This window comes from Rattus rattus, chromosome 9, assembly GCF_011064425.1.
Source record: "Rattus rattus isolate New Zealand chromosome 9, Rrattus_CSIRO_v1, whole genome shotgun sequence".
NCBI classification, from domain to species: Eukaryota; Metazoa; Chordata; class Mammalia; order Rodentia; family Muridae; genus Rattus; species Rattus rattus.
In genome coordinates this window covers 13,136,969-13,208,459 of record NC_046162.1, presented here as the reverse complement: position 1 = coordinate 13,208,459, position 71,491 = coordinate 13,136,969, and the positions used below count along the sequence as shown (strand labels likewise).

Below are 71,491 nucleotides of genomic sequence, written 5' to 3'. Positions count from 1 at the left end.
TGAAATTCATTATGTATAATTAATATATTCTAAATAAAAAAGGAAGAATATATGTTTTGATGGAGTTTAACCTAATTCATTATTTTCCTGAGTTGTTTCTAAGCCTGCATATCACAGTTTTTCTTTTATTCTTCTCTTCATAATGCAAATCATTTGTTTTGTAAAAATAAAGAAAATGGGCAAAAGACCCTTCCTATTAACTAAATAAACAGATAAATAAATGAAATGAAATGAAGATGAGAAAAGCACAACAAAACCAAAAACCCTGGGAAGTTGGGCATGGGGTGCACACCTACAGACCTGGTATTTGGAAGGCTGAGACAGGAGGATGTCCAATAAGAATCTGAGCCAAAACAACAGACTAGTCAGAGAGAGTGGCACAGGCCTGTCATCCCAGGACCTAAAATTGGAGGAGAAGGGTAAGGAATTCAAGACAATCTCAGCTAGCCGTGAGCTCAAGGCCAACTGGACCACGGGAGACTTTGTCTTAAAACACCAAAGCCAACCAATACACGAAACAACTATCAACTATCATCGCTAAAACTAGAACTAAAAACTAAAACAACAACAAACAGAACCAAACCTTGGGAAATGCACATGACACAATGTGGCAGAGAAAGCCCATCCCAGGGGCTGGAGAGATGGGGCAGCAGCCAGGCACACTTGCTGCTTTCTCAGAGGACTCGGTCTCCTCAGGAGACTCGGAGCTGCCTGAATTCCAGCTCTGAGGCCACTGACATACAGATGTGCAAGGGCCTGCGCACATATACACACAAATAAATCGTAAATCTTTTTTTAACTGCATTTCAGAAAACATGAATTTCATAAACTTCCTTCATATTTTATCACCTGTAATCATTGTATTTATACATTTGCTTACATAATGTGTCAGCATTCCCAAGATGTTTGAAATATGCTAGAGGGAAGTATTAAGTTGCTGGCAGGGAAGTGGATGGGGACACCTGATATCTCCTCATGCCACCTCTTCCATGTGCTGGTGTTTTGTTTTGAGATAATCTTGTTCCCCCTGTTTGCCTGGTGCTTGCTATGTGGCCCAGGTTGATTGTGAACACTTGGCGTTCATTCTCCCTCTGCTGAGTGCTGGGACTGGCAATATAAGTTTGTGTCCTTGGTGTAAAGGTTTGCTCAGCAGCTGAGGTAGCTCAGGATGTCACTGGAGGGATGGCTGGATAGAGATGTGCAGGTGGCTATGGAAGACTCAAATACTCAAAGGCTAGGTAGGTCCTAAACACCACTGTACACCCAGTGTTTACATAAAAGATTGGAAGGAGGAGGGATAAAAGGCTAATGTCGGAATGGGGGTGGTGCATTTGTCAGCTGGGGAACCATTTAGACAGGTGGGGTGTCATGGGACCACTCGGATGGTTGTAGGGTGCAGGCCTATAATCTCAGCATTAGGATGCTAGAGCTGTGAGATGTTAAGTGTGAGGCCAGGCTGAGCTAAACACTAAGAGCTTGTCCAAAAGTCAAAAGTGAGAATAAAAAAGAAACCACTGAGCTCCAGTTTAGTGAGAAAATGATTTGGAGGAGATAATTACTTGGTCTGTTTGTGGTCTTTGAAGAGTAGAAAGACTCCAGTGGGTAGCAAGCGAATGGGAGTGGAGAAACCATAGTCTCTTTCTGCTCTCAGGGCAGAACAGAGATTCTGACAAGGAAACTTGAGAGAAGTGGGGGGGAGGGAATGGGAGAGGGAGAGAAAGAAGAGGAAGAGGAAGAGGAAGAGGAAGAGGAAGAGAAAGAGAAAGAGAAAGAGAAAGAGAAAGAGAAAGAGAAAGAGAAAGAGAAAGAGAAAGAGAAAGAAAGAGAAAGAGAGAGGTTAAAAGAGCAAAAGGCAAGTTACATCAGAAAAACCTGCAAGGAAACAAAAGGCTCAGCCTGGAGAGTGCTGGCTGAGCATGCGTAGCACCCAGAGTTCAATCCCTAGCTCTACAAAGGCCACGTGTGCTGGTGCTTATCTGTAATGCCAGCACTCCTGAGAATCAGGAACATGAAGCTATCTTTGGGATACATAAGACTGGCTTAATTTTTTTTTTTTTTTTTTTCGAGCTGGGGACTGAACCCAGGGCCTTGTGCCTTCCTAGGCAAGCGCCCTAACCACTGAGCTAAATCTCAACCCCAGGCTTAATTTTTTTAAATGATTAGGAAGGGGAAGGAAGGAGACGACTCAGTAGGTTAAGAGCGCCTGTTTCACAAGCATGGAGATCAGTTTGGATCACCTCACCCATCTAATGAGTTGCGTAGGACTCTAGGCTTAAAACCAGGAAAGATGTGTTTCTTTAAATCCTAAGCGGTAGATAGAGCCTGCGAAGAAACAGGTTTCTAAAATTGATGACTGAATTTAGAATCACCATGGCAACATACCACTGTGTCTGAGTGTGTGTGTGTGTGAGAGAGAGAGAGAGAGAGAGAGAGAAAAGATGGTTTAATTGAGATGAAAAGCCTCATCACATTAAGTGTGGTGCCTTTCCTGTGAGCTGGGGTACTGCACTGTAAAAAGGAGAAAGCTGCTAATCAGAGTTCACCCTCCCTGTCTGTGGACACAATGTGACCAGCTACCTCACCTTCTGCCTCTATGACTTTCCTGCTTGGCCGACTGTAACCTCAAACTCTGAGCAAGAGTAAACCCTTATTAAGTCTCTTTTGTTAGTAATTTCGCAATTCTGAAAGTAACTAATACAACGTAACCATGTAACTAATACTAAGACAAACATTAAATCTGAGCGTTGGGACTCCTAGGTAGTTTTCTTACTTTAATTCATTAATTAATTAATTTGGTTTTGGAGACAGAGTTTCTTTGTGTAACAGCCCAGGCTGTCTTGGAACTCTGTAGACCAAGCTCACAGAGATCCACCTGCCTCTGCCTTCCCAAGTGCTGGGATTAAAGGCATGCGCCACCACTCATTGAATTTATCTTTTTTTTTTTAAAAAAACTGCTTTTGTTTTCTAAATGTTGTTTTCCAAACTGTTGCATATTTAGTCTGCAGGACGTTTTGTAAAATAAGTACCTAAAAATTAGTGTGTGTGTGTGTGTGTGTGTGTGTGTGTGTGTGTGTTCAAAACTACCCATGCTACTTCTGGGTGTGTGTGGTTCTCTTTCTTCTTAGGCTCTGTGATCTGACTTAGGTCCATAGTCTTTCACTGTAAGATCTTTTACCTGCTGAGATATCTCAACAACTCAAGATGAACGCTTTTTAAAATGTAAGGTAGAAGGGCGTGGTGGTGCCATTAGCATTCAGGCCGCAGAGACATGTAGATCTCTGACTTTGAAGTCACCTCATCTACTTGGTAAGTTGCAGGCCAGCCAGGCCTACAAAGCGAGATGGTGGCAGTTTGAATATGCTTAGCCCATGGCTAGTGACACTGTTAGTAGGTGTGGCCTTGTTGGAGGAAGTGTGTCACTGTGTAGGCAGGCTTTAAGGTCTCCACTGTTCAAGCTCCACCCGGTGTGGAGGAGAGCCTCCTCGCGGCTGTCTGCCTGAGACATCTTTTTCTGGCTGCCTTCAGATCAGGATGTGGAACTCTCAGCTCCTCCAGCACCCTGCCTGCCTGCACACTGCCATGCTTCCTGCCATGATGATAATGGACAGGACCTCTGAATCTGTAAGCCAGCCCCGATTAATGTTTTCATTTACAAGAGTTGCCTTGGTCATGGTGTCTGTTCACAGCAATGGAAACTCTAATAAATACAGAGACCCTGCCTCAAAAACAAACAAACAAACAAACAAACAAAAAACAAAAAAACCCCACCCAAACAACAAACAAAAAAATGTACTGAAGAGAAGGAAAAAATAAACAAAAGGAATAGAATAAACTGGTCATTAATTAGGCCAACGGTGCTCTCTTCAATGTCCATCCATTTGTCCCTTTCCTGATGGGGAGGGAGTAAGGGAAATCACAACAGGAGTAGGGGAAAATGACAAGCACAGACCTTCATGTAGGGACATCCAGGCAAGAGGTGTTCAGGCTGTGTGCACTGTGGAAGATGGCACCATCCACATCTGAGATTAAATGAATGGATTGCAGGAGCCTTGGAGATTATGGGCATCTGAAGCCCTGGGTTCTGAGCGAATGGGGAATTTCTTCCCTTTATACGCCCTGTAGTCAGCACACATATTATGCGTGTACACACATGGTTGGATATCTGCTGGTCTCCTGGTTTCTCTGAACATGAATTCTGACCCCAACTCTGAAGCTGGCAGGTTTCTTCTTCAGGGAGGACATCCTTACTAAGGCTGGAAAGTCAGGTACAGCTTTAGATGGAGGACAGTCCCTACTTCAGATCCCTTAGCTAGGGCGGCTGCCTCTCTGGCCGTAAGACCTGACCAATTTCAGAGATTTAAGAAATCATTTGGGAGCAGGGCATGATAGCACTTGGGCTACCCTAGCACCTGGGCGGCAGATACAGAATGGCCACAAGTTTGAGCTTGCCTGAGTCTGCAGAGTGAGTTCTCCTCTAGTCAGGGCTAGAGTGAGCTCTTGCTCAGAACAGTCAGTCAGTTGTCATTTGGAATAGCAGAACATAGTTGTCATATGTCGTAATCCCAGCACTGGGAAGGTAGAGGCAGGCAGATCAGAAATTCCAAACAATCCTGGGCAACAAGAAACACAGCTTCAAAACACAAAGCAAGACGTAGAAATACTGTTTTCCCCTGGTTAACATTTTGGGTTGGGGAGATGGCTTAGATGGTAAAGTGCTTGTTATACAGCCAGAGGCCTGGAGTGCAGATCCCCAGCCTCCACACGGATCTGGATATGGTAGCATGCCTGCAATCACAGTACTCTGCAGTGACGTGAGAGAAGACAGTTCTCAGAAGCTTGCAGAGAAGCTAGCCTGGGGTACCAAGTAGTAAACAAGCGAGTCTATCTCAAGCAAAGTGCAAGTCAAGGGTCAATTCCTGGGATTGTCTTTGGACACCACCTCCATACCAACAGCCTCCCCCCCCATAAATACATCTTTAAAAAAAAAATCTTGGGGCTGGAGAAATGGCTCAGTGGTTAAGAGCACTGACTGCTCTTCCAAAGGTGGTGAGTTCAATTCCCAGCAACCACATGGTGGCTCACAACCATCTGTAATGGGATCTGATGCCCTCTTCTGCTGTGTGTGAAGACAGCTATAGTGTATTCATATGCATAAAAAATAAATAAATCTTTAAAAAAAATCTTTGGTTTGAGAGTTGGCTTAGTGCTGCTAACCTGCGTTCAGTTCCCAGTACCCACGTGATGGCCCACAAGCATTGGTAACTCCAGTTTCAGTGGCTCTAACCCTTTCTTCTGGAATCCGAGGGATGAGGGGCAGACATTGTGTGCACACACGCATGCAGGCAAAACACCAGTACACATAAAATAATACATCTTTAAAGACTTTTTAAATAAAAAATAAATGTGTGTGCCCTCAGGTGGGTGTCTGTCTATATTGTCTGTAGAGATTGTACATTGAGTGTAAAGGTCAGAGGGCAACTTTTGGGAATCAGTTCTCTTCTACTGCTGTAGACTCCCAGGGATCAGACTCGGGTTCTCAGGCTGGGTGACAAGTTCCTTTACAGACTTAGTCATTCATTCCCCAGCACCTTTTTGTTTTGAGACAGAATTTCCTATTTTGGATTAGCTCCAATCTTGGCTAATGTATGAGGATGACCTTGAACTCCTAACCCCTGGCCTCCACCTCCAAGTGCTAGAACTGCTAGGATTATGGTGTGAACCATCACACCCAATTAAGTTTGTAGAATTGTACTTCTTACCCCTGTAGGGTATGCAGGGAGGGTGCTCTCAAAGTGCCTGCCGGGCAGGGAGGCCAATAGACTCTCTCTCTCTCTCTCTGAGACTTCCTTCTTCCTACTCCATCGTTTTTATAGACATTTCAGTCCTCATGGTCCAAGATGGCTGTTACCGCCCAGCTTATCTTGTTTGTGTTCTAGGAAGAGGTAAGGAGGAAACAGCTGGGCAGGCTAAGCTCCTTTTAAATAGTTTTCCTGGAAGCTCCACCTAAAGACTTCCTCCTATTATTTCATCATCCTCCATTAGCAACAAGGTAGGCTGGGAAATGTAGTCTTTTAAGAATATGGTTTTTATTTTGTGTTTTTCCTGAATTTATGTGTATATGCCACATGTGGGCCTGGTGCTCATGGAACCAGAAGAGAATCCACTGGAACTGGAGTTAAGAGTAGTTGTGAGCTGTGATGTGGGTGCTAGGAACCACATCCAGGTCCTCTGCAAGAGCAGTAAGTACTCCTCTCTGATCCACCTAGGAAATAGAGTCTCGAAATCAAACACATTGCTCACTTGAATAAAACTTAGGCACTAGTATCTAAGAGTCATGGTGGAGTGGACATCACACGAAAAGTTTGAGACATTCTTGAGAAACAAACTTTTCCAGAGGTCCTGAGTTCAATTCCCAGCAACCACATGGTGGCTCACAACCATCTGTAATGGGATCCAGTGCCCTCTTCTGGTGTGTCTGAAGACAGCTACCGTGCACTCATCATTCATATATATATATACACACACACATATGTATATATATTAAAATAAATAAATAAAAGAGTTAGGTGTGGTCGCGCAAGTGTTTATTTAACCCCAGAACTTGGGAGACAGAGACTGGCTAAGGTTGCAGCCTAAGGTCAAAGCCAGCCTAGTCTAGAGTTCCAGGACAGCCAGGGCTATACAGAGAAACCTTGTTTGGTTGGGGAGTAGGGTGGATTGGAGCTAGGGAAGAAGGAAAGAAACTAAACCAAAATAGTTAGGGTGTCAGGGTGCATTTCTGTGGGGGGAAAAAAAAACCCAGTTTGAGAAATGAAAATAAAAGCCTCCTCCTGCTCATTGCAAGTTCTGGTAACAAAGCAGATGGATGTCCTCCCATGTTTATTAGAGATCCAGCATTTGTGTAATATAATCACATTCCTTCTTGGATCTATGGCTGAAAATAGATGTCTTCGTGAGGAAAGGTCAGGGTCAAAGCTTATCATTGAGTCTGGATTACAAGGGGGAAAATATGGCCTCATTCCTTACAACCTCAACAGGAACTAAGTGTGCTGGTGAATGCCTTTAATCCTAGCATTTGGGCAGATCTCTCAGTTCAAGGCCAGCTAGTCTAATATTGAGATCCAGTCCACCACAGCAGGAGTGTTTAGCTACGTTGGTACTGAACTTGAGCAACTGATTCAGTGAGCTGCCCCGCACTGCCTGTGTCATACTGATGCGAGCTAGAGACATCTGAGAGGAGAGAGCCTCGATTGAAAAAAAATGCCTCCATAAAAATCTGGCTGCAGGCAAGCCTGTAGGGCATTTTCTTAATTAGTGATTGATGGAGGGGAGGGCCCAGCCTATTGTGGGTGGAGTCATCTCTGGGCCAGTTGGCCTGGGGGTGGGGGTGTCTATAAGCAAGCCAGGTGAGTAAGCCCTGAGTAAGCAGCACCCCTCCATGACCCCTCTGCACCAGTTCCTGCCGCCAGTTCCTGCTTGAGTTCCTGTCCTGACTTTTGATGATGAAAAGTGATGTGGAAGCAGAAGCTGAATAAATCTGTTCTTCCCAAGTTGCTTTTAGTGGGTGTTTTTATTTCTTTTTATAGCAGCAGTAACCCCAACTAAGACAGCACCCCTCTTATCTGAATGCTTGCAAACCAGTGTGGATCATATACCTGTAACCCCAGGATCCAGGAGATTGAGGCAGGACACTTGTTATACAGAGAATGACACAGAGAGGCTCTGTCTCAGAAGACCAAAACCCAGCTTAATTAACCCCCCAAACACATCGTGCTGATGTCTGGATTATTAGACATTCCTCCTCTCCCTGCTTGGCCCATTGTAATGCTCGCAATCCCACAACTGGGAAGACCCAAGAATTAGGAGCTCCAGTTGGAGGCCAGCTTTGTCTGCACAGCAAGACCCCTTCTCAAAAGGGGGTTTGAGGTTAGAGAGCTGGCTCAATGAGAAAAGGTATTTGCAACACGAGCTTGCTGATTTGAGTTCCAGAACGCATGTGAAGTTGACATGACAAAGGCCCCTGATTTCTACACATGCATCTTGCCCACCTACTAATGAAAGTAAAAATGGGGAGGAGTGGGGATGCACCTCGGTTGGTAGAGTGCTTGCCTGGCAAGCACAAAGCCCTGGATTCTATTCCAAGGACCACATAGGTTGACCTTCTGAGGTGTGCTTGCAAACCCAAGCACTCTGGAGCTAGGCATGGAGCTCCGTGCTACTCTGTAGTGTTTAAGAGTCCTTGCATCCCGACATGATTGTTGCCCGAATTATGTAAAGAGCAAAAGAATCACTTTAGGAGGCAGGGGAGCACCTGCCTGTCATCTCAGCACGTGAGAGAAAAGATGTATGGAGTGAGATCTGTTTCAAAGCCTACGTCAAACCAAACCGCCTGCCCCTTCTTTTTCCTTTTATTTCATTTATCATTGTGTGCACATGTGTATGATGTATGTACGCCATTGTTGTGTTAGAATCGCAGCTCTGGTCTGGACAGACCACACCAGGCCAGTACGGTTCCACATGAGAGGTTTGTTGTATGGGAAGGGGGCAAAAGGTGACAATGAAGACAAAGGGGGGGGAGAGAGGGTGGAGGTCAGGAAGGGGCGCCTTATGGGTTGTGACAACCGCTTGCAGGTAAAGGTGGGAGGTGAGCCAGGTACTCTGGGAATGTATGGCAATTGCCATGACAACAGATGTGCGGTTTCCTGTCACCCATGGGTGACGTCACTGCCATCACTGGATTAGGAGGCCATCTTCAACCACAGAGGCGGGGTTCCTGATACCAGCAGCCATTGTGTGTGTGGAGGTCAGGGGGTAACTTTGTGGAGTTCATCTCTCCTTCCACCCCTAGGTGGGTTCAGGGGATTGAACTCCGATCAGTAGGCTTTCATGGAAACACCTTTACCCTGGGTTCAGCTGAATCAGGGACGCACTAACTAGGCTGGTCTGGAAATCACTCTGTGCTCTGACAGCATAGGGCCGGCTTAACATTCACAGTTATCCTCGAATCTCAAGCTCCTGAGTGTTGGCATTTCAGTGGTATTCTAGGTGTGGGTCAGCTCCTCCCACCCTTACCCCTTGAGGGAGGACATCTTCCTTTAAGACACAGGGACACACACACACACACACACACACACACACACACACAAAGGACATACTCATATGACTCAAAGGTTACAGGTTATTTCTTGGGAACAGGACCAGGAGGACATGCCAAGATAGGCAGAACAAATGGCTTACACTTTTATTCTATCTTGTCCTATCCAGTAGGAATTTATCTAGCTTCACCCCAAGGCAGAGAAACTCCTTCCTCTTGAGTGTCCTCTAATCCCAGGCTGGGACTTTTTGTCTCCTTGCCAATTTGATTTTATGCCCTGTGGCTTTTGTACAGGATTGTTGTTCTTGTTCTGGTCAGTTGTTTGTTTTTGAGAATAGGTCTGCTCATGAAGTCCTGGTTTACACCGACTCAATCTGTGATGATTCTCCGGAGTGCTGGGATTGACTGCAGGTGTGCTCCACCTGACTGAAGCACAGACTGCTTCCTATAGGCTGGTTTTGGGCACCTGAAGAGTTCAGGTGTTGATTTCTGATAGATAAGGTTGCTTAGGCATCATTGGGGGACAATTTAGGATTTAAAAAAATAAACAAAGCAAAAAAGGAGGCTAGAGATGGCTCAGATGTGAAGAGCACAGGGTGTCTTTCAGAAGACCCAGGTTCAATTCACAGCATCCACATGGCAGCTCACATCTCTCTATAACTCCAGTTTCAGGGTTCTCCACACCCCGCCTCGCACAAATACATATACAAGCAAAACACCAATGCACATAAAATAAAGATTTTTTGAATAGTATATTAAAAAAGAATTATTTATAAAACAAATAAATTATAAAAAACAAGACAAAATATAACGTATTAATAATGCAAGATTATTATATATTATCTAACAATATAAAAAATAAAAATAAGTAAAATAAAATAAAAATAAATTATATATAAAACATAACAAAAAGAAAGCCTCACCAGGTGTGGTGGCAAAGGCCTTTAATCACAGCGCTCAGGAGGTAGAGGCAGGAAAAAAAAAAAACAAAACTGTTTCAAGAAACAAAACAAAACAAAGAGCGCCACCCGACCTGGCTTTGAGCCCAGTCCTAAGGAAAATTATATGAACTTTCAGATAGACCAGAGACTAGGCTCTCAGGGGACTAGACAGGTCAGGGTGATGTCAGGAAAAGCCAGAGCAGGCAGGATCAGATCCTGCAGGACTTCCACATCCAATGCCTATAGCATACATATCAGAGGCTGAGAGGTCCTGTCATCGTGTTGCCCCCTTTCTTTCCAGGCTCCCAGACCTTCCTCTTGGCACTGCTCACTCCAAGGGAGAGGCGCAGGCGCCCGGGTGCCAGCAATTGCACAGGGTGGCGGGGGCGGGACGCGGCGGTCGCACGTGTCCCGGGAGCGTGCAGAGGACAGGTGCCGGGCAGCTACTAGCTCAGGGTGCACTGGCCGTCAGGCGGCCCCGGTGTCCAGTTCCGATCAGTCCCCTTCTCCGGGAAACCTCGGTGGGCGTCCCCGGGGCCCTCACACCTCGGGAGAATTTTCCTTTAGACTCATTCGCTTTACTTGCCCCACTAAGGTTGGGAATTCTGGCATAAAAACACAGGAAGCGCTTTGCAAACAGATGTAGACTGCACTTCTCAGGAACCCGAGGAGTCAGCACATAAACACTGCATGACCATGCACTTGGAAGCCCCGGAAAGGCCCCCGCGGGGTGCGGTCACCCGGCGGAGTCACGTGACTCTCTGACGGGGGTGCGGGAGCGGAGCGCAAGCGCAGTCCCTTGGCTCCGGTGTGCATATATTTCTTTTTCTGCTTTGGTTGGCCGCACGCAAACACTGTCAACTCCTCCCTGCTCTACAGTCTTCTTGTTGCCTGACATTTACTCCTTCCCCAGCCCCCCCGCCCATTGATGACATCAGTTCGACAGGCGAGTAAACCAATCAGAACGCTGCATTCAGGGGCCGGCACGCGGAACCCGTTGCGGCGGGCCAATGGGGAAAAGCCGACGGTGGGCGCGTCCCAACCGCCTCCTCCCGGGGGCGCCGCTGGCCCAGTAGGCGGCGCTTTCCAGTCAGCATGTGGGCGGGGGAGGGCGGGGCCCGGCCGCCGCAGAGGCGTCGACGACGCCGCCGTAGACGACGTTCCTCAGTCTTCGGGGTGGGCTCGGCGGCGCAGGCCGGGCAGGGAACGCCGGTCGGAGAGCGGCGGCGGTCGGAGCGAGGCCGCGGGGCCGTGGGCGGGCGGTAAAAGGGTGCGGGCGAGGCCAGGGCAGGGTGCGGCGCCTCTGAGTAGGGTCGGTGGGCAGAGGCCTCGGGTTGTGCGGGGTGGGTGCCGGCTCCGCGGGCTTGCACAGAGGCCTGGGCCGGCCGCCGGGCTCCTTGTCCCCGGGCCTGTCGACGACGACGCTCCCGCGGGGGCCCCGCTTAAGGAGGACGCGGCGGCGGCGGCCAGGCCGCGGGAGGCCGCGGAGGATGGAGGAGCGAAAGGAGGAGGGCGAGGCGGAGATCCAGGAGCACGGGCCGGAGCACTGGTTCTCCAAGTGGGAGCGGCAGTGCCTAGCGGAGGCCGAGCAGGACGAGCAGCTGTCCCCCGAGCTGCAGGAGGAGGCGGCGGCCGCCGCGCAGCCCGAGCACAAGCAGCAGAAGCTGTGGCATCTCTTCCAGAACTCGGCCACGGCAGTGGCTCAGCTCTACAAAGGTGAGGCCGCGCCGCCATCTTGGCGCCGCCCCGGCCTGCGGAGCTGCCCTTCCGCCCGGTTCCCGGCTCGGTTCCCGGGGCCTGGCCGCTCCTCGCACCTTGCGGGGATAGCCCGACGGCTGGGAGGGGACGGCAGCGCCGCGGACCCCTTGCCATCTGACCCGCACGACGCCGACGGAGGAGCTGCCCTGGGAGGGGGAACTACGATGAAGGATGGGTAGACCCCCGATTTGGAGTACCTCCTGAGGGTCCCCATATACCGGTCCGGCCGGATCGTGGGGGTAGGGGAGGAGTCCCTGTCACAAAATGGCGAAGGAGGCGGTGGGGCGGCCCTATTGTGCCCCGAGTCGGCCTCGGGGCGGAGACTGCTAGGGGCGCCTCCCTGAGCCTGCCAGGCGGCGTTCGCAGCTTGGGCTGCGCTGTTGTCAGGTTCCCCTTCCTCGACCCAGTAACTCCGGCCTCACGCTCCCTTTGGGATCCCCAAACCCTGAACAAAATGGCGAAACCTAATATGGCCGTTCCGGAGTGAGTGACGCCCAAATAACATTCTTCTTTCTCTATGTCCTTGTGTGTCTTTTTCCCCCTATTGTTTTTTTTTTTTCCTTTTTGTTTACAGACCGAGTATGTCAGCAGCCAGGACTTTCTCTCTGGGTCCCTTTCCAAAACGCAGCCACCGCAGTCACCAACCTCTATAAAGGTAAAGATAACCTTGCTGTATTGCCAGGTTAGGGGGAAGGGAGGAAGGGCAGGCCACGTTCCGGTTGACAGTCGATGTGTTCTGAGTCTGTTTTCTGCTCTCAAGTTCAGCTTCTGCTAACCTTGAATGCCTTGCAACTTGAGAATATCTGTGGTGTTCTAGCTAGATATCCAGAGGCGGTTTTGACACTCCTGTTCCTCCCTGGGGGACATGACAGTGACTGGGGGACACTTGGTTGTCAATCTGGAGAGGGGCCTGCTGGTTACTGTACTGTAGTGCCTGAGACATCCTCTAGCTCCTACCCTTTAGCAAGGATTTAACCCAGTCTGCAAAGTGCCGAGATTAAGAAGCTCTGCAGTGGAAGATGGTGAGCTTTGTTTGGAAAAGGCTTCCAGGGAAGACGTGTTTTTTGTACCCTAGAGGTGGGATTACCCACTCTGCAGATTCTTGGAACTGGCCACTTGGAGCACGGTGGTATGAAAACATTGGAGTTCTCTGAACTCTTGCTGATCGGATTGAAATTGTGAATGTTGGCTTGTGTCTAGTAAGTTCATCATAGCTTTTCTTTCAAAACTACTTAGTAATTTGTAATTGACTGTAAATTGTTGGCGTCTGTTGTGGGAGTTTGAATGGATGGCTTTGTTTTCTGTGGTGCCTTTTTTTTTTTTTTGGAGTTCATTTTCAGATCTGATTGACTCAAGGTGTGTCGGAATAAGGTGTTGCTTGCCGTTGTACTGTTGGTAACAATAGGCTTGGTTTTGTGCATTATTACAGCTTTGGGATTTTTCTTGTGATAAAATAGTTTGGGGTTTGATTGTTAGTATACATGCTGCTTAGAGAAAGGCTTTCAAACGTTAAAAACAAACAAACAAACCAGTAATGGTAATGGAATTTCATGCAGTTCAGAAAATAACAATTTAGGTTGAAAGGTTATGGAGTATTTTCTTGAGAGTCAGATTTTTTTTTTTTTTTTTAACTTCCAGAGTGTCAGATTCTTGATGTCATCATTCTGTTAGGAGTTCTAGGTACACTTAGTAGTTTGAGGGGACAGTAATTTTGAGAACTGTTAACTGAAAATGTTAATTTAGGGAATGAGAAACTCAGTTCAGTCTTATTGAAGAAATAGAAACAGCTTATTGACTTTGCTTTTGAGAAGCAGGGTCTAACTTTGTAGCATAGGCTGACATTAAACCTGTGGTTCTGCCTCAGTTTCCCTAGTGCTTAGATTATAGGTGTGTACTACCATGCTCTGCTAGAAACATAGTTTAACTAATTACTAGTCAGCTTTGGTTAGCTAAAAGCTGGATTTTTCAAATTTGGGGGAGGGTGTTAGGGGATGGAATCCAGGGGCTTCAAAAATGCTAGGTCGTCAAATGACTGCTGAGTCAATCCTAGGCCAAGTATCCTAAGTTCTGACTACTGAATAGATTTTTAGCATCTATCAGTGCTTTTGAGGGTCTTGAGTATTCTCTTTGGAATAATTCTTCATTTTATATAGAACTAAAATTTAAAAATAATTCTTAAATTAAAATTTTAAGTTAAATTCTTTATAATTTATGTACAATAAACTACCTTTTAAAAATGTGCAGTTTTGTTTTAATACACATACTATTAACATAGAATATATCTTCCCACTCTAGTCCCTGGTAACCACATACCTGATTGCTCTACTCTTATGAAATGGCTCCATTGAGTTCACATTTGTAGGCATAAGTAGCTCAATGCTTTGCTTTAATTAATTTTTTTTTTTTGAGACAGTCTCTCTGTAGATCAAGAACTCTCTGCCTCCTGAGTATATTAAAAGGCATGTACCTGCCAACATTTAGTTCTTTTTACATTGTAATCTGTTATTTTGATACCATGGCTTAATATTTTTGCTTATGTAATTTTTGTGTGAAAGGGAAGAAAACAAATTTTGAACGTTTTCTGGATGCTGGGTCCCTAGCCTAAGCCATATACTTACTGATATGAATGTCCTATGGTTTTGGGGTTGGTGCATACTGATAGGATAGATCCCTCTGACACTAAAGCTAGCAGTTTTCTTTTTGTGCTAATTCCTTAAAGAATTAGCTGAGTTAAAGAATTAGCTGGGTTGAGCTGAGTGGTAGTAGTGTATACCTTTTATCCTAGCACCTAGGAGACAGCGGCCTCTGTGCTCAAGGCCTGGTCTACAGATTTCCAGGACAGCTGGGCCTACACAGAGAAACCCTTGTCTTGAAAGCCAATCCGCAAAAAGGATGGTTGGATTTCAAAATAATTATTAGTTTGATTACTTTATTTGAAAATCCTACTTATTGCTAGGCTTGGTGGAAAATGTCTGTAATCCTAGCATGTGAGAATTGAGGTAAGAGGAACACTGATTTCAAGGCCAGCCTAGGGTATGTAGTGAGATCCTGTTTCAAAACAGAATAAAATAAATGATTTTCTAGTTTTCTTTGCTTAGAGAGCTTAGGAGCATTGCTTTTGTTTGAATAGGACATGCAGTTCCCGGGTTGTCAGTGTGCTTGTTGATTCTACTAAATGTCCTGTGAGATAAAAGGAACAATAGGAGTGGATACATTTTGTGGGGAACTGGGTGGTTTAGCAACACCTTATTTTTTGTTGTAGGAGGATGAATATAATCGTTTACTTTTACACCCTCCACCTGTGTAATGGTTAGACTGTGACCATTGTATAACAGACACACAGCTTTAAGAATATTTGGCTAACTTAAATAGAACCAGTAAGTTAATAAAGTAGTATCCCAGGTTAATTGAACATGAAAGGGAAATTTAGCTCAGATTGTTCACAGTTCTGTTGAAATATTTAAACATTTAAAATTTAAATATTTAATTATAACTGGCAGAAATCTTGAAGGGATCCTCTGAAGTGGGCAGTGCTCTTATGTATTTTATAAAGCACTTGATAAACTAAAAATGAGGCCTGTGAAGAACAAAGAGTTCTTGGGGACATGCTTATTTGCTTGTTTTTTAAAGAGTGTCTCCTTATGTAACCCAAGATGGCCTTGAACTAAAAGTTTTTCTGTTTTCCTGGCTGTTGAACTTACAGATTACTACCATGCCTGGCCTGGATCCACTTTTTTTTTTTAATAAAGTGTATATATTTTTTGAGAGGTTCTCTATTTTCTTACTAGACAAACTACACCAAGTTAAACCTGACCAAGTCTTCCAGGTTAAAAATGTTGACCTCCATCTAGTAAAATTGATGACCATGATTCAGAGCAAACTCTAGGTCATGCCACTGTTTGAATCCTTACAGACCCAACTCTGCTCTCCTCCAGAGTTTTCTCTTGGAGTTGTACTTGATTTTGTGACCAGTTTTCATTAGACTCCATTGAGGAATGGGATGATTTTGCTTTTGTTTTTATGGCCAGGAATCCTGTCATTCTGAAAGTCTTGTGAGAAGATAAGGGGAGTAGTCTAGTCAGAAAAAAGGAGAAGGAAAAAACCTTTTAAAGTTATATCATTTAGTGTGTGTTCCATTTGTATGCAGAAGTCAAAGAACACAGCTGTTGGCAGTTAGTTCTTTTAAACATCCATTAAACTTTGGTCTTCAGGCGTGGTGGTAAGGGCATTTAATCCACTGAACCTATTCATTGACCCTTAGGGAATCTTTTGGGGGTGGGGGAAATCTTTTAATTGCCAGTGAGCTTTTGAAAAATTGAGCATGCACTTGTGGTTTAGTCTCAGAAAGATTTGGAAGAAAAAACAAGTTTTGGCTTCCTAAGGACAAAATTCAGTCGAGTGGAGTGCTTGGGCATGCCCTGGTGATACGTACAGGCTTGTAAATCCTAGTTACTTGGGATTCTGAGGATGGAAGGTGGCAAGTTCTATGTCAGCCTGGGTCATACAGTAAGACCTTGTCTCAAAAAGAGGACTGGGAGAATGGCTTGGCAAATACAGAACCTGGACCTTCTATGCCAGATCTGTCAAACTGCTGCTTTGTTTGTTTGTTTATTTTTTACTTTGTTTTGAGTCAGGTGACTGGCAAGAAAATTGTTGAGGGTGGTTTTTGATTCATTTGTTCATTCCAAAGAGAACACATCCCTTAAATATTGTTGGTTCCTTGGCATAGTATAAACTATATCTTGAACTAAAGAGATTATGAAAAGTTTTGCTTACTCTAGGTAGGTTTGGTGGGTATTTGGGAAATAACATTGCTAAACTTGTTTTTCTTTTGAGACAATGTTCTTGCTGGTCTTTAACATCAGTGATCCCACCTCAACCTCTTAATTATTAGGATTATGGCATGCTACCATGTCTGTCTCTGAATACCTTTTTTTGCTTTGGGAAGCTTATCTTTTAAGATTGGGCTGGTAGTTGTCACTCAGGAGACGGTTAGCATGGGTATCCCTTATAAGACAACGAGGTTAGGCTGGGGTAGGAGCTAGTGAACTAGTCTGTTTTGTAGCTTTTAGGAACCTTAGAGCTAATTCTCAAGCTCCCCTCCCCAACTTTCCCAAACATATACACAGTATTTCAAGACTAGTTTTGCCTCTTAGCTGTAGATGACCTTGAATTTCTGATCATCCAGTTTCTATCTGGGACTAGAGATTTGTGTTATCAAACCCAGTTTACTCCATGCTGAGAGTGATGGTTTGTGTATGCTTGGCAGGGCTTGGGTTTTAATATCTTTGTCCTAGCTGCCTGGAAGTCAGTATTTTCCTAGCAGCCTCCAAATAAAGATGTAGAACCATCAGCTCCTCATGTGCCTGGTTTCCCTGGAAGCTGCCATGCTTCCATGTAAGCCAGCTCCAGTTAAAGGTTGCCCTTCCTTTAAGTAGTCTTGGTCATGGTGCCTGTTCATATTAATAAAACCCTAAGATAGAAGTTGGTACCAGGAGTGGAGTTTTGCTAGGTGATAGGCAGGACCATGTTTTTGTTTGGAACAATGTGGATTTGGAAAGCCATGAAATGTTTTGAGTGGGGCTTAATAAGCTATCCTAGTAGTAGGAATATGGAAGATTTTGTTGCTGTGAGTGATTTAAACTGTGCAGACCTTGCCCAATAGATTTAGTGAAGAACTTCAGTATGTGGCCTAGAGACTGTTTTTGTAGTATTTTGGTGAAGTGGCTGCTTTGAGGCAAGGGTGAAGAGACACAGATTGATTGCATTGGCAAAGTCTCAGAAATGCCCATTATAGACTTTGTTCTCTGGTTACTTTTCATGAAGAGCGTTTTGAATAAGCATAGCAAGCTTAGAAAGGAAAAATATAAAATGTATGGTTTGAGTATTAAAGGGGCACCAGGAAGGAAGCTGAAGCCTGTGTCAAAGATACTAAGTTGAACTAATGGAGTGGTGACTTTGGGGCAAGAGCCCACACAGCTAAATTTAGGTCCAAGAATGGTAGTGCAAGCCTTTAAACCCAGGTGGCAAAAGCAAGCAGATCTCTGAGTTCAAGGCCAACCAGGGGCAGACCAAGTTGTAGGTGAAGAAAAGCTTAAATCCAGGTGTGATAGTACACACTTTTAGTCCCAGGAGGCAGAGCTGTGAAGAGTTTAAGGTCAATCTAGAGAACAAGTTAGGACAGCCAAGCTAGGCAATGAAGGAGTTAGAAAGCTGGTGATGATGTAATACAACAAGGGCTATGTTCTAGCCTTAGCAAACGGCAGAGCTTTGGCAGCTTTGGCCTTTTTCGTCTCTGGCTTTATAGTCAAAAGGAAGAGACTGCTGGACAATTAATGCTGGTGAGCTGAAGCTAAGAAATTAGTGGTGATTAAGAAGAGACCAGTGTTACTGAGGTGAACTCTTCTGGAAGTGTTTCTGAGAGCACAAAGAAGCTATGTTCCAGAGAGCCAAGATTGTCTCTTTTGGTACAGCTGTACTTGGTAATGTGTAAGAGTCACCCAGGTGGTACTGGTTTTGAAGCATGAAGGGGTCATGGAGAGCAGCTGAGGCTTGGCACTGTGAGTGGTCCTGAGAGGCCAGGAGAGAATGTTGGTGAAGGTGCAGTGCCAGTTGAAGGCCCAGGACTGAAGGGGTCATGCAAGGAAGTTGAGGCTTGGCACCGTGAAGAGAGGCTATCAGAGGCTATTGATGAAGCCTGGTTGCAGTTGAAGACCCCAGTGTATTGGAGATGCCAGCACCATAGGATGATCACCAAGAGCAGCAGCAGCAGTGGAATGGATCAACCTGAGCTTAGAGTGCTGCAGAGGGCAGGGCAGGAGAAGTGACACCAGCAGCCCAGAAGATCCTGTATGAATCCCAGCATTGAAACAAGAAGCTGTAACATTGAAGTTGCCTTGGGACCCCAAGATGTTTGAGATGCCAGAGCCATGGGACATCTGCTGAGGAAATCTGCTAACAGGGAATGGAACCAGCCTGGGAGAAAAAAGTTTGTTGCAGTCAACAAAGATGGGGGGAAAAAAAAAGGCTGCTTTGACATCAGAGATGGAGATGGCAGAGTTTGAAGTTTGCCCAGCTGGTTTCCTGTCTTACTTTGAATTACAGCTATGTGACTGGATGAATCTCAAAAGAGACCTTCAACTTTGGACTTCTAACATTGTTGAAACTGCTATAGACTATGGGGGTTTTGGAAGTTGGGCTAAATGTACTTTTTATTATGCTATGTGTAGGTATGGCCCCCATAGATTCTTCGTGTTTGAACAAGCTTATGGAGGGGGCAGGAAGTGGAATGTGATAGTTATGATTGGCCCAGGGAGGCACCATTAAGAGGTGTAGGTTGTGTAGTAGGTTGTGTCACTGTGGGTATGACCTTCCTAGCTGCCTGGAAGTCAGTATTTTCCTAGCAGCCTTCAGATGAAGGTGTAGAACTCTCAGCTCCTGTATCTTGCATGTCTGGATGCTACTGTACTTCTACCTTGATGATACTGAATTGAATCTCTGTACCTGTAAGCCAGCTGTAATTAAATGTTGCCTTGGTCATGGTGTCTGTTCACAGCAGTAAAACCCTAAGACACTGAGGATCAAATATGGGCATTTGTACATGCATGCAAGCATTCTACCTCATATATCATCGTAGCTACATCTCTCAGTCAGTTGTGTTCATTTTATGTTATTTTTTTGAGACGTGACTCACCATGTAATTATGTTTGGCATGGGGTTCATTGTGTAGACAAGGCTAGCCTTAAGCTCACCGAGATCCTCTTGTCTCTAAGTGTTGTACAGAGTACTGAGGTTAAAGGTATGGGCCACTACATCTGACTCTTTTTTTCTAGAATTGTTTTCCTTTTCTGTAACACTGGTTCTGAGCTGTCTTGCCCTAGGCTGTCTTCAAAATTATGGCAGTCCTTCCGCCTCACTTTCCAAGTGCTGGTATTGTGTGCCAACAGTCCTGTTCAGTTGTTTCCCTCTAGTTTTTATTTTTATAGCTAAAAAAAGATGGACAGTGATGGCACATGCCTTTATCTCAGCATTTGGGGAACAGTCGGGGCGGGGGGGATTTCTGAGTTTGAGGCCAGCCTGATCTACAGAGTTCTAGAACTGTTAAGAGAAGCCCAGTCTCAGCCTCACCCTTTTTCCCCAAAAAAGATTTAATAATTATGTGTATATGTGTGAGTGCTTTGCCTGCCTGTATGTATGTGCACCATGCCTATGCCTGATGCCTGTGGAGGTCAGAAGAGGGCATACAGTTCTTAAAAACTGGATGATTTTAAGTTAACCATGTGGGTGCTGGAAATCAAATGTGGGTTCTTTGTAAGAGTAACAAGAGGTTTAAAACACTGAGACACCATTTTAGGCCCCTACCTTTACTTTTAAAAATGACTTTGAAGCATGAGTTGGTTAGAAGTCTGTAAGACATTGAGACTTTTCTCCTGATATTGCATACATTGAGTTATTCTTGCATATCCTTGAACATCATCTTTAGTAAGCCATCTACTACTTACCAGTAGGTAAGCTTCACACTTCAGAGTCAGGCAGGGGTTCTTCTGCCAGATTGATCTCAGATCTATTTGCTTTGTGGTTATAGAGATGATTGGAGCCATGTATTTCATTGGTGATCTCTTCATTTACTTTAAAAACAAGGCTACAAATATCATACAAGCTTTTAGCTTTTCGTCAGCATTTAGGGAGTATTCAAATGTTGATTCAGTTATTTTGCGAGGTAGGAAGTGCTTACTGTAAAAGGAAATAATAGTATTGTCTTCTAAAATTCTGTATGCATTACAATAAGCTTTGGGCAAAGTACATTGCTTTTTTAACAAGCAAATGAAGTAGAATGGATAGGGGAGACAGAGTCCTATCACATACTGTTTCTTTCCTCCCTTTCTTTTTTTTAAGATTTGTTTTATTTATTATATATAAGTACACTATAGCTGTCTTCAGACACACCAAAGGAGGGCATCAGATCCCATTACAGATGGTTGTGAGCCACCATGTGCTTGCTGGGATTTGAACTTTCCTTCCTTTCGTAAGGCAAGGTTTCTGTGTGTAGTCCTGGTTCTCCTGGAACCCCGGGTGTAAAACTGTGCACCATGCCATCTCTACTCAGCTTATATCTAACTTCTAACAGTCACTTCAGTTCAGTTCAGTTCAGTGTGGTCTGTTTGGACGGAACCTACTAAGGTGAACAAAATGAGAATCTGGTACAATCTGGGAGTGCCTAGAACAATAGTTGAAGAAAGTGCTCTGCCTTGATAGATGGTAAAGACAAATTTTGAAGCTTTTTAAAAATGTGTTTTTATTTTGTGATCTTTGTTTTTGTGACAGGATCTTGCTATGTAATACCTTAGGCTTTCTTGGAGCTCCTGCAGTCCAGGCTGATTGTGAACTTTCTGCAGTTCTGCTTCAGTCAGCTTTCCAAGTGCTAGGATTGCATACATTTGCTACATGCCTATTCTATTCTGTCGTCAGATTTTATAGGATACAAGTGGTTTTCAGGCCAGTGAGATGACCCAGTTGGTAAAGGTTCTTGTTCCCAAGTCTGAGGACCTTAGTTAGATCCTTGGAATTCATAAGGGGGAAGAACTGACTCCTTCAAGTTTTGACCCTGCAGCCTGTGCTCACATATGCCTGAGGGAAACAAACAAACACACTATGTCAGCCTTATTGTCTTCCTTCTGAGTTGCATTTTGTACACAGGATTAACTTGATTTAGTGGCATGCGTTGCATTTCTCTCCTTATTGTTTGTGTGTGGCTTACGTCTATATCTACAGTTTGTGATATCTTTAGTTTGTGTTGAGTTGGTTTTTACGTTAGTGCTGCCCTGAAACTTAGAAGAGCCCAGTACTAGCTTGCAACAGAATTCTTGTCCAGAATTGAATGGCTTTATTACTGAGAATTATTACTATTGCTAGGTGTAAGATTATGGAAGTTGGTTATGTAGGATTAAGTTACATGTTCCGTTCCTGCATCTAATGTGGAGGGAACGTTGCTTAATACATAGCTAGTTATCCAAACAAAAACTTGTACTTTGGGGGTTGGGGATTTAGCTCAGTGGTAGAGCACTTGCCTAGCAAGCACACGGCCCTGGGTTGGTCCCCAGCTCCAAAAAAAAGAAAGAAAGAAAAAAAAAAAACAACAAAAAAAACTTGTACTTTTAAGAAGGGAGGACAATAGGCCAGGGAGGCTGTTCTCTTCTGGTTCCTATCCTTTGTTTTGGGTGAAGATTAGAAAAATGTATAGGAGATGAAAAAAAGTAGTACTTAGTTTGAGGGTACTACAGTAGTACTTAGGGACAGACTACAGGGGAGTTGTGTCCTAAAATAATTGGAAAAAATATTTCATTTTGGCATTTTTTTTAAAGATTTACTTATTATATATAAGTACACTGTAGCTGTCTTCACCAGAAGAGGGCATCAGATCCCCTTACAGATGGTTGTGAGCCACCATGTGGTTGCTGGGATTTGAACTCAGGACCTCTGGAAGAGCAGTCAGTGCTCTTAACCACTGTGCCATCTCTCCAGCCCTTCATTTTGGCTTTAACGCAGAACTTTAAAGCTGCTGGCTACAAGCAGAATGCACATATATTGAGGGCAAGGAGTGGGTATGGGGACAGTAGTACCCATTCATGAGTAGATATGATTTTGTTTCTCAGTTAAGTAACAACTAATAATATACAATTGACTAAAGTTTGTCAATTTACTTTTGTTAAAGAAAAGTAGGTTCTTCATTTGTGTGTATAATTTTTATTGTTTGACCAGGGTTTGAAAATCAGTTTTAGAATTAGGGCTTGCTCTGAATTTATACTTTGAAGAAATAAATGTTTTGCATTTTAAACATGGCTAAGATAAATTGTAGATAATTAAGAGTATTTGGGTTTCGAATGCGCATAGCTTATAATTCATTTTGGTTAACATAAAGTGGTTTTCTTTAGGTGCAAATATGGCATAACTGTAATGATCACTGTATGTTTTCCTTTTTTTCTAATAGAAAGTGTGGATACCCATCAGCGAAGTTTTGATATTGGAATTCAGATTGGCTATCAGCGACGAAATAAGGATGTGCTGGCCTGGGTTAAAAAGCGCAGAAGAACTATTCGTAGAGAAGATTTGATCAGCTTCCTATGTGGAAAGGTTCCTCCACCACGAAACTCTAGAGCTCCCCCAAGACTGACTGTAGTGTCCCCTAACAGAGCTACTTCAACGGAAACTAGCTCATCTGTAGAGACTGATTTGCAACCCTTCCGGGAAGCCATAGCTCTGCATGGTAAAGCCGTTTAACATACTTATTTGGAAAATGGTTAAGAGTGTGCCTGTGGACCCATTTTCATGGTTAGGGTCAGGTCCAGATATGTAGTCTGTTTTTGTCTGTACAGTAAGTAATTCTTGTTCTAGAAGTGTTGAAATAGAATGCAATCTAAGCATACATTGGCAGTCCATTTGAAAGGTTACTTTGAACTTAGTATTACAGTAGTTATTTCTACATCACTGATTGAATTCATTGTTTTCACTCACATGTTGTACATGTCTTCTTAGTTTTCTTGAGTCAAAGGGCAAGTCCTTGATTAAGAGTTCTATTTACAGTTGCTTGGAGTGCTTCATCCATGATAGTCAAGTAAGGCAGATAATTGAGTTGGTTCTCATGGGAATCAGGAACTGTGTCTAACACTGTTGATTATCTAGTTTAGAGACTGGGAATGGATAACCCAGGGAAGGAAGTTGGAGAAGTCCTACTCCCTCTGCTTGCTGTCTCTTGGACCCTTATTGTTTAGGTGGATAGGCTATGAGAGGTGTAGCCAATGGCCAAGTCATCACTGTTCCCCAGGCCAGATCTGTTGTGCAAATGTGTTCTTGGCTCAGGATCTAGTATTCTTGGACAGACAAATGTCCTTGGTGATAAGTCTGATGTTGCTATCTCCTACAGACTTTATATGAGAGGGTTACTTACCGTGTAACATGGTAGGCTGCTATGGGTAAACAACAGCAACCAAATGAGACTTGGACACAGATAGCCAACCAGGGACGAGTGAGTGAGGTAGGTCATGTATCCTATCAACAGCTAACATTTTTAGGCCAGAGAAGTGGTCATAGGCCATTTAAAATAAGGCTAACCTGCTAATAATCAATGGATATATAAAAATGACTTCCATGTTATAGAAATGTTAATGCCTCCAGAGACCGTCCTCTCTTTGGCAGCCAATCTTTATTTTCTTGTGTCCTTAATGAAAAGATGGGAGCTGGAAGAGTGTGTCACCTCCCTCCACCCCGCTTCAGATTTACTTGAAAGTTTGTAGGAAAGAAGTTTGTAGGAATGCAATTCTTAGGGCTAAATATTTTTTTCTATTATTCACTTTTGAAAAAATTAGGTGGATTAGTTGTCAGATTTCCCCTTAAATTTGGAAAAACTATTCCAAGAGAGGTCAGGTTAATTTAGGGAGAAGCAGAAGATGATAGTTTGCTTTCTTAAATATTGTCATTTTCTTCAAGTGTGGTTTGTGATTGAATTTATACTTAAACTCTTTTTCCTGGATACGAGTATCCTGCAAAGACAGTCTTAACAAAGCAAGAGCTGTGCTTGCTAGATAGCCATGGCAGGGTATACTGTATAGTAAGAGAGGGACCCAGAGTCCATGAGGAAACAACTGCTCTGCCCTTAACTGCTGTTGCATTTTTTTCAGGTCAGATTTGTTCAACCTGTGATTTATTATTCTTTGAACTTTGAGAGTTTATATAAAAATTTTATCATTATAGAAAGCACAATTACTTATGCTTAAATTAGGATGGCATTAATAAGCATAAATATAAAACCAGTAAAAATAAGTCTTGCCTATGGCGAACTTAGAGTAAAGCACCAATTCAATACATTTTTGAGTGGACTGTACTTTTATTTGACAGGTTCATGTGTTGGACTAAAGTTTTAGGGCCTCTTCAAAAAATTTTAGAAGCAATTATATTTGAATGTGTATAAAGGCTGTCAGTATACTGTGGAGTATCTGGATTTGAGGGTTTAAATGAGGATAATTGGATTAGTAACAGGGTATTGCTAATTAAATGGTAAGATAGAGGAATGACTATGGTATCCTTATATGATCTGTAAAGAAAGTGATTATTGAAATATGTATTTGGAAAGATCTTAATTAGGGTAGAAATACTATACCAGAGGGTTTTTTTTTTTTTTGCATTATTTTTTTTTTTTTTTTTTTTTTTTTTTTTGCATAACCAGGGCCTCTTTTTTTTTTTTTTTTTTTTTTTTTCTTTTTTTTGGAGCTGGGGACCAACCCAGGGCCTTGCGCGCTTCCTAGGCAAGCGCCTACCACTGAGCTAAATCCCCAACCTTGCATAGTCATTTTTGAAATACATAGTCAAGTTACAGTTTTCAGAGAACTGCATTGATGAGTGAGTCTAAATACATGACATTTTAGAGCAAGGAGGCATGGAAAAAGAATGTTTTAGGCAGGCATTTGCAGTGGAAGCAAAACATCTTCACCTTTTTTATGAAAGGGACTACTTCCCTCTTAAGTGTGTTCATTAGTTCTTGGAACCCCTCCACCAAAAAGATCTATTGACACAAAATCTATATTGGGAGAAAAATAGGGACTTTTGAGGTGATTGAAGACACAGACAGGGAATGCCAAGAAGACTTACCCCTAAGAGGTAACCTCATCAGCTGGGAACCAGCTTAGTGTGAGATTTAGGTAAAGTTTTGATTAGAAGTAGATTTTTTTTAAAGATTTATTTTACATATATAAGTACACTGTAGCTGTTAGAAGTAGATTCTTTTTCAATATTTCTAACACTTTTTTTTTAAGGAATGGACTAAGATAAAGACCTTGCACAGAAATATGTAATAGAAAATAGATACACATTTTAAAGTTATTTTACAAATTGTTTTATAAACCTAAATTTGTACAGAGAATGATGTCCTATATGAGATGTAAGGCTGAAGATTTGAGTCTCTGTTATTGGGAATTTAAGGATATAATCCTTGTTAATGAATCATAAGATCACTGGGTTTTTAAAACAAGACAGATTTGAACAGAATGTCTACTTTTTTTAAATTTTTTTTATTAATTTTTATTTATATGAGTATACTGTAGCTGTCTTCAGACACAACAGAAGAAGGCACCAGATTTCATTACAGATGGTTGTGAGCCACCATGTGGTTGTTGGGATTTGAACTCAGGACCTCTGGAAGAGCAGTCATTGCTCTTAACTACCAAGCCATCTCTCCAGCTCCAGAATGTCTACTTGACCCAGATAGAAGTAGGTGAAGTATTTGGTTTCTTGTGTCACAACTACTGAAGGAACCAAGGAGCATGTTGCAGAACCTCACTGAGTGGTAGTTTTTGTCAAATTTCTTTTTGAGACAGTCTGTATTTCTTCAGTGCCTGAGTAGTAGTACACTCCAAGTCCTGTTGCTTCTCTTCTGACATGTCTGTCTGTGGTTTTGATCACTGCCTTCCCAATGTCCGTGCTAGAACATGGTCACCATGAGCCAAGGCTTTGGGGGCAGGGGTTGGTGCTACTCAGAAAAGGAAAGTAGGTAGGATCTCAGCAAGCTGTGGTTCCTCTAGGACACCAATTCTCAGGCTGTGGGTTTTGACCACCTTGGGGGCCAAATGACTCTTTTACAGGGTCACCTAACTAAGACCATTGGAAAACAATCATATTTATATTGTAGTTCATAACAGTAGCAAAGTTACAGTAACAGAAAACAGTTTTATGGCTGGCGGAGTCACAACACGTATTAAAGGGTTGCAGCATTAGGAGGAAGGCTGAGAAAGAACTGCTGCCCTATAGGATAGTTTTGTTTTGAGATAGGGTCTCTACACAGCTCTGGCTAGCTGGGACTTACTGTGTAGACCAGACTGCCCTCAAATTCACAGAGATCCACTTGCCTCTTCCTCTAGAGTGCTGGGATTAAAGGCATACACCACCTTTAAGGGCAAGATCTCATTCCATAGCCCAGGAAAAATGTTCATCAAACAGTTTGAGTAAAAACTATATGGTGGCTAACAGTCTGTAAGACTTGGAAGACTAACCTTTTTTTTGGGGTGGGTGGGTAGGGGGAGGTCACTTTCCTGTAGCATCTTGCTTATTTTCTGTGTTCTGTAAGACTTAGTTATTAGATGTTACATTCACAGAAAATAAAATATATAGGCTCGTGGCAAACTGATTTTTTTGTTTTTGTTTTTTTGTCTTGGTTAATTCTCATGTTAAAAAACATTGAAAATCTACTGGGACTTTTTATATAAACAATTCACATAGACCAAAAATACCTTCTGACAACGCCCTTTTCCCTCCTAGGGTGTGTCATCTTTTACTATGCGTGCTGCTGTATTTGGGAGGGGGCACTGGGGAGGGCTCTTTAACTGATCTGACTTAGAGTTTACAGATCTCTAACCCGGGCTGGCACATTCTACAGGCTTGCGCTCGCTAGGCAAGCACTCTACCGCTGAGCTAAATCCCCAACCCATTCTACAGGCTCTTTAGGGGGACCCCTTAGCTTCCAGATCTCTACTCATGTTTAATTCTCTAGGTGCCCATCCTGTTTTGTTTTGGTTTGTTTTCTGCACATTCTTCAGGGTATCCTGTGACCGTTTGTCACACATATTTCCTTTTTTTCTTCCTTCCTCAGTACTAGTGCTTGAACCTAGGGCCTTGCACATGCTAAGCAAGTGTTGTTAGCATTGAGCTGTACGTCAGATGACACTCCATACCAAACTCAGCAGCAACATGCCATCTCCATGTGGCTATTCGGCACTCTACGTAGATTGGTGAAAGGAGTGCCTCTACTTTGTTGAGACAACTGGATGATTTAATGTCTTGGACGTGGTGATTTTCTGGGGGCAGAAAGGGATCTCTCTCAGTTTGGCTATGGGTTTGGGGAAGGGTCTCTGGAGGGAGGTGTGTTTAGGCTTAGGGTAATCTGTTCTTGCTGTTATTTATGATGTGACCAGAGGCTGCTTTAAAACCATTGGAATGATCTTTTTCTTTCCCTCCCTACTTTCCTGATTTTGTCTTTGCTCTGTCTAGGATTTTTTTGTGGTCTTGCAGAGGTGAGTAGAAATCCATTGTAGTCAGGTGTTGATCTGGGATGAATATCTTAGCCCTGCTGGTAATGTCCTGAATCTCTTGTTCTTTTCACACACAAATCTCCTCATTCACCTGTTTATTTATAGTCTAAGGCTGATCATGTGACTTGTGACACAGCTGCTTTCTATTTTCTTCCTCCTCTTAATCATCTTTAACCCAGGCTGCATTTGAATTTATGACCTCCTAACTCATTTTCTTGAGTGCTTGGATTACTGATGTACACCAATACATTTGGCCTGTTGCCCCCTTCCTTCTTCCTTCTCTTTTTCTTTTTCTTTCTTTCTTTTTTTTTTAATATTTATTATGTATACATCATACAGCTTTCTGCCTGCATGTGTGCCTCAAGGCCAGAAGAGGGCACCAGATCTTATATTACAGATGGTTGCGAGTCACCATGTGGTCGCTGGGAATTGAACTCAGGACCTTGGGAAGAGCAGATAATGCTCTTAACCACTGAGCTCCCTCCAGCCCTCTTTTTCTTTTTTAATTATAAGACAGTGTGTATCTTAATTGTCTAGACTGCCCTAGAACTCTGATAACTTTGAACTCTTGATCTTTATGCCTTCACCTCTCAAATTCTATGATTACAAGCATGTATCTTTTCATTTTGTCTTTGTTTTTAAATGTAGTTATTGTAGTAATACAGTCTTGGTTGGCCTATAACTCAATATGTAGTTATGTGGAAAGGCTGATCTCAGCTCCTGGGTGATCTTCCTTCCTCTTCAGTACTGGGATTGTAAGTGTGTGCCATTACACCTGGTTTCCTACTCTTAACTGCTTTTCTTGAACCAGGGTCTCCCTGTGTTTGCATACTGTACTTTCCTGATGACTGAGGTTGTTTTTTGCCATTCCTTTTTTGACTTTCATAGAATCTAGCAAAGAATATGGTGTAACTGTTTATGAATTTAGGGGTGAATACAGAGGTCTGAGAGGTGTGGGTATAAACAGCACTGTGGGGACTTGAGAACCTTTGTAAAGTAGGAGATAGTAATCTGTGTGCCTATTTAATTCCTGGGAAGGAATCTCTCACATTAGAACAACTGGTATTTTGCAGGGCCTGAGAATGAAACCATGAGAGCTAGTCTTTTTTTTTTTCTTCTTCTTTAATGCCATTAAATATTAATCTACCATAGAACATCAATGGGTAGTGCTACTGTTCAGTTCTTATAGAGAGCTAGCTAGTCTTTTTGGCGTATACTTTAAAAGAAAGATTTCTTTATTTGTATACTTTTAAGAAGATGTTTGTCTTTTGAGGTTTGGTCTCACTGGGAGCTTGGGTTGGTCTGGAGCTTGCTGTGAAGACTAGACTAGCCTTGAATTTTTAGCTAATCTTTCTCTTTGCTCTGACTCTTGAGTGCTGGGTTTGCACACCAGGGCCTTTAGTGTGCTGCATGTCAACAGAAAGCCCAGAAGTTCCTCATTTAATGTTCACCTACCCTGTGTTACTGGTTCATGATGGAGAAAGGCTAATTTTGTTAAGGTAGAATAGGTTAATAAGTGATGAAGTAGATGATTTGGGAAATTTCTGGCTATAAAAATTGTTCTCCCGCCCACTGTGCCTCTGTTACAGTTTAAGGATACCCAATTGTATTGCCCATATTTCCCCCCTTCCTGGGCTTGGATGGGTGGGAAGTTTTGAAGCAATTTTAGAATAATTTTCGGAAACATTTAAATTTTATGTGTCTGGGTTTCTTCTATCAATGAGTCTGGGTAGAACTGTATCTGAAGATATATGCCAGCTTTTTGTATCCTTAGTGGTAGGAAGAACATAGTTTTTATGTATAGGCCTCAATATTCTATGCAACCTTGGGCAGTCTGCCTAAGATTTCTAATACTATCTTTGTAAAAATTATCTCCTTCATATGGTAGTATATGAGAATCATCCAGATTGCTTATCCTTTCAATGATCTTGTGTAGATGTTCTTCATTCTGACAGCCATAGCCTTTTTCCTTGACAGTGGTAAATTATGGCTCTCACTCATGGTGTTAACTTGAAGCTTTTTTTTTTTGTAAATTTCATACACAGACATATATACATAGATACATACATACATATGGGTATTTTGCTGCAGGTATGGTTGTGTATCATTTGTGTGCAATGCCTGTGGAGACCAGAGGCGGCATTGGAGCTCATTGAACTTGAGTAACAGATGGTTGTTAGCTACCGTGTGGGTGCTGAAAGTCACAGGAGCCAGTGCTCTTAGCCTCTAAACTATCTCCAGCCTCTGCTCGCGTTCATGCTCGCGCGCTCTCTCTCTCTCTGTGTGTGTGTGTGTGTGTCCCTGTTCCTGTTTACTCCTGATTCTTTTTTTTTTTTTTCCTCCTGATTCTTGAGCTTCATTCCTGTGGACAAGCTGGAGAGGTTGGTTCTGAGTTGCCCTGTTGAAGCTAGTGCTACTTGGAGAGCCTTAGTCTGAAGTCTGTCCTTCATGGTCGTCCTCATGGAGATAGGTGCAAGGGTGCCTAGTAGAAAGGCATGCACATTCCAGAGGGAAGGCTTGTTACCAAAACAAACTTTACTCATCTGATAACTATTAAAACTAAACTTCACTCTCCTAAAATAGGTGGTTTTTGACAGTTGCTAACTTTGGTTCAAACTGACTTTTTAAATTTAAAGATACTTTTATTCCAAAAATTATTTTGATGACATTGACTTTTGTGCTAGACTTAAACCCACTGAGCTTAAATTGTTTTTTTAAACTTATTTGAATTGTATTTTATTTATTTTCCAGTGTTTTATTGGATATTTTATGTATTTACAATTCAAATTTTCCCCTCTCTACCATCCCCTCTTAAGTTGTTTTAAAACTATTTGCTATTTTAGACTCAGGCCTATGCATGCAGAGTCTGGTGTTCCCATTGGCACTGAGAATTACTGCTCTTCGTCAGCACTTCTATTTAAGATGCCGTGTTCTCAGTCTTAGGCTCTTTTCTGTGTTAAAGTCAGCTTTGGGAGAAGGATATGGGCAAACTCAAGGCAGTGGAGGCTTTTTTTTTTTGACACACTCGAAAAATAAGAGGAATAAACAAAAAAGATAGCTTTTGTAATTATTATTGCCTTCTTTTTTTTTTCCTGGAGACAGAGTCTCATTGTACATACTTGCCTGGCCTGGAATTTGTTGTGTAGAGCAAGACTGTCTTTAATTTCTGGACTTCAGAGAAGCTCCTGCCTCAATGCTTCCTAGTTGCTGGGACCATAGGCACATTGTGTGTGTGCTTGCTTGCTGAGGATCAAACCTGAGGGCTTTGAACTAAGGGAACCTGGGTCTTTGGAAAGGTATCTTTAAGATTATTTGGTAATTAGGACAAGGCTCCTAGTGCTGAAGGTTGAAGCCCTTTTTTGTTTGAAAACCCTTTGTTTTCTTTGTGGATTTGTTACAGGTTTTGATTTCTGCAGTTTAAAACATATATAATATATGGACATACACAAATGTATATTTTGCCTTTTTGTAGTTTAGTACTTTCTATAGATAGTATTTACTCAGAGTAAATACCAGGTGCTATTTTGCAGACACAGGGACATGTGACTAAAGATGACTCATCTTAAAGAATGTCTGACCTGGTAAAATTAACACCATCTTGAAGCATGTAAGCTTAAGGAATCAGTCTGAGGCACAGTGTTATGCGTGTGTTCATTTGTTTGGTAAAGGGTAAGTCTGAGCCTTGTGATAATTATTCTCCTTGCTGTTGAACGTTGGGCCTTGTTTATGCTAGGCAAGCCTTTAACACTGAGCTCCAATTCTAGCCACATCCTTAGCATAAGTTAAGTTCCTTACCAGCTTCCTGGGGTCTAGAGAATCTGGTTGTGGGGCCTGATTTTTTTTTTTTTTTTCTTTTTGTTCTTTTTTTTTTTTTTTTCTTTTAAATGGAGTCATTTGGAATTTGGGTTTGGTGATTTTCATAAGAATTCTCACTAGAAGTTCTAATTCATCAGACACAAAGCATTAAACAGCTACCTTTTTTACCTCAGAAGGAAAGGTGTGACTCTAGGCATCATGAACCAGATTTCTTCTCAGCACAGGCTTCACAGTGACTCTGTAGAAACATTCTTGGCTTACATGTGACAGAATGACTTTTAAAGAAATAACTACATTTAGAGAAACTGTGATAAATTATACACTTCCTAGTGCCTGAAAGAAGAACTTCAATATTTTGTTTGGTTCTCTTCCTCCTTGGTCTCATTCTACCATCCCTTCTGATGACTTAGCAGAAGCATGAGAAACATAGCTTGAGAGCTAGCACAGGTGCTTACAAGTTCCTAAGTGAGATAGTATACAAGAAACTGAAATTTTTAATGGCAGAGAACTGTTTAGAACCAACTTTTGAGGGTTTGTTGCTGTCTGTCCATCTTTCACAGCAAGCGCCCCCCCCCCCCTTTTTCTTTTCTCCTGAGCAAACATTGTAATGCTTGGTGAATAGCTGTTACAGTCAGTCTAAAAACATTTGGAACTTGATGTAAGAGATTTTACCACCAAAGCTCAATCTCTTGATCACTTATATTTGATTTATATGTAGCATCTTGTGCCTTTACATTCTCTCTGAAGGAACTTTTACATCATTAGCTTTCCTTCATGCCAGCCCTAAAGACCAAAAAAAATTATAGCAGGACACTTAGACTAGCATTGATTTGGATGAAAAGTTGGTATTTTCTTTACGTTAAGGATAGATGTTAGACTAACTAACCAAAGATATTGGAGATAGATTAAGCTTCAATATTAGTAACATGGACTTCTTGAACTTGTAATAACATTTTGTTGGATATTGTAGTGGAAAAATTAAAACCCTTGTACTTACTCAGTAATCTGTTGGTAGCTATTAAACAGTTCAGCTATCCAAGTTTAATTCTGGAGAATTTCTTAAAAGAAAAAGGCTTGTGATTCTTGAAATCTTGTGATTTCACTCTACAGAAACAAATGAAGCCAAGTGATGCATTTTCTTCTAGTCTTTTTTTTTTTTTTTTAATGTATAAATATTTCACAGTTGAGATCATACTGCATATATGGTACTGTATCTTGTTTTTCTCACTTAACATCATGAACCTTTCTTTCCTGTGGCATTAAAAACTGTCTTTGAAAAATGGATGTTTTGATAAATGGAAAGCATTTGAGGCTGTTAGTATAACTGAAAATGTTTTCTTGGTGTGACACATGTACCTTTGTAATTGGATTGATTTAGTGTGCTTCAATAAAAATTCAGTATTACAATTTACAGATTGGGGTGGGGAGTGGTATCTACTTTAAATGACCAGAACCTTCCTGGTGGGATTTTTTTTTTTTTTTTTAATATTTATTTTCTTTAACCTGTATGAGTACACTGTAGCTGTTTTCAGACACACCAGAAGAGGGCGTGAGATCTCATTACAGATGGTTGTGAGCCACCATGTGGTTTCTGGGAATTGAGCTCAGAACCTCTGGAAGAGCAGTCAGTGCTCTTAACTGCTGAGCCATCTCTCCAGACTGGGATTATTTTTTCTTTAAGGATTAAACTCTAAAACACCACATGACATTGACACTGCAAGTACTTGGACGTCACTAAGCACACTGCACAGGGAGCACTCACACTTGTACAGCTCATTTCCAGGAAAGAACAGTGCCAACTTCTTAGGGCTAAGACCCTATACCCTCCTCCCCAAGAGGGACCTGAAGTGTGCTGAAAGCCAGGAGAGAGAAATGGCAGCCTCAGGTCTCTGGCTGTGAGGTTTCCTGGGTGAGGATTTTGTTTTCTGTGTGACTTAACTGCTGGGAAACTGAGTTCTATGTAATTGCTTATGCAGCAGCATGCTCACACTGTATAGAGTAAGCATGGGGTGATGAGCACAGTTCTGACAGTAGCAATGCGCTGCTTTTAGAGTTCCTATAACCTGGACGGTAAACTTGTTTTTTACTCCTGGGAGTTTCAATGAATGATTAAATCATCCTGGGCTTAAAAACAACAAACAAGGACGCAAACAACACTATTTGGAATGGATGCAGAGACATTAAAACATGAGTTTATCTTATGTTATGCAACTGAGATTTTTTTTTTCTGTCTAATGTGACCTGTGTTTGTCATGATATTTCCACACTCCTTTTGAAAACATGTTTTTGGTTAAGGACGTACAACGTTTTAGTTTTAGTTTTTTAGTTGTGAAGCATGTTCAGATTTTCTGTACTTGTGTAGCTGATTGTTCATGTGGCTTAGCAAGGTTTTCTAAAGCAGCTTCAGTAGCTGTCACTGATTTTTTCAAAATAAAATTTGGGCTGTTCTTTATTTTTTGTGGTTATCTTAATTTTTTTTTGTTTTTAACAACTTGTGAAAATTCTTCTGGGCCGATTAGTGAATTCAACTTTGAGAAAATTCTCATAGCTGAGGCTAGATGATTGTTCTATACAGTTAAAACCCAGTACTCTGTAGAGAAAGATGGCATCTCAGGTGTTAGGGGGATTTTCATTTGTTCAAGTTGCTGCATAAAGTATTTTGTTTTTCATAAAGAAGTTGAATTAATAAACACCGGATGGAAGTGACTTAGTCCACTGCCTTTGACTCTTTGGTACTGGTCATTACCACCGTGAACATTGATGAAGGGCATGGGTTGGGTTCAGTGCAAGCTCCCTGTGGGTAGTTTTATTTGCAAAAGGGATCCTGAATTATAAAAGCAGCCCAGCTCTTAGATTTTACAGTATAAGTACTTTAGAAACTGCATCCTGGAGCAAGTACAAAAACTGGTCAGTATGTCTCCTGACTAATTTGGGAGGCTCAGACAGTAGGACCCTGTTTACACACACACACACACACACACACACACACACACACACGAGAGAAAAGACAGGACACAGTGGTCCTCGGATGCTTTCCGTTTGAGTTTTCAGGAGGAAGGTGCAGGTGGAGTTTGAGCCAGTATGGACTACTTACAAAAAGGCTGTGGAGCAGGATGTTGTGGGCTATAGGGATAAGAAATGCAAGGCTTTCACAGCAAGAAGGCTGTGGTGTATGGGGGAAAACCCAACAATTGGGAAGAGTTGAATTTAAAATGATGGAATTGATAAGTAACTAGCTAGTAGCAGCAGTCTTGCTTTATCTCCTGAAATGAAGCCCTGTATTTCAGTGAGCTTTGAAATGTGGGCAGGACTCTAAAGCACTGTTCTTTAATAGAATTCTGTGTGTGTGATGTGTTAATAAGTTAGTTCTTCAGGTACATGTGGAAGCTTGCCCATCGGAAGAGATAGGTGATTGATTGTGCTACATAAGCCTGGGAGTTGGTTTCCTCGCATTGTGTGTTTAAGCCTATGTGTTAGGAACAAAGAAGTGGTTTGTTTTTTTTTAAGCTGTGAAGTCTGGGCTGCTCAGGAAGTGGTCAGAATTAGGAGTGGGCCTTTGAGTGCAAGATGGGCACTATAAGCCAAGGGGTGAACACCTGTCTGTCAAAGGAGACACAGGCTGCTGAGGAAGCAGCTGGTAAGCTGGAGGACAGGAAGGACTGGGAAGTTTTGAGTGGAAGGGAAAGCACCACCAGGATGCCAAAACCTCAGGAGCGTTGTGACCCTTACGGGTTCTGGCTGAGCAAACTCTGAGTAAAGAACAAGTGACTTTGAACCACTGATCACTGATACTTGTGATAAAACAGTTAAGTGTTAGGGTAGGAGACCCAGGGCAGGGTGAGGACTAAGGGGTGGGTAGACTGCCCCTGAACCCTAAAATTAAAAAAAATTTAGGCATGCTCACGCATGTGTGTTTGTGTCAGTTTTCCTCTTTCAGCCTAACAGTTTGAGAAGGCAGTGTAACACTACTGTACAGACTCTCTTGCCCTCCTGTGCTTGAGAATCTGCTGTTGATTGCTACCCGATGACCTTGTGTGGGGTACTTAACTCTTTAGTCCTGGCTTGCAGAATGCAGTCATAGAGCTGTACATCATAGGGTGACTTTGGGGACTAACAATGCTTGATCCTGGACGCAAGCCAGCATTGGTGTGCCCCATTCCCAACAAAGAAGAAACAGATGTTGGCCTTTAAAAGGTGGGCAGGTAAAGAGGGAGGAGCACTTTGCTTTTTTTTCCCCAGATCACCATTGTGAAAAGGGTGCGTTTTAATGGGGGAACAGCGAGGGAGCCTGTTGTGTGGCTGCTGAAAAGAGCAGGAAGTTGCTGCGCATGGACATTGTTGTCCCCAGGAAGTGTTTGTACAGTAAGAACAGCTTTGGGATTTAGTAGATTTGATTTGGTAGGTGCAGAGTTTTCCCCCTTTCTACTTAATATTCAAGCCCTTTTTTTTTTTTTTCTTTTTTTTTCTTTTTTTTCGGAGCTGGGGACCGAACCCAGGGCCTTGGGCTTGCTAGGCAAGTGCTCTACCACTGAGCTAAATCCCCAACCCCTCAAGCCATTTTCTTAGAGTTCAAAATGAAAAGGAGTTTTTGGCACTACCAGATCAAACTGAAGTTTGTTTTAAAGGATCAGGTGGAATTCTTACTCTTGGAATTATCAATGCTATTAAGTCACTCTCTCTAGTCAGGCAACGGCAAAAATCTGGGTCAGGGAGAAATTCATGAGGTGGCAGATGACACTGACCTAGGATTTAACTTTAATGTTACAGTTCTTGTGCCCTGACTAGGCACATGCCTTCCACAGACTTAGCCTGAATATTCAGGGTAGATTGCATGCAGCATTCCCTAACTGCTACCATTCTAAGCAGTGAGGGTTCAGCAGTCAGTGCTGGGATACATCCTGCATTTAAGAGCAGACCACGAAGCAGGGTTCTTTACCTACCCCTTCCTCTCTTTGAAGAACTGGAAATGGTATTGCATGGGCTCTTGTGCTAGCTATCTTAAGGGCGTCTGCCAGATACACCCCAGACCCCAGATGGTGATAGAGCCCCTGTTTGTCCAGGCATACCCACCAGTGGTTTCATATAATTTTTCAGTGATTTTTTTTTTTCAGGCTTAATAATGGAGTGCTTGGGGTGATACACTATGCAGTCACCTTATCTTATTTGTCAGACATAGAAGTGCTTTTTTGCTTTCCCTGCATTATCACACATAGGCACATATCAGAGAGATTGTAAGAATGGTAACATTGGATCAAACAAAATGCTCTGCTTTAAGCAAGGACCTCCTGTCCTGGTCTGTAAATTGTATATAGCACTTGCCTAATGGAAAGATGGGAGACTATTTTGGTGTTCCTGGTACAGTACTTGGTACATTTAACTTCTATAATCACTAGTTGCCATTTTTATGTATAATGGTTTTATTGCCAATAAAGTGTAGGTCAAAACTATATGGTTGGTCCTTAAAGAAGAAATGTTAACTCACTGCTGACCCTTACAAAGAAAACCGGCAGGCACCCTTGTGCACTGTGGCACCATGGAAAGTAGAGTGGGCTGCTTTCAAAAGGGTCAAATAATCGAGCAATTCTAAAACCTGTTTTCTTCTTCCTAGGTCTTAGTGGTGCAATGGCTAGTATAAGCGTGCGTTCGAGTACCCCAGGCTCTCCTACACATGTAAGCAGTGGACCGAATGCTAGTCGAAGGAGAAATGGACTCCATGATGTCGATTTGAACACTTTCATAACAGAAGAAATGGCACTCCACTTGGACAATGGTGGAACTAGAAAGCGTACCTCAGCCCAGTGTGGCGATGTCATTACAGACTCACCAACCCATAAACGCAACAGAATGCTCTAAACTGCAGACACTTTCACACCCACCATGCTGCTTGAAAGCCACTCGATCCTCAACATATACTATTACTGCAAAGGAAACATGAGGCCATCTTCCCTTGTTCACTGTTTAAGAAAAGTGAATTCTCTAGTGGTTGCCATAAAAGGAAGTTCTAGGTATTTACAGTAGATGCCTCCTGTAACTATGGCTTTCTCAAACTATAATCCTAGCAGAGGACATGAAATATTGTAGTCATTAGCAAGATCATCATAGGCAAACATATATCCGTTCCAAGGCGAAAAGTGACCTTAACTGTATTTATTCTCAAAGGGAAAGGAAATATCAGATGTTTATTTGGTTATAGAATGCTTTCTTATTTTTATTTTTTGGTCCATTTCCTGCTGTGTTGAGTATTTTTACTTAAACAGTATTGCCAGGTTCCTACAATTGTCTAAAACCTTGATCTGGCTTGCAAGCCAGGTCTGCAGGCTTCCATTTTTGCAGCCACACTGAACCCACACACCTGGTTTCCATAGTGATAGCGTGCAATTTCTGATTATCAGATTATGCCCAGTTTTCAGTTTTCAATCAGTTGTAACTGGTGACTGTGAGATGTAAAGAGGTGCTATGGTGGTCATGCAGACAGTACACAATACTGAGTCAGTACACAGGACTCTTATGGAATCACTCTGTGTGGTAGTGCTCTGAAAATAGCAATAGTAAACTGTCCCCACAATACCCCTGTAGGCTTCAACTCAGTTTTAAGACAAGTACTACTTCCTATGCCGGGTACTTTACTTATGGTTAAACACAGACTGCATTCAAAGTGACCTGGAAAACAGGTCATGATCTTTGAGAGTGGGCTTCCTTTTTGGTTTGGTAGTAGTGAGAGGAAATGGACGGTGGGAGTAGATATTTATTCTTTAGGTTTTTTTTTTTTTTTTAAGCATTTTTATGGATGCCCTACTGTGTGTAGTTGTCATAGTAGGTGGAAGATGATAAATGTTTTATCTGCTACTAATGTGAAAGTAACTTAAATAGCAAAACCCAACTTTTCCTGTCCCTCCATTTCTCTCAGAAATGCAGTTTGGAATTTCATTCTGGAAAAGATGAGATCGCATGGAGGTTCTCTAGATGTTAGGTAGACCCAAATAAAAGCTCTTAGAGTCTTCTTTGGGTAAATTTAAGACCTCTTGTAGCTACAACATTTTAGAGCATGTTTCATCTGCATTTTTACTACCTTGAACTGAATGGTAGTCTTTTTTAGAAGACTGATGTCAGCCTGCCAGGTACTGTAATTCATCCTATCCTATTATATTATATATCAAGTAGGACAGTGAAAATGTTTCCTTGCAAACTTGTAGTCCAGTTTCAGTTTCTTCTATTTTTATCCTTAGTAACCATTGCAAATCAGTGTAAGGGTTTTTCTGGTAATTACAGCACTTTGTTAAAAGTTTGCAATTTTGTCAGCCATTAATAATAACCTTTCTGTGAAGAAACCTTACTAAGTTAACCATTACTGACTGAGTGGGATGTGAATGGAATGTTAGAAATGTTGTGTGAATTGAAGTTCTGTACTCATAGATATAGCCCTTATTTAAAACAGTGAACTCCGTGTTCAGACTAGGAAGGAAAGTAAGGTATTTCTCAGTTTTTGCAAAAGTGGAGCTTTGTTTTATTTGAAAAGCAGGAAGAATTATAGCAATCTGTCATTTTACCTTAAATGGACGATCCTGTGCATCACAAGGACTTCCAGGCTTCCCTTAGGATACACCAAGACATGGAGTTCAATTTTGCTTTTCTGTGGTTGTGAATATAAATTCTGGAATTGGGTTTGACGGTGTGATTGCTCTGACAAGAAGCCAGAACTCCCATTCCTGAGGGACTTGAGACCGAGGAACATGCTTCATCTCCCTTCCTGCCTTGTTCTGTTTCCTCTGTCCAAGTTGAATAATGATATTCTTGGTTGTTTGGTTTAAGTTGGTGCTCTGAAGCTGAATCTCAGTGCCCTTTACTCTCAGTTGTCAAATTTTGATAAAACGTGCCATTTTCTTTGGTAAGAGAAAGCAGGTCTAATGTCTGCCAGAACACAATTTATATGCCGAATTATTGGCTCCATTAAACTTTTTAAAAACTTTAGCACTGGTTACTTTTTTCCATTGCATTCAACATGTAGTGTCCTTCTCAACTCTGTCCCTTTCCTCTCTGGCCAGAATAGAGTAAGTGAAGACCCATCAGTACAAAGTGAGGTGTTCTCTAATCTTAGCATGAGTTGGTCTGCTCTAGTTCAGAATCTTTTGGAAGTTTTCATTAGTTACGATGCAGAACATCAAAGACCTCACATACTAGTGTAGTATTAGACACTGACTTTTTTGTTTGTTTTTGTTTTTTTTTTCTTTTCTTTTTTTTGGACAAGTCTTTTTGTGTAGCTCATGCTGACTTACAACATTTGATCCTCCTGTTTCAGTTGCCTGAGTGCTACGGTTTACTGGCATGGTGCTTGCTTGGCCTTTTCAGCCAATCAGGAACAGAACGGGCTACTCTTGAAGCTAAGCACTTGAGCATGGGGAACAGAGTCTGATTCTTAACACAGTTCATTAGTCTTGTCATTAACTGACAGGAGTAGGCCAGGCCAAGTTCTCCACTGCAGTGTCCTGAATGTAGCTGAGAGGCTCAAGAACTTTATTACAGTGCTCAATATCTTAGACAGCAAAACTAGAATATCCTCACTGTAGTTTACCTCATCGAAGTAATGGCATACACTTAAACCATAACCCAAATAAATCATCGAGAATATCAAAAAGACAACAGGGGCCTGTCTGTAGTTTGTTTTGGTCATCATGTCCCAGTAATTTTGATGTAGTCACATACAGTTTAGGGAGAAGGGATGGGCTAAAAGTGACCAAAGGGATAAGGTATCAAGGTTTTGAAACACCCTCTAGTTGGAGATCTGCACAGCCTGGTTAGTGTTAGGAAAGTGCTCTAAGTTCTGAGTGTGAATACTGTCCACATAGAGGTATTTATTAGTGATATATTTGTGTTAGACAGGGTCTCATGTAGCCCAGGCTGGCCTCAAACTCACCTTGTAGCTGGGGATGACCTCAAAGTCCGATCTTGTGGACCTCACCTCTTGAGTTCTGGGATAACAGGGCTGTGCCACTGTGATGGACACTATTTGGATTAATAGGGTTTGGGAACCTTCAGAATTGATGCTGCTTGGAATCCTGTTTAAAATTAAATGTTCGCCTGCTTAGGTAAAGGAGACCTTGTCGCACTTGCAGTGCTTGTGACCTCTCTTACTGTTCTGAAAGCTGTTAAATCCTGTGGTTTAGGGGGCTTTACCTGGAACAGGAGCTTCTGTGCAGAGTAGTTGAGGTGTGTGTATGAAGCTTTCGTGGGAACATGATTTGAGAAGGGAGTAAGTTTGAGACTGTCCTGCTGTGTGGCAGGTGTGCATGCTAGAACAAGGTCAGGGCTGTACAGTCTGATGGGATGGATCTGCCTGCTCGTGTGGAATTGGAAGGCAGCAGCTTGTGCTAAGTGGTGGTTGAGGTTCCAGCACAGTGGTGTAGTTTGTGAATGCTCTTCTGGTTTCCGGTAGCTTGCTTCTGTTGTTTGAGTATTTTTTATGCAGGTCCCAACTTTTCATAATACAGTAGCAACTATTCTGGCTTAACCTTTATAAGAATTTCCTACACATGAAATTAACCATTCAGGCAAGGAACAGGCTCACATCTGTAATTCCCAGCACTGGGGAGACTGAGGCAGGAGGAGGAGGATCACCATGAATTTGAAGCCAACCTAGTTGATGGTAGAGAGTTTCAGTCTGGCCTCAGTTACAAAGTGAGTTCATAAAGCAACCACAGAAAGAGACCTCCAGACTATGCACCCCCACTGCAGGTCCATCCTTGCATTGAGGCCACCTGTCTGTTGCCCCGTATCTCAGCCAGCGTCATGGACTCGGACTTGATTGCAGCACACCTTGAGTCTGACCCTCCTGTGAAAGAAGCTGACTTATGGCATGATTTGTGGGTTCATGCCTGGCTGGCTTCTAGCTTTTTACCTTTTCTGGCCCAGTTTCATCATCTCTGAATGGTTAAAAAAAAAAAAAAAATGAGTTTCTCGAGTTCCTTAAAAGTTGGAAACATTTATGTTCATGTTTATCCTCCCATTTGCTGAGAATTCTGGAATGGGGTTGATTGATAGCTTCTATATTTTTCAGTGTGTTATATTGATTGCAGTGGGCCATTGAAAAATAAATTTTTTTGTGAGGAAAATTTAAATTCCAGGCAGCCTTTTGAGTTGTCCCTTTCTTCACCCTCTCCCGAGTTAAAATGATAAACAATTTTCTATATATTTGTAAATGTTTTTAATTTTGGAACAGTCTTGCATTATAAGCTGGTCTTGAACCCTAAGTGATGCTCATGCCTCAGCCTGCTGAGCGATGGCGTTACAGGTTGGAGGGAGCATTCCTAGCTTATTCATGAGCCACTTCTGTGTGTAGCCATTGAAACAGTCCCATTGGCTTATTGTTGATTTCATCTTGTCCCAGGGGCAGCTGGAATGGGGAGGGGGCCAGCAGCACATAGGGTGCTGTGTGTTGTGGATGCTGGATGTTGTAGGATGCAGTGTGTTGGTCTTCAGAGCACAGACTTGCCCATGTGTTGAGTATTTTCAGTGCTGGATGCCATTATAGGAAGGTGTCAAGGGTGAGCCTGTGCAGGCTGCTCACTTTAATACTCATCCTCAGGTGGAAGGACCTGTCTAACCGAGTTGTAGGGGACTTCTGAGTGCTGTCCGCCCCAAACTGTGGGGCATGTGGGCAGGTAGCTGCTGTTGTGGAACTCCTGTGCTCCAGGTGAGGTGGCCATGGGAAGTCCTGTTCTTATATTGTCGGCTGCTGCTTGGGAGAGTTCCGGCATAGGTATCAAGGCACTCTGGACTCTGCAGGCCTACAGTGGTGGTGCCACAGGAAGGTCTTAAAGGTATGAGGCTGTCTCAGCTCCTGGGGACCTAGTAGCTTCTGTATTGACTTGCGTACTTAGATCGCACATATCCCTAAATACACCCAGGATTGGGCCGTTGTAGTTAGCGTTGAGGAAATTAGACCATTGCTCTCTGTTCTTGGTGTGCATGTGCCAGGGCTGAAATCCTGTGGAGAGGGGGATCCTTTTTCAAAGTCCTGGATTGTAGAGGTGGATTGATTGCTCTTCACTGTAATGAGCTTCAGGACGTGGATTTCAAGGTGCAGCAATATTGTGTAACTGCAAGTGTTTTAAGGTTGCATAGAACTGTGGGTTGCAGAGTACTTTAAGTCTTGCCTCCTGCACATCGTGGTTTTTTCATTCACATTGTGGACCAATGGTCTCCAGTATAAAGACAGTCAAGAGTACATACACGTGTTCATAGAGTCTGCTGATGAACCTCACACTCAGCATTCACCCTTTTGGATGATGGATTCTCTAGTTTCTTGGGTACCATGCTGTTTGATGCCATAGCAACATCACCCTAGTTGTGAGAACCTGGGCCCTGCACTAGTGACACCAGGCTGGGTATGGATGTTTCCTAGATGAGAAATTCGGATTGAAATGTGGTTTTAAAAAGCTAGGCAATGGGGCTGGGGATTTAGCTCAGTGGTAGAGCACTTACCTAGGAAGCACAAGGCCCTAGGTTCAGTCCCCAGCTCCAAAAAAAAGAACCAAAAAAAAAAAAAAAAAAAAAGCTAGGCAGTGGTGGCGCACGCCTTGATACCAGCACTCAGGAGGCAAAACCAGGTAGATCTCTTGAGTTTGAGGCTAGCCTGGTCTACAGAGCTAGTTTTAGGATAGCCAGGGCTACACAGAGAAACCCTGTCTTCAAACAAAGCCCACAGTTTTCACAATCTGTTTTTCTTTTTCTTGGGTCTTTAGATTGCTAAGAACTACAGAACAAGTGTGGTTAGAAGCATGGATTGGGATTGGTGGGGTGTGGATGAAAATCCTGTTTTGCCCTAGCTACCTACCCTGCAGCCCTTCCTGGACCCTGTTACATGGTGAAGATGTCTGTACACACTTGGACACCATCTGATGTGGGAATCCTTGTCTCAGTTTCCCTGGGCCCTGGGGGCTCTCCTGGACTCTCTTCAGTTTCCAACCTCCAACTCTAAAACCCTCCTCTCTCCAGTGGTATGGTTTTGTGTATTATTAGAACCAGCCTTTCTCGAGCTGTAACCTGGAAAAACCAGACCCTGTTTCCTAAAGATACCGAAAGCCTCAGTAAGGGGAGCACCACCGCTCAGGAGCTGCTGCTATTTCTGCAGAAGGAATGTTGCGTTGGCCCCTTGCCTGGTTGTTTGTGTAGGTGACCATTGGCACTAGGCTCCTCAGGCCCTGGGCTTTAAGGAAGCCATTGTGACCATTGCATTCCTCTGGGGCAGGCTTAATCACTGGGCTGGGCAGGAGGAAGTTGGCACTGACAGTGTCAGAGGCTGTGGTGAGTTGAGACTCAACTGATGTGACCTGGCAGTGCTGTGTCACCTCGTGGTTTAAAACGAATTCCTGGACTCACTGCCTGTGATTGCATCTAGAGACCAAAGGTTTGGGGCAGAACAGGATCTCTCTCCCTGATCCCCCAACTGAAGCCTCAGAATTGGCTGCCCTGGGCCTAGGTCTCTGCTGACCATCCTGCCCCTGGAGCCCTTCCTTCAGGCTGCTCTGCCCTCACCACAGGCAAGCAGCAGGTTCCTCCAGAGTGACAGTGGAATTTTCCTGGCAGGCAGACTTGGGAAGGAGAGTTAGACCCAGGGACCCTGGGGCAGGGGCTCCTTGTGTGCACAGCCAGGGGCTCTTGTGGGTGCTCTGTCTACTGAGCATTTCCCCCTGGTAAGGTGAACTAAATAAAAGGAAGTTCTGAGTCCAGTCATTTGTCTTCATGTTTTTTAAATGACACTACTTGGGTGCAGGTGAGTTCCGGCCTGCAGTTCATCTAGGGCAGGTGTTCCTGGAGCTACAGCAGCTATGAGGGAAACTGCACCAAAGCCAAGCCTGACGGATGCAGCAGAGAAGACTTGGTTCTGAAGTGTGCCAGCCACTGCATTAAACTCAGCAGGCGTCCTGGGACACAAGCAGTTACTGCTTATCTTCCCTGAATCCTGTTAGGGGCTGGATGCTCCACCCTTAAACCACTCAGAAACACCTGCCCTTGCAAGCCAGTACCACGCCAGGTTTTCCCTTACCCACTGTGTCTACAGCCCTCCTATGTAACCTTTTTAAACCTTTTCCTTGAAACTTCCACCTTGTATTGGGTTTCTAGCACCTTTGGAATGCCAGGGAAACTAATGTCTCTGGGTACTTAAGAACATGCTTGCACAAGGTACTGAGGGGATCAGTATCTGGAAGGAGAGGCTCCTTAACGAGGAAGATGCAGATTATTTCTAGCGCGCCAAACCCAGCTGGCACTTCAGAGGCATGGAAGAAACGACTGGAGTTCTCACTGAGCTAATGGCGACGTCTTTCTGAGCCACTGGAACCTTCCCTTACCCCAGTTGCATGTTCTAGTGCAAAGTTCTAATTCCTGACTTTTGCAATTTTCTTAGTGATTTGCTGTCTTAATATGTCTGCATAAACCTGGTTGGCTTTGTCTCATCTCGTAAATACCTTCTCATATTACTGATGAGAACTATGAGGCATTGAAGGGTTACGGGAATGGCTGAGTCATCAGAACCAGAGTCTAATTTCTGTGTTGAGAAAGCACTTGTAGAGTTCCTGTTTAGCTTACGTTTGGGTTCAAATCAAGGAAATACTGGGGGTGTGTGGGGTGCATCAGTGCCTTACCTGTAAGTGCCCAGGGCCAGAGCGCAAATATTTACATAACTCTGGAAAGCTTGGGTGTGGCGCACCTGGAAGATTCCAAGGCCTTCGGAAGCTACTATCATCCAGGGAGGCCTGCGGATACTAGACTGTTTCTTATCTTGGAGCCAGGCCTCCACAAAAGCTCAATTTGCAATAGGGGCCATCCAAGGTCAGCCTGAGTCCCTCTACAGCCAGGAACCCTACATTCTTCTTCGGTGACTCACTTCCTGTTTGGGTGGAAGCTTGTGGAGACAAAACAGCGCTGAGCTGCTTCCAGGGAAACAGGAGGGCCCCGCCCCCCAGGGCCTTAAAGCAATAGGCCCTCCAGACATGCTGTCTCAGAGCTAATAAAGTCTGGAGCGAGGCATGATTTGAATCCAATGAAAATGCTGCCTTAACCCAGGGTCCAGGTACCAAGACCTAGTTCTCTAAAACTACACTGTTCTCCAACTTCCAAGCACCCAAGGGACTCTCCAGGATCATCAGTAGAAGGATCAGCACTGGTTTCACCCTGGCCCAACTTCCAAGCACCCAAGGGACTCTCCAGGATCATCAGTAGAAGGATCAGCACTGGTTTCACCCTGGCCTTCCTTGCATTGTCTCAAACTGGGTCACAGCACTCTGACCCGAAGCCTACATCGTCTTAAAGTTTAGAGTACTGAGCCAAGGGGGTGGGTATGTGAGGTGTGAGAAGGTAAGTGGTGCAAATAGGTGACTCCTTGAGAGTAGTAGATTTCACAGTGGGCACCTTTTTAAGGACAGTCAGGTAAATCTTGTTTGGAGACAAGATTGGGGAAAACTGGATTTGCCCTGTACCTACCTCTGCGATTTGACCAGGCTAAAGCACACCCACATGCATGTGTACACACACTCTGCGTTTTGAGACTCCTACACTGTGGTCAGGCTGGCCTGAGACTACCGGTTTGTGCCTCCATTCCATGCTCATGTGTTCAGAGCACCTTGACCCCACAAAACCCACTGGGAGGTTTGGATTTGGGGCCTTTTTGGCTTGGGAAACCTGAAGAGGGTTGGTGCTGGCACCTCCAGGAAGCTGCTAGGTTTTTAACCCCCTCCCCTTCTTCCTTCCTGTCCTGGATTTGAGCTGGTGGTTCACTCGGGTTCCAGTGTGCTATTATGTCAGGTTCAGGTCCTCCTTCAGTCCTCTAGCTTCTCATTCATTACCCCATGAGGGAGGTGGTGGTGCCCTTGGGCCATTCTCCAGGACTCTATCCAAAGTCCCTCCAAAGGTTCCAGCGGGGTTACAAACCTGTTAACCACTGGCCAGAAACAACTCATGGTCATAAGCAAAGCACGCACCAACTTTTCTGCATTCTGGAAGGTGGGGCTGAAACAAACAGGAAGCAGGCCAGTCCTGCAGGAACGGCTGTCAGCAGCCCTGAGGTACAGGGGGTCCCAGTTATCACAGCATCCTAATAAACGTTACCGAACCCTCCTGGGTGCTTTGAACACATGTGCTGTCTGGTAACCTTGGAGGCAAGAATGTGCACTTAGCTCACAGAGGGTGAGTGATTCGCTTCACCATGGTCTTCCTCAAACTTGGACCCTTTCTGTGCTTCTTCCGAGCTTGAGATCCCATGGGAGAGTAATCGGAGTTATTTGATAGCCTTGATACTGTGTGTCGTGCACTCTTAAGTGAATGCTCAAAGCAGATGCTGAGAGTTGACTTTCTGGATTAAGCTTGGTGTGTGCCCATATGTGTGCATTCCCTACATCAGCTATGATGTAGAGATAGGGACATGGCTTAATGGGTAAGCTTTTGCTAGGCAGATGAGAACCTGACCTTCCCATACCCATGGACAAGTGTATACGCTTCTGTCATCCTTGTGTTCCTACAGGGAAAAGGGAGGTGTCTTAGTCACCATTCTTTTGCTGTGAGGAGACACCACGACCAAGGAGACAAACCAAAGCTTTTTTTTTTTTTTTCTTTTTTCTTTTTTTCGGAGCTGGGGACCGAACCCAGGGCCTTGCGCTTGCTAGGCAAGCGCTCTACCACTGAGCTAAATCCCCAACCCCCAAACCAAAGCTTTTAATTGGGGACATTGTTAGTCCATGACCATGGCAGAAAGTATGGTGGTAGGCAGGCATGGGGATGAGAGCTAACATCCTGATCTGCTGGCAGACAGGCAGAAGGAGAGGAAGGGATGGAGAGAAGGAGGGAGAAGTGGGGAAGGGTGAAGAGAGAGACATAGATACACTCTGGGCCTGTTAGGAGCTGTATATGTACTTTTGAAACCTTAAAGCCACCCCTCAGTGACACACTTCCTCCGACAAGGCCATATTTTATAAACCTTCCAAAACAGTTCCACTAACTGGGGACCAAACACTCAAACTTATGTACCTATGGGAGCTGTTGTAGTTTGAACACAATTGGGCTCCATAAGCCCATTGGGAGTGGCATTCTTAGGAAGTGTGGCCTTATGGGAGTGGGTGTGGCTTTGTTGGAGGAAGTGTGTCACTGTGAGGGTGGGCTTTTAGGTCTCATGCTCAATCTATGCCCAGTGTGGCACATAGCTTCCTCTGCAGTCTGGGGATCAAGATGTGTAGAACTCTAGGCTTTTCCAGCAGCATGTCATCTGTCTATGCTGCCGTGCTTCCTGTCATGTCGATATTGGACTAAACCTCTGAACTGTAAGCCAGTCTTTTCAGTGCAATAAAACCCGAACTGAGACAGCCATTCTCATCCAATCCACTATAGGAGGAATACTGTGTAGGCACAAATTCTTTGCAACCTACTTTTAGTAAGGGTTCCAACTCTCCTCTAGCCCTAGCCCACCATCCACTAGAGGTAGTGGAAGAGGAAAGTTATTAGGATATGGGGGAGTGGACCTGTTCAGCCATAGTTCTTTGGGGGCGAGCTCAGTCTTTGGCAGCAGTTCAGTCCCGTAGCAAACACCAAATACAGCCCAGCAGCTGCAGACCAGTCCTCTCTGCAGCCAGACACCAGGCATGAACCTGCAGCTGTAGTTCAATCCTGAAGAAGCCACCATGCTCGCTAAACATCCTGAAGTGAGGTAACAAAAGCGGCAAGCTACCCCAGGAACCTCATGAGCAGTTCTTGGACAAGTTTCTCTCTCTTTTTTTTTTTTTTTTTTTTTTAAGATTTATTCATTTATTATATATGAGTACACTGTAGCTGTCTTCAGATACACCAGAAGAGGGCATCAGATCTCTTTACAGATGGTTGTGAGCCACCATGTGGTTGCTGGGAATTGAACTCATGACCTCTGGAAGAACAGTCGGGTGCTCTTAACCGCTGAGCCATCTCTCCAGCCCCTACAAGTTTCTCTCAATGGCTGCATTACTACAAGTTAATCTCAACAACACCATGTAAGGCGGGCCAGCGCATGCGTATCATTAGTGAAGAATAGCAAGACTGAGCAAACCAAGGGGAAGCCAGGCTCATCCATCACTGCAGTGGGGTCACATTTATACTCTCTCATCACAGGTCCTTCCATGTGTCTGCTGTACTCAAACTTCCTTTCCCTGTGTCTGTCTCAGGAAAAGTCTTTCATGTGCATGCTTTAGCAAGACATCCTTTCACCCGTGTGCCCCAGCAAAACAACATTTGACATAAGTAACTTTCCAAAGAAACCAGAAGTTTCCGCGTCAATACTGAGAGTACCTGGAAGCCTGGGGTAGTCTAGATATATGCAACAGAAAAAAAAAAAAAAAGCCCCTATTTCAAATAAGTTGGAAGGTGAGGGCGGACATCAAAGCTGCTCTCGGACCCTCCACCCCCAACTCATGAATGGGTTCATTCATACACACAAAGATAAAAACTTCTCACGTAGAATATTAGACAACATTATGTAGATCAGAGGTATGAAACGTGTGACTCAATACCGAGATTCAGTCTCTGGGGATAAACTGCAGGATTTGAGTCCTGGTTCCAGCATTTAGTGAGTTGTGTGACTTTGAACAAACCTAGCTATCTTCCTGCCTCAGCTTCCTTGTCTGTAGGATGTAATTATGGTTTCTATTTTGAGTTATATTTAGGCTTACATGAATTTAACGACTTCAGGGCTCATAATAGTACGCACGGGGCTGGGGATGTCTCAGTTGGTAGCATAGAACCTGCCACAGTGTCAAATACATGTAATCCCCACCTAGGAAGTAGAGGATTTCAGGGTCGGTGTCTGCATCAGTGAACTTGAGGCCAATGGACTCCATGAGGCCTTGTCTAAAATAAAATGACAATGATAAAAATGTGTATAATATCTTTTATTGTCTTATGTGTGTAAGTGTGCTTATGTCTATGTACCATGTGTATGCCTGGTGCTTGGAGAGGAGAGGAAGGGGCATCCTATCGCCTGGAACTGGAGTTACAGACAGTTGTGAGCTGCCTTGTGGGTGCTGGGAACTGAACTTGGATCTCTGAAAGAGCATCAGTCTTGCTGGGCCGTTTCTCCAGCCCCAGTATGTACGTATTTACAAACACAGGAAATAGACAGTATTTATTTATTTATTTATTTATTTATTTATTTATTTATTTATTTATTTTTCCAGAGCTGAGGACTGAACCCAGGGCCTTGAGTTTGCTAGGCAAGTGCTCTACCACTGAGCTAAATCCCCAACCCCGACAGTATTTTTTTTTAAAAAAGATTTATTTATTATGTACACTGTAGCTGTCTTCAGACACACCAGAAGAGGGCATCGGATCTCATTGCAGATGATTCTGAGTCACCATGTGGCTGCTCAGGACCTCTGGAAGAGCAGTCAGTGTTCTTAACCAGTGAGCCATCTCTCCAGCCCAATATTTTCCTAACACATGGCATGAATGTAAAGTTTTGTTCATAATATGAGCTCAGGGGAATGGAGTTGTGACAAGGGCCAGTTTTGGTCTAGTGAACAAACCATGTGCCTCAGAACCCATGTGAAAAGCGCACTCTCTGCCCGTGTGCGCACACACATGTACACACAATGAAAGAATGAGAAATCTACTGTCCTGGTCCACAGACACCCGTTCTTGTCCATCAGTGAAATAGGAATGCTGCACAGTGAACCAGGGTGCGAATGGGCTTTAGAACTAGAAATACAAACTTCTGTTTCTGCTTTGTCTTGTTGGTAACTAGAAATTGAAGAGCAGAGCCCTCGGAAAGTACTGGCGGGAAGGTTGTTGTGATTTGAGGCCAGACAAGCTTCCCTACATTGTGAGACTGTTTTCAGTCAGCCATCCAACAAGAGATGACTGATGGTATGAATGAGTTCATGCCAGCGTGGGGGAGGTTCTTACTTCCCTAGTGATATCCTGTCAACAAACCCAAGGAAAACAAGTGGACCTAGCCTTTGATCCGGTCATCTAATTTCTGCCCCTACATTCCAGAGAAACCATGGCGGAAGCTGGTTCTTCTGCATTGGTATCAGGTGAGTATCACTTGGGATAGGGATGGAAAGAGCACAAATGCTTTCAACAAAAGGCTAATTAAACCAGTTCGTTTATGCTATGGAAAAAACCACCGGGAGTTGGAGAGATGGCTCAGTGGCTAAGAGCTCTGGCTGCTCTTCCAGAGGTCCTGAGTTCAATCCCCAGCAACCACATGGTGACTCGAAAGCATCTGTAATGGGATCTGATGCCCTCTACTGGTGTGTCTGAAGTCAGCAACAGTGTATGCATATACATTAAATAAGTAAATAAATCTTAAAAAAAGAAAATCCCATGAGGCTTGGAAGTGTTCAAAGCAGGGTAAGAACAATGAAGGCTTTCTGCAGGGCTGTGACAATGAGCAGGGTTTCAATAAATGCCCCGTAGTTATTGAGATTTCAAACCCTCTTCCTTCCTCTCTTCGTGGGGCTTCTTAGTGGATGTTGGCTGGTTCCTGAGAGTGCCTTTGGATCTCTGCAGCCCCAAGTTCTGGCAGCTCTTCTTTTGCACCTCTTTCCCCCTCTTTTCTGGTTCCCCATTTATCACAGATTGTTCCTGTACCTGGCTGGGCACTGCCATCTAGAGGCTACTGGGCTACAGGGCAGCTGATCCTTGTTCTATACCAGATCACTGGTCTCCAGCCCCGGGGGATCCCTGGTAGTACAGGCATGGCCTCTTGGAGGGTCCCCTGTTTTCGAGAGGCCTCTGAATAAGTCAGCACTAGAGAGACCCTTTGAGGTACAGTGTCTGTGAAAATTTTAAGGGACCAAGAAAGCCTGCGAGAACAGTGTTTCACAATCTGTGGTTCTTTGAAGCAACTGTAGGTGGGACATTATCCTAGAGAACCCCTGGGGCCATCCTCACTTCCCTAATCAGACTTTGTGGGTGGTAGTATGCTTCCTGTGTGAATTCTGAGGCACCCAAATTTTGTTAATCACAGATCTTGGCCTGGGGGACAACTCTATCTGGTGGTGGTGGGTCAGCCCCCTCCCCTCAATCTAATAAACCACATGACAAGGCTTCCCTGGAAACAGACAGACATACCCTAGGAGCTAACTTGAGTCTTTCTGGTGCATTGTGTATTTCCTGAGGCAGGTCTGCACTCTGAAAGAATTCCAGGTCGAGAGAATGAGTGTCAAGTGCTAATTGACCTCCTATTATGGTCTAGTCGCTGTGCCCTTGGACACACTGAATACAGGATGGAGGGGACGGGGTGTGGCTGCTACGTCTGTGGAGTTTATGGGCTAGTGAAGGCAGACAGCTGGTGGAACAAGTCTTGTAGGCGGCCTGGGTCTGGAGCGGGTACAGCTGACATGGAACGGAAATGAAGTTTGGAGCCTCTTCTTGAGAAGTGGAGGCAGGAAGTCAGGAATTCCAGGCAATCCTTGGATAGGTGTGGAATTTGAGGCTAGCCTGGGCTCCTTGAGACTAGTGGCAAAGTTAGTTAAATCAAAGGTTAACTAAGTTAACTTCACTTTGATGGTTAACCCTGACTGTCGACTTGATGGGCTTCGAAGTCACCATATAAACAGGTTTCTGGGCATGCATGTGAAGGATTTTCTAGATTAATTGAGGTGTTACGAACAGCCCTAAATGTGGGTGGTGCTATTCCATCAGTTCTAGTCTCAGTTCAAATAAAAAGGGGAAAGTCTTTTTATTTTTGAGCACCAGCAGTGACTCTCTGCTTCCTGACTGTGGCCAGCCGAGTCACCTCCTGCCACCTCTAGGACCACTCAGACTGTAAGCCAAAATGAGCTCTCTCTCCCCTTCTTGTGTAGTTAGTCAGATGTTTTATCAGAACAGTGAATGTAGGTTGATGTCCTTATGCAGGTGAAGGCAGACAAGATAAAACGAGCCCTGTCATTGGACAAGAAGAAAGGGAGGTGGGAACAGAGGCTTTAGAAGAAGAGGGAGGAGCAAAAGGGAGAAGCAACACGGAGGTGGACAGATGTAAACGATCCTTGCCATGCGTCTCTACATAGATACAGGTTGTTATGAATATTTCTTTTTTTTAACATTTTATTTATTTATTATATATGAGTACACTGTAGCTGTTTTCAGACACACCAGAAGAGGGCATCAGATCTCATTACAGATGGTTGTGAGCCACCATGTGGATGCTGGGAATTAAACTCAGGACCTCTAGAAGAGCAGTCAGTGCTCTTAACCACTGAGCCATCCCTCCAGCCCGTTATGAGTATTTCTTAAGGGGAAGATTTCTATTGGCAAATTTATCGTATCTAGGTTTGTATCCTTATCGATGGGTTGTAAGTTAATTGTGTGGATGTACTGTACATTGAGCATTTAACATATAAATCTGGTTGTTGGGTTACAGTTTGTCGAGTCTTGTTATTACTGGATAGCTGGGACCAGAGTTCCCGGCTGGCCAGGGCTGGCCAGGGCTGGCCAGGTGACGAGCAATGGGAGTGGAGAGACTGCTGGGGCCAGAAGACAGCTAGGCTAACGTGGTGTGGTGCCTCATTGAAGCCAGCCACCCATGAGATAAATTAAGGTTAGTTCTATATGGCCCTATGGTGCCAGAACTAAGGCCAGGGAGCCACTGCCTGGTCCGAGAGTACCAGGGGCCAGTGTGGAGCGGTCATGCCTTTTAAAATTATACTGCAATGAATGAAAACTGTAACAAATATGAGTAGGCTCCGAGTGCAACACTCCCTGTAGACGGGGTTAGTCCGGGGTGGGTTAGTTTGGCAGCTACCGTAAGGCAAGCCCTGTATCCACCCCCCCATCCCTTTCATTTTAAATTTTTTATCATAGTGCCTTGGCAGCAGGTGTTGCCTCAGTCTGGGGGTTCCCGTGGCTCTTCACCCTGCCTGCCCATGCACAGTCCTCTCTTCCTTCCCTCTGTGGTCCATCCGGCTTGCTCCCACACGTGCATTCAGTTTCCACATCTTTCCAGCTTGTCCTCATCATGTTCAAGCTCGTGATTCTGGTCCTTCCTGGACATTTTAGATTTATTTATTTATTTATTTATTTATTTATTTATTTATTTATTTAATATATATGAGTACACTGTAGCTGTCTTCAGACACAACAGAAGAAGGTATCAGATTCAGATGGTTGTAAGCCACCATGTGGTTGCTGGGATTAGAACTCAGGACCTCTGGAAGAGCAATGTCTGCCTGGGCAGGGGACTTTGGGTGACAGTGCTTTAGAGCATGCAGGGCAGGTAGCCTGCAAACCCGAATGCTTCTCTGACCTCCAGGATCAGGCACGATCTCCCTTTGCCTCTCCTCCTCTGTCCACATGGTGCACTCTTGCCCTGGTATACTGGGCAGAGTGTGGATGAGCGATTTACCCCAGGGCCTGGTGCAGCAGATATGGCTGTGGTTGTGATGGGGCACTTCCATAGTCTCTATTATAGAGAAACTCTTGTATTCCACATTCCGAAAAGGGATCTGTTTGCAAACGTTATCAACAACTTAGTGAGCTTGCTCTCCATAGCTGGTTTGTTCTGAGTCAACCCTCTCCCAGCCCAGATGCCCCTGGGGGAGTACGAAGATGGCACCAGCAGGGAATACCTAGACACAGTGTCTCCAGAAATGCCTGAGCCCAAACAGAAAGAGGGAAGAATCTACGGGGTGACAATGAAGACAACACAGAGGTCGTGAGGGTAGGCTCAGAAATGTGGCTGACCCCTAACCACAGAGGTAGGGCAGAGCTCTGCCGTGATTGTTTTTGTCTCTTCTTTCTGCCCCTGTCACCTGCCAGCTGGAGATGAGGTAGAAGACCGATCGATCTGTTAGGATGTGAACCTACTGTCTTCTCAGGTTGCTGGCTCTTTGGATGACGTTTGAAGATCACCCACGCTCACTGGCTTCTGTAATGATGGTAGGTACTTGCTGAGCTATTCCAGTTACCTCTGGGCTTCCTTGTCTGAGCTCTGGGTGTCTGCAGAGGGCAGCAGTGCTGCAGCCATGGAGAGCCCCTGAAGGAGGGAGACTCACACAAGCTCTGAACAGGAGCAGAGCAGCCTCCACTTCACTCCCCAAGAGATGCGCGGGGCTTGGCGAGGGCGGGGTGGGATGGGGAGGCACCGGTCTGTTATCCTGCAGACTGTTTCTTGTCACAGTGATGGGAAGGATTTAATTATTTCTACTTGAGAAAAGTAGCAGATTCTTGGGTCTAAGAGTAAAATTCTAAATGTTATGTTTCAGGATGCTTTGTCTCTGAGGGGTGTAGCGGCTCATAACACAACCTACAGATGCACAGCGTGTAAAGCAAGTGTTACAATGTTTCTTTCCTTTCTCTTCCAGCTGGATTTTGGGGCTCCTTACTTGTGTATGTCTGTGTGGGGTGAGGTAGATACTTGTGCGAGCGTGTGGAGAGGGCTGGGGTTGATTTAGCAGTCTTCCTCAGTTGCTCTTCATAGTTTGTGTTGAGGCAGGGTCCTTCAGTTGAACCTCTGCTTGCCACCAGGGCTGCTCTGGCCAGTCAGCCAGCTCCAGAGACCTCTGTCTTTCTGAGTGCTGAATTATAGGTGGGCCACCATGTCTGTCCTGTTGACATGGGTTCTAGGGATCCAAATTCTTACCCTCATACTTACCTGGCACATACTGCCCCCAGAGCCAGATCTTTACTCCTCCTGCTCTCTCTTTCTCTCTGTCTCTCTTTCTCCCTGGTAGGATCTCTTGCAGCCCAGGTATAGAGCTAAGGGTGACTTTGAACCTCTAACCCTCCAGCCTCCATCTCCTGATAGCTGGCTTTCTAAGCATGCACTACCACTACCATCACCATCACACCTGATTCACATAGTTGAACTTAACCTTAGAGATACACTACTTTGGGTGCTGGAGAGATGGCTCAGCGGTTAAGAGCACTGGCTGTTCTTCTAGAGGTCCTGAGTTCAATTCCCAGGCTCACAACCATTTGTAATGGGATCTGATGCCCTTTTCTGGCCTACATGTATACATTCAGATAGAGCACTCATACATTAAATAAATCCATCTTCCCACACACTAGAAGAGGGCATTGGATCCCATTACAGATGGTTGTGAGCCACCATGTGGTTGCCGGGATTTGAACTCAGGACCTCTGGAAGTGCAGTCAGTGCTCTTAATCACTGAGCCATCTCTCCAGCCCAAATAAATACATCTTAAAGAAAAAAAAAAAAACCCACTACCTCATGGCCATGATGAGAGTGTTAAAAGAGATACTGTGTGTAACTTGCTTTGTGTGGTAACAGCACTTTGGAAACACTCTGTAAATGGCTTTTGCTTAGTATCTCCTCTAACATCTAATTAGATTAGCTGTCCCTCCTCCCTAATGAGAACTCTAGAGATGAATCCTTCGGGAGAGAAAAAAATGATCAGGATGAGGTTGCTAGCATGTTTTTTTTTTTTTTTTTTTTTTTTTCCTGTCTGAAAGAATTCTAAAAACAAAATTGTCTGATGGTAAAGAGCTAATTCAACTAGAAATGGAGTCATTTGAGCTGCTCTCCTCTCAGAGTTTTAGCTGACAAAACACAGCCTTCCAAATATGTGTGGCATTTTAATTGGAATTCTTTTAAATAGCCGTGTTTACAAACACATAGCTCAATTGTTCCACATCCGCAGCCAGCCTTTCAAAACAGTGCAGCCACATTCTTCTCCAACTTTTTGCCTTCAGAGCATGACTGAACATTATCTTTTTGTTTTTGAATTGAGGCCCCACTGTTTACCTGGGTTTTGTAACCTACGGATGGTCCCTTTATCAGTGATTACTGATACTGTGGTATACACACACACACACACACACACACATTTTGTCTGTCTGTCTGTCTGTCTGTCTGTCTGTCTGTCTATCTATCTATCTATCTATCTATCTATCTATCTATCTACCTGTCTACCGATTGCGTGTGTTCAAGTGTGATGGCATGAGTGAGGCAGCCAGAGAACAACTCCAGGAATCAGTTCCCTCCTACCGTGTGGAGCCTGGGTTTGAACTCTCGTTGTCAAACTGGGCAGCAATCACCCTTGCTCTGTTGAGCCATCTTGTACACCCCCAGCATGATGCTTTCTAAGATCCCGTGTTGATCTTGGGTTCCCAGTTTCCGTCAGATATCATTACACTCATAGAGATTCTCAAAAGTGGTAAGTAGGGTTTTTTGGTTGTTGTAGTTGTTATAAAATAAAGCAGAATTTTACATGTTAATTTGTAAAGAGAAAATATATTCGTTAAACCTCCTGTACGGGTAACTTAAGATGTAAAGTGGGATGCAGTTTATTACCTTAAATTCATGTATCTATTGTGGTGCTGGGTGTAGAACCCATGGCCTAATGGATACAAAGAATTTGCTCTAATGTGTGCGAAGCACTTGCTCTACCACTGAGCCATTCCTGGGCTGCATTTTACAGGTCCATTGAGTCAGGAGTGATAGTGTAAGACTCAGAGTGAGCCTTAGCTACCAGGAGACGCTCAAATGAGACTCGAGAACAGAAGTTCGATGCAAAAGCAAGAGGTTTATTGTTCCAGCGTGCTGGGGTCATCCTGCACACAGAGGAGAGGCAGCCCCTTCTCTCTCTTTTGAAGAACCCTAGGGTCTTTCATCAGCCTTACATCCACCACCTCAGGACAAGGCTAGGCCAAGTTCTATTCTCCACCAATAGTTCCGAGGAGCAGGAACATTCTTGAAAGAACACAGAATGTACCGACTGATAGTCACCTGACCCTCTGGTCCCAGATAGAGTTCGAATGTGTGTCATATGCTTGCTAGCCAATAGATTCATAGGTCAATATGTTAGCCAATAAGTTTAAATGGTAACCTTGCTGATGTAACCTGTACCCCTAAAATGTATAAAAACTGCTTGTTATAGCCATTCGGGGTCACCTTCTAGTCACTCACCATGAGGGACTGATTGAGGGTCAACCCCAACGCACCAGAAAAATAAATCTCTTGCACTTGCATCAAACTCCGTTCTTGTGTCTCACTTGTGTGTGGGGGTCTCCCCCTAGTTAAGACTCACTTTGAGTCTTACACTTTCATAAGCTTTTTATACAAAATTTGAGGGCAGATTATAGCAACAGCAACTAGGCATGTAATGATTGGTGGTCCTGGTGACCTTTACATTGATTGACCGGGCAGAGAGGAGTGACTCAGGGACCTTTTTTATCTCCAGGTGGCTGGATGTGATGGTTTGCATGTGCTCGGCCAGAGAGTGGCACTGTTAGAAGGTGTGGCCTTGTTGGAGAAAGTGTGTCACTGTGAGACCCTCCTCCTAGCTGCCTGAGGATGCTCAGCCTGTTCCTGGCTTCCTTTGGAGGAGGATGTAGAACTTAGCTCCTCCTTCACCATGCCTGCCTGGATGCTGCCATGCTCCTGCCTTGATGATAATGGACTGAACCTCTGAACCTGTAAGCCAGCCCCAATTAAATGTTGTGTGTTATAAAACTTGCGTTGGTCACGGTGTCTGTTCACAGCAGTAAAACCCTAACTAAGAGACAGGATGATTGGCTGGGCAGCGAGGGGCACTCAGGGACCTTCCCTAAGGCCCAGTGGGAGGTCCTAAAGGTGGGAAGTTCCAAGTCAGGATTCTCAGTCAATAGCAAGTGCCTGTGATCCCAGCATGTGGGAGGTAGAGGCTGGAGGATCAGGAGTTCAGGGTTACCCCCTGGTTGGTTATTTAGGAAGTTCAAGGCCAGCTTGAGCTACCTCAAACTTTACTTCAAAAATAGAGTGAAATAAAACCAAAGGAATGATATGATTTGAGAAGTCCTTTGAGTTATCTGATACTAAATTGGAAGGGTTCTGAGCCTCAGAGGCCTCAGTTTTCTCTCCTTGAGATGGGGTGGGTGACACCATTAACCACAGTGTCTAAGGCATGTTTATTCACCCTGTCCACTTTTTCTTCTTCCTCCCTCATTTTAATTTTGTCTAGCTTGTCTCACTTAACACAGTGACCTCCAGTTCCATCCATTTTCCTGTAGATGCCATGTTGCGGTAAAAATATAAAGAACGGTGGAACCAGTTCTCTCGAGTACCCTGTCGGTCTCACTCTCGCTAGTTCTGGCTACAACAGGCCATTAGAACTAGTGCTAATTCATCTCAGATCAGTATCTTTCCCAGCAGCTCTCTGCTAGCCTTGAACTCTCTGGTTCTAGCCACCTGGTAAAATCAAGACTCAACAAACTGTCACCCAACAATCAGATTTATATGTTAAATTCTCACTTCACAATACATCCACACAATGAACTTACAACCAATTGATAAGGATATAAACCGCCCACCTAGATAAGATATAGTTTGCCCATCTAGACAACACAAAATCCTGTATACATCCATCCCTTAAGAATAGTCATAACAACCTGTAATATATGCAGAGAGGAATCTCTCGGCTGCCTCCCCTCGCTTCAACCTCCTCTGCCTCTCTAAAACTTTTCTCGCCCCCATCCTTCCTTCTCGTCCAATGACAGGCCTCATTCTATCCTGTACCTGCCTTCACCTGCATAATGATATCAACCTACACTTCACCATTTCTGTTTAATTAAAAAAATCCTCTTCTCTCAAATATAAGCTGAGCACAACTATTATCATTTTGTAATTTAAAAATATAAAATATGCCTAATACCCAGTCCAATATTTTATCAGTTAAACAGAACATTTAGTTATCTATTCCAGCTTAAGAAAGGCTTAAAATCCATGTTATATCCTGGCTAGCTTGTATACTCTCTCAACTATCCAATTTAATATGTATTCTCAGAGTTAAACAGCCTGGGTAGCTATGAGACTATAATCAATCAGCCTTCTTAATGACATCAACCTACAATGCCATGATTTTATTCTTCTAAAAATATTATTTATTGTAATATTTATGGGTGTTTTGCCTGCATATATGTCTGTGTACCATGTGCGTGACTGGTGCCAATGAGGCCAGAAGAGGGCATCGGATCTCCTGGAACTGGAATTACAGGTAGTTGTTACCATCTGGGTGCTAGGAATGGAACTCAGGTCCTCTGGAAGGATAGCCAGTGCTCTTAACTGCTGACCCATATCTTTGGCCCTGATTTACTTCTTTACAGATGCATGAACACGATAGATGTGTCTATTGTTACCAGGGCCTCACCATTGTAATAGTATCCTCATTCCCTGGTTTATCAGGAGTCTTGCCCTCCCCACTCTCAACTGACTCTACTTACAGGCCTCAAACTAACAGTGCTCCCCTCCTCAACCAGCTGGGAATCAGAGGGCAGGCTGATTGCAAGTAATGGCTGTGGACTTCCCGTCATCCATCACACGGTATAGGATGCCCTTCTGTGTCTATGATGTGTAAGAAGGGACCTTCACTCTGCCACAGGGACCTGCTCTCACCTCACCATGCTGCTGTCTGCCCGTCTACAGCATTAATTTCTTGTACTAAATCTTATAAAAAAAAAGTTTGGGGTTCAAAGTGTCTCCTTTGAACCTCAAACCCAAAACTTGTATATATTTACCATGTTTTCGAAATCTGTGTCATGTTGACAGTGTGGCTATACACATGGATGTGGAGGTCTTCCTGGAATGCTGACTTAGAATCCTTTTGGATATTCAGAAGCAGTGTGGCTGGATCATCTTTATCTCTGTTCTTTGTGTGTACCCGGAGTCTGCCTGAAGATCAACATTGAGATGTGAAGAGGACTTTAGGAAAATCGAAGCAGAGAAGGGAATTGAGGAATCCAGGCTAAGGCACAAAGTTCCAGAGGCCGTATGGAGTCACGGATCATTTCTCTTCTCGTGTTTGTGAGGGTTTAGAGGTCTGGGATCAGGGAGAGCTGTCTTCTTGGCTCTTTCCTGCATCCTCTGCAACCTGAGAGCAAAAGAGGAAGCTCTCTGGTGCCCTCTTTACCAGGGCACTGAAATCTAACTACTTCCTGGGTTAGACTTTACCTCACAGATGTCGTAGAGGGAAGGAAGTGTTGCTTTGGCTCGGGGCTTCATTGGTTTTGGTAAGTGGTCAGCCTGCGCTATGGGCCTGCGATGGGGCCTGGCATCACAGCGGTGGATATGTGTGGAGAAGAAGCAGAGGAGTGACAGGAAGGGGCTAGGAATTCCCAAGGAATGTGCCTAGAGTGTACTTCTCTTTACTATGCCTCCCTTTCGACAGTTTCACTACCTCACAGTAACAGCAGGATGCCTGGTGACTAGAGGGTCATCAAAGAAACCAGTGTAGCCAGAATAAGGGAGGGTGAGGAGAGGTGTCGGGGACAGTGTGTTGGCTACCATGGTTCAGTTTAGCTCTTGGAAATGATGCCCATATATTTATTGATAAGGCTTTGTACCAGGAAATGTGCTGGAGTGTTGAAGCCAGGCCCTCTCCTATTTTCCTATTTTCTCCTTTCTTTCTTCCTCTCCTCCCTTCCCCTCCCTCCCCTCCCTTCCTCTCCCCCTCCTTTCTTTCTTTCTTTCTTCCTTTCTTTCTTTCTTCCTTTCTTTCTTTCTTTCTTTCTTTCTTTCTTTCTTTCTTTCTTTCTTTCTTTCTTTCTTTCTTCCTTCCTTCCTTTCCTTCCTTCCTTCCTTCCTTTCTTTCTTTCTTTCTTTCTTTCATTTCTTTCTTTCTTTCTTTCTTTCTTTCTTTCTTTCTTTCTTTCTTTCTTTCTTTCTTTCTTTCTTTCTTTCTTTCTTTCTTTCTGATTTGGTTCTGTATAGTCCAGACTGGCCTTGACCTAATCCTCCTGCCTCAGCTGTGATCATAAGCCTACAGCTGCACCCCTGCCTTATAGGAAGCCAAGACTTGTGCACACAGCTTTGCACTGGGGTCAGTTGCTCTGGAGAATCCTCAGGGCTGTACCTGAGGCTAGCTTGTGATGAGAACCAGCTGTTCTGACAGCCTCTGGGAACGGCAACGGCCTGATTTATCAGAAATGATTGTTGACTTTGCCCCCTCGGGGTGGCTGAAGCCCAGTACACTTGCATCCCTTTCTTATCTGTCCCCACTGCCCACTGAATTTGGTTCATTTGATGTTTTTGTTTTTGTTTTTTACTGCAGGAATGTGGGCAGAACTCCAGCCAGCCTTTGGGATGGCTGTGGATAATGTATTCTTTTCAAGTACAGACATTTTTATTATTATTCAAATTAAAAAAAAGTCATTCTATTGAATCTGGAGGTAGGAGTCATGGCTGTGGGGTCAGGTTGTTTCTCCTTTGCCTCCCTGTTCTCTCCCCCACAGTTTTGTGGGCAGGTGAGGCTGCTGTGTGTTTTTGACTCTCGGTCTAACCTCAGTAGTTTGACACTCATGGCTGATCTTTCCTGTGGGTCTGTGCACACTTTTGGGGACCTGTCTTAACCTTCGTTTAACCTCCACCCCCTCCCCCCGTGGGCTCTCATGGAGCCCACACTGATTTTGAACTTGCTATGTAGTTGAGGATGGTCTTGAACTCCTGACCTTCCTGTCTTCAGCTCCTCAGTGTTTCAGTGCTGGTATTACTGCGTGCACCACACCACCGACTCCGGGCTTCGGGAGTGCTAGGCAAGTACTCTATCAACTCCGTGTTGCTAGCCCTTTCCCGCCATGCTGAGGTCGTAGGTGTGTGTGTGATGCCACTCTTGGGTTTTGTGGTGCTAGGGATCAAACGCTGGGTACCTTCCTATGCTAGACATCATAGGATTTCTGTTTCCAGACAGGGTCTCCATGTATATCCTAGGCTGCTCTTGACTTTCCTGCTTCAGCCTCCTGGCTGCTGGGATCCTGGGAGGACCACACATAGCTGGTAAGATGGTCCCTGTGAGCTTTGCGGTAGGCAGTAAGGAGCTCCCTCTTTCCAAGCTGTTCCCACACAGTGACTCCAGGCATTGTCTAGTGTCCCCTGGAGGCATGCTTGTTCCTCTTTGACACACTGCTCTGTTCCTTTCTGCATGCTTCATGAACCCAGTCTCCCTTAGTAATCAGTGGCTCAACTCACATCTGAGGCGTGGCGGTCTGGCTCTCTCACCCCGTGCTGATCTGCACTGTGCCCTCAGCCCACCCAGGCTTCTGTTACTCCCAAAGATGGAGGAGAAAGGCCACCGACCCCAGTCATCATGACCCAATTAATTGAAGCAAGCTTTCTAATTCCTATATACGACTGCCTCCCCCTAAGGTGGAGTTCGAGGGGTCAGCACGGAATAAGGAAGACAAGGTTTTTACTGCTCAGGGGTATCTGATTTCCAAATGGAGGATTTGGAGGGCAGAATAGGCAGGGTTACAGGAGCTGAACACAAGCATAACAACTTGTCCCTGCTGAAACAAAGACGTGCTTGCAGGTGGGCAGAACGAGGTCGGCATCGGTGGTCACGTGACCTTTTGAAACAAAAGTAGCATGGCGAGATGGCTATAATCAACTTTTTAAAAGAAAGACGCGACTGCCATGCCTGGAACAGCAAGCAGTACAGAGCTGTTTGCGGTTAAGGATAAGGCATAGCCCAATCCCTGAGAAACGGGTTTAATCATAACCAGGAATGAGCCCAGTCTGTCTTTACTGGAAGACAACTTTTAAGCCTAAGATGAAGGCACAAAGGTGACCCTGCAGCGGAAGTGACCAACACCGCGTCGAGGGCTCTCCTCGTGAAGGTCTCAGAGTGCCTGGGTATCCGCTGGGAGTTTGGGAGCTGGGGAGTAGCTAGGCACCCTCCTGCTTCTCATGGCCCACTCATGGCGTTGCTTCGGACTTAGTTAAGCCCAAGTGACAGTGGCCTGTGGCCCACGTCCAGCACTTGGGTGACACCCCTGTATGCTTGAATCTCACTCGTCACCTCCTTCAAACCCTGTGAACCCTGAGTCTAGAAGTTACAGGGCCCGACTGGGGTCTCCTCTGGGTTTATTTCTTAGGCTGAATCTTGCCATGTAGCCCTGTTGCTCTGGCCCTCCTCCTGTAGCCCAGGCTAGTCTCTTACTTGAGGCAATCCTCCTGCCTCAGGCTTTCCAGTGCTGGGATTACAGGTTTGCAGCACCACCCCTGGCTTGCCTCTCTACCCAGGGGTCTGAGGGAGCCGAGACCAGTCACAGTAAAATTCAAAGCCGTGGGGTTGGGGATTTAGTTCAGTGGTAGAGCGCTTGCCTAGGAAGCGCAAGGCCCTGGGTTCGGTCCCCAGCTCCGAAAAAAAAAGAACCAAAAAAAAAAAAAAAAATCAAAGCCGTTAGCATATAAAAGAAGAAAATTAATGTCTTATCTATCTTGGCTTCTCTGGTGGGCTCTTGTAAATCGGAGTAAACAAAAGCTACAAGAGTCGGAGAAAACAGGACAAATTTCTAATGTGTGTGTGTGTGTTGTGCTGGGGATGGAGCTCAAGTGGATAGAGTGATGGCCTCCCACAAATGACTCCCTGGCTTCATTCCTCACACTGCACAGACAGGTGAGTGTGTGTGTGTGTGTGTGTGTGTGTGTGTGTGTGTGTGTGTAAGAGAAGTTCAAGGACATTTGCAATGACAAAATATGTGAGGCCAGCTTGGGTTACACGAGACCTAGTCTCAAAACCAACCAGCTAGCTGGGTCGGTGGTGGCGCACACCTTTATTCCCAGTGCTTGGGAGGCAGAGGCAGGAGGATCTTTGAGTCTGAGGGCAGTCTGGTCTACAGAGCCGGTTTTAGGACAGTCAGGGCTACACAGAGAAACCCCGTCTTGAAAACCAAAATAAAACAAACAAACAACAATAAAAGAAGTAATCTGTGCTCTTTAAGACCAGCTGTTTTAACCCCTGTCTTCTTCTGCCTTCCGTTTGAGCCACTGGGGTCTCCTGGAGGTGCACAGAAGCCCCTCTGTTCACTGTGCTCCCTCTGAAGGTCCCCAGTGTAAGGCCTCTCACTTCGGAGGGGGTCAGAGTTGGTGTGAAAGGAGGCAGAATGGCAGGACAGACAGGGGTCTCATGTGAGTGTCTGCACCTGACTTTGAATCCATAATAGGCCACTGTGTGGCCTCTATCAAGGGCTTTACCTCTGATCCTGATCCTGAGCCTGTTCTATAAAACAGGATGTGCCTCCCCGAGATGTTTAAAATAAAATCCCTCTTTGAAAAAGTTGCACATATGCACGTATCATAGAATTCACTCAAATTACACAACTCAACTTATTTAGACTGTTTAGATGTGCTATACTATTTATTTAAAATCTTGCTATGACTAACCCTGGGCTAGAAAGTGCCCTATTGCTCAGGATGGCCTTGAATTTGGGGTAATTCCCCTGATTTTGCCTACTGAGTGCTAGGGTTACTGGCGTGTAGGGCCACACTCATTCAAAATCCCCACTGTGTGCTGCGTGTGTACTCACCCTTGCTGGCCGCCAGCAGGTGTTGCAGTCCAAGGACACCTAGTGGTGTTGGTTCCCCCCTTCCCACCATTTGGTGGAGATCTAGCTCAGGTTGTCAGGCTGGGGGCGAGTACCTTTGCTCCATGAGCCATCTTGCTGGCCCAGCATGTACGCTGTGGTCAGCACTGGCCAATGAAGCTCTTCCCGTGGACAGGGTCTCAACTCCTTATTTGGTGACGTCACTAGCGCTCTCTGAAATGCTCTTTTTCCAGGTGGCGTTTTCAACAGTTGAGCCTCACGCTGTTTTCTGTGTTGTTTGTTGAGGAGATGCCCCGAGCCTTCTGCTTTGAGGATATTGGAAGGAACTCCACTGTCAGATACCCCTTTTATTAAAATCCTTAAAGTAAATGCCACCGGCGCAACGTCTGTTTACCATAGGCGGGGCCTGAAGAGCCAGGCAGCTTCGACAGTTGCTCTGGAGCTGAAGCGTGAAGAGACGACGGGATCCCGGAAGTTGTCTTCTGACTTCACGTGCGCGCTGTGCCATGTGCGCCAATAAAGAAACAGAAGGACTTCAGGGTGTTTGCTTAATTTTTCAAGACAGGGTTTCTCTGTGAAGTCCTAGGCTGTCCTCGAACTCAGAGACCTGCCTGCCTGTCTCCCAAGTGCTGGGATGAAAAGCATGTACCACCATCCCTTGGCTTTTTTTTTTTTTTTCCTCTAAGAGTAGTGAGTGACTGAGATACTCAACAGCTAGCTGTTAGTGGGGGCACTTGTGGGAATGTGTGAAAACGAAAAGGAGGGCTTGTGTTGTTTTTATTTGAAACTGGGTCTTTCTCTGCAGCCATGGTTAGCCTAGAGCTTAAATGTGCAAACTTGTTCCATTAGAGGAATGTCCCCACCTTTGCTGGCCTTGAATTCACAGAGATCGCCTGCCTCTGCTGGGCTTAAAGGTGTGCAGTGCTGCTGGTTACACCCAGGACCTTGTATATGTTAGACTACCCAATTGTACCGTGAAGCCACTTCCCCGGATGGTTTTGGAAAAGCTAAGTGCCTTCCTGGGAATATGATTCTTAGAATAGGATGCAAGCAGAACCAGTAGTCAGGCACCAAGACCTTGAAATTCTCACATTCCTGCCGCATCTGTTTCTCAGCCATTCTGAACACAACCAGCAGGGGGCGCCAGGGCCTCACGTTCCTCTGGGTGTCGGGTACCTAAGAAGCTGCCGGTGCTGTTTCTTGGCAGGAGATGGGAGATGACCTCTATGTGTCTTTTCTGCCTGTTCAGACGGAGTTCTTTTCTGCGGAGGAAGGTAAGAGGAAGAGCTGCTTGGAGCTACCCGGCAACCAGCAACTGAGTAGTGTGATCCTGCCTCAGCAGACAGAAGAAAATGAAAGTGTAGACTGAGCTGTAGGAAGCTGTCACCCTGGCCCTCAGCGTGTTCTATGCAACACTCCGTTTGCATTGTATGTGTACATCCACAGAAGGATTAGCTAGAGGGGAAAAAGACCACTGTTTTTTTTCCTTACAGAAAGCAAGAGAGAAGGTGAGAGGACTCACTGGGTAAAGGGATCTGCCACCAAACCCAATCCCTGGGATTCACAGGTAGAGGGGAGAACTGGCTCAGAGCTGTACTCTGCAGTCATGCACCCGCCACTCCCAAACAAACAAACAAACAAACATTTACAAAAAGTAAGAACTGGGCTAGGAAACTGGAGGAATGAACCAGGGCGGTACCCATACGCTCATCTATTTGAGTGCTTGGTTTCTGGTTGGGGGAATTGTTTAAGAAGGACTAGGAAGTATGGTCTTATTGGGGGAATATGTCACTGGGGGTGGGTCTTGAGTTTTCAAAAGGCCAGGTGAGGCCCAGTGTCTTTCTGCTTACAGCTGCAGACCAGAAGTAAACCCTCAGCTCCATCTCCAGCGCCCATGCCTGCCTGCTGTCACTCTCCCCTCCGCGATGACCGTGGACTCACTGAAACTGTAAACAAGCTCCCAATTCAATGCTTTTATTTTTAAAAAACTTTTTCACTGATTGTCCTGAGTTTCACACCATGTACCCCTGTTACATCTCCCTGTCCCCTCCTATCTGCCCTCTGCCCTTGCAACCCCCCCAAAATAAAACACACACACACACACACACACACACACACACACACACACACACACAAAACCCTATGTATTGTTAATTGAAAAAAAATGGTGGTAAGCACCTTTAGTCCCAGCGCTTAAGAGCAGAGGCAGGCAGAACTCAAGAGTTCCAGCCTGATCTACAAAGTGAGTTCTAGGCTAGCCAGGGACATGTAGTGAGACCCAGTTTCCAAAAACAAAACAAAACAAAAATCCCCTCAAATACTACAAAAAATCTTCCCAAAACAAAAACAAAGTAATGCAGGAACCTGTTCATGTTCTCTCTCTCTCTCTCTCTCTCTCTCTCTCTCTCTCTCTCTCTCTCTCTCTGCCTATGTGTGACTCTGTCTCTCTTATGTAGCAGAGGGTGACTTTGAACTCGATCTCATCGTTCCGACTCCCAAATACTGACATTACAGGCATGTGCCGCCACACCTGACCTGTGGAGTTACTGTGCACATAAAGGATAGCTTGAAGGGGTGTGGTGGGACGCATGTGACCCCTCAGTCTTGAGATATAGCAAGACCCTGGCTTAAACACAAACGTGCTGGGGAGGATGTATTCCAGTGGCAGGCACTTGGGTGGCATGAAAGTGCTTGACCAATATGTCTGAGGTCCTAGGTGCACTCCTCCTAGCTGCAGAAAACTTCAAACAAAAAACCCCAAACCAGACCACCACCACCACCACCACCAATGACAACAATAAAACAAAAACAAAATCCCAAAAAACCCTCAACAAAACACAACAACAACAACCAGCCCCAAGCAAACATCAGAATAGTGTGGAAAGAGGCAGAAAGTGAACTGATTACCTCATGGGACTGGAGGGAAAGCCTGTTCAATGACTTAGTCATGTTTTCTTTCAGATCAATGTTTTCAACATTGTTTTTATTATGACAGACAGGATCTCACTGTGTTGCCAAGATTGGCCTTGAACTCACAGGAATCCTCCTTCCCTGTGTCAGGAGATTACAGGTGCGAGCCACCATGCCCAGCCTTTACTGTAATTTTTACTGTAAGAGGCATGGTCTTTTTCTGTTGCTCAGGCTGATCCCAAACTCCTGGAGTTGAGCAACCTCTCGAGTGAGCCTTGGGCATCTTCGACTTCAGGCATACATTATCCTGCCTGGTCCACTCCAGTAATTCTGCTCAAGTCCTGCCATGTTTCACTGGTGAAATAAAATAGATAACCAACCCCACCCTGCTCTCATGGAGCCGGAGGCTCCCACTGTCCTGCTTAGGCTGGTACCCTTCTCATTTGCGTGATGGAGTTCCAGGATCCCGGGAGATCCTGCCTCCTGGGAAAACAGGAACAGCTTGTCTCTAAGGTGGAGCACGCTCCTTTGCACTCCCCATTTATTTCAGGTAAGAATCATTGTCCTGTCCAGGGCTGGGTGCCGATTGGTGCTGGGAGACGGAAGGATGCCTGGAGCGCTTGACACTGCCCCCCTCATGGCCATGACTGGCTATCTCTCTGCTTTGCCAAGGCAGCAGTGGGACCCACTTCGGTTAATGGAGAGTTGATCTGGAGCTCTCTTCCCGGTGTGATCTGAGGCAGCTGCAGATATCCCTGGGTCTGGTCTGTTCTGTAAGATCAGCAGAGAGACTCTTCCTTACACTTTTAGAAGCCCGAGTAGGTGCCACCCACAGCCTGCCCTTTGTCTTCCCTGCCCCCAGGGACTTCTATCTGCAGAAGCACCTGCAGGTCTGGGCTGGGCTTTCCCTGCTGACCTGTGTGGGGCTGGAGACACTGTGGGGAGAATAGTGTCTCCTTTAGTGAGGCCAAACCCTCAGCCCCTGTGCCTGTCAGTATGACCTTAGAAAATAGGGTCTGACAGATGACCAACTGGAGATGAGGTCATGGGCCAGCCCTAACCCAACATGGTTTGTGTAGGGGCAGTTTGGACGGAGATGGGCACCTCAGCAGAGGTGGAGGTGATGCCTCAGTAGGCCAAGGAATAGCCTTGACTGCTAGCTAGACTTACCTCAGCTTGACACAGAACGTAGTCATTTGAGAGGAGAGAACCTCTGTTAAGAAAATGCTTTCTTAAGATCCAGCTGTGGGCCAGCCTGTAGTGCACTTCCTATTTAGTGACTGATTGATTGATAGGGGAGGGCCCAGCCCATAGTGGGTGGGGCCATCGCTGAGCTGGTGGTCATAGGTTCTATAAGAAAGCAAGCCGAGCAAGCCAGGGGAAAGCAAGCCAGTAAGCAGCACCCCTCCATGGCCTCTGCATTAGCTCCTGCCTCCAGGTTCCAGCCCTGGCTTTCTTCAGTGATGGACTTATGATGTGGAAGTGTAATCATAATAAAGCCTTTCTTCCCCAACTTGCTTTTCGGTCATGGTGTTTCACTGTAGCAATAGAAACCCTAACTAAGACAACTGCCAAGTTGTTAGAAGCCAGAAGAGAAGAGAGAGGCACAGGAAGGATTTCCAGCCTTAGTCTTGTGGAGTTCCTGCCTCTAGAGCTTTGAACCACTGTGGTACTAGGTTTGTTAGCCCTGGAAACTCACTGTGGTGGGCGCTGGCTGGTTTTATATCAACTTGACTTCACAAACTAGAAGGGGAACCTCGCTTGAGAACCTCTCTGTGGGACAGTCTTGATAATGAGTGATGTCACTCACTGTAAGAATTCCTGGACTGGTATTGGATTCTCTAAGAAAGCAGGCTGAGTTAGGCACCAAGAGCAAGCCAGTGAGTAGCACCCCTCCACGGCCTCTGCATCAGCTCCTGCCTCCAGGCCCCTGCCTTGAACTCCTGTTCTGACTCCCCTGGATGATGACGTAAGCCTTCCCCTGCTGAGTTGGTTTGACCGTGGTGTTTTGTCACAGCAATAGAATCCCTAACTAAGACAAGGGTGATGCCTCCCATCTACTCCTGGGCCGTCCTCCTCCAACAGGTAAACATGGTTAGGGGGTCATTCCCAGAATTCCTAGTCTTTCAAGGAGGGTCTATGCTGTCTGGTCTTCCTCATAACATCTCCCTTTAAAAAAATACTTGTGTATTTTTATTTTATGATTGTAGGTGTTTTGCTCGCATGTATGTCTGTGTACCACATGAGAACCTGTCTGTAAACATCTACAGCATCGGCCGCCCACATGAAGATGGGAGGTGCAGTTTGCCTCCTCTGAGTGGTCCTCTGATGCTACATATGTGTCATTGCCTTACGGCCACTTATTGCTGTGAGGACATACCACGACCAAGGCAGCTTTTAAAGGAAATCACGTCATTGCGAGCTGGCTTACAGTTTCAGAGGGTTTGTCCATGACCGTGATCATCATGGTGGGATGATCAGTGACACACCTCCAACAAGGCCATTCCGCCTAACCCTTCCCAAACAGTTCCATCAACTGGGACGAATAATTTAAACATAGGAGTCTGTGGGGGGGGGGTTGTTGGGGATTTGGCTCAGTGGTAGAGTGCTTGCCTAGCAAGCACAAGGCCCTGGTTCGGTCCCCAGCTCCGGAAAAAAAAAAAAAAAAAAAAAAAAAAGGAGTCTATGGGGGAGCCGTTCTCATAGGAACCACCACAGCCATGTCCACAACAAGACTGAATAAAATAGAATCTTAAAAAATAATACCCAACAATGTCAACGTTTCTTTTTTCTTTTTTTTCTCAATGACATTTTCCTTTGCTGACTGTCATGTGTGTGTGTCTGTGTGTGTGGGTACAGGTGGCAATTTGGGTGGGGGTTGACGAGGGTAATTATAGCTGTAGGCATACATTTATGCAGATGTATACTTAAAAACACACACCTAGATAGATGTAGTTACGAAGAATATATAGAGTGAGACATAGCCACATAGCTGTATGTAGGGGGTATGGATAGGGTATGTATGTTTTTCTTTTGGGGTGAGTTTATATCCAGGCTGGTCTTAAACTCATTATGCAGCCAAGATTGGCCTTGGAAATTTGTTCCTCCTGCCTCAGCCTACAGAGTGCTGGGATTTCCAGTGTATGTACCCTGATGGGACAAGTTGTTTTTGTTTACTAATTTGTTTTTAATTATTGAATGGCTTTAGTATTTATTTATTTCATGTGTGCGAACATGGTTTTGTTGTTGCTTTTGTTTTTTGTTTTTTTGTTTTTTTGTTTTTGTTTTTGAGTCAGGGTCTCTCTAGCTTAGCTATGCTGGAACTGGCTGTGCAGGCCCGCTTGCCTTTGTTTCCCGAGTGCTGGGATTAAAGTCACGCCCACCGTGCCAGGCGATGTACATCTATTCTTGCAATTGCCACAATCCATGCAAGGACAACTTCCTGTGTTCTGGGGACTGAACTCAGGCTATCAGGCTTGGCAGCAAACTCCTTTACCCCCTGAGCCATCTTGTCCCCCTTTTTAGTAATTTTTTAAAATGTAAGTTTTTAAATCATATCTCAGTGCAGTGACATTAGTGGGGAACAGATAAAGCAGAAGAGAAGCTGAAGGAAGAGCACAGAGGAAGAC

At 44.5% G+C, this 71,491-nt stretch overlaps 1 protein-coding gene across 1 annotated transcript; it reads left to right on the top strand.

Annotated features, from left to right (window-relative positions):
• The first annotated feature begins 11,190 nt into the window (after window positions 1-11,190).
• On the top strand, window positions 11,191-40,316 carry C9H16orf72 (chromosome 9 C16orf72 homolog). Its single transcript, XM_032914016.1, has 4 exons — window positions 11,191-11,751; window positions 12,368-12,448; window positions 22,781-23,056; window positions 37,291-40,316. The coding sequence occupies exons 1-4, from the start codon at window positions 11,526-11,528 to the stop codon at window positions 37,533-37,535; spliced, it is 828 nt and encodes a 275-aa protein (XP_032769907.1). The 5' UTR covers window positions 11,191-11,525; the 3' UTR covers window positions 37,536-40,316.
• Window positions 40,317-71,491: the final 31,175 nt, after the last annotated feature.

What these genes read in the sequence shown, in the direction of transcription:
- C9H16orf72 (XM_032914016.1), top strand. Translation starts at nt 11,526, where the DNA reads ATGGAGGAGCGAAAGGAGGAGGGCGAGGCGGAGATCCAGGAGCACGGG. An exon ending in AGTCACCAACCTCTATAAAG is followed by an intron (nt 12,449 to 22,780) that starts GTAAAGATAACC and finishes TTTTTCTAATAG; the next exon opens with AAAGTGTGGATACCCATCAG. An exon ending in GGAAGCCATAGCTCTGCATG is followed by an intron (nt 23,057 to 37,290) that starts GTAAAGCCGTTT and finishes TCTTCTTCCTAG; the next exon opens with GTCTTAGTGGTGCAATGGCT.